The sequence below is a fragment of the Ictidomys tridecemlineatus genome, chromosome 4 (genome assembly GCF_052094955.1).
Source record: "Ictidomys tridecemlineatus isolate mIctTri1 chromosome 4, mIctTri1.hap1, whole genome shotgun sequence".
Classification (NCBI taxonomy): Eukaryota; Metazoa; Chordata; class Mammalia; order Rodentia; family Sciuridae; genus Ictidomys; species Ictidomys tridecemlineatus.
In genome coordinates this window covers 9016760-9087410 of record NC_135480.1, presented here as the reverse complement: position 1 = coordinate 9087410, position 70651 = coordinate 9016760, and the positions used below count along the sequence as shown (strand labels likewise).

The window sequence follows — 70651 nt, the reverse complement described above, 5'->3', positions numbered from 1 at the left end:
CGCCCCTGGCTACACACACCTTCCTCTCCAACTCTGGGGCTCACAGCCTGGCCTCCCAGGATTCCCTTTGAAATGTGGGTGGAAGCCTGCACAACCTCATGTCTTACATTTCTCATTTCTGCAAAAGAAGCACTAAATAGAAAACTCCAAGATTTGCCACAAGCAGGAACAGTTGCTTATTGAGACAAGCCAAAGTTTCACCACTGGAATTTCCCCTTGGAGAATAAATAAAGCCAGCTACAGATGTGTTCTCTGCAGGAGGGTACCATCAGGTATAATTTACATACAGTACAATTCCCCTTAATTTCAGTTTGCGAAGTATATATAATCATGAAATCACCACTTCCCCAAACAGCTCACACTCCCCTCCTGAAAACCCCTGAGACATTTTATGTTCCCGTGATTTTGCCTTTTCTAGAATATCATCTAATGGAATCATCCATTATGCAAATTTTTTATGTATGGCTTCTATCCAAACAGGGATATTAAGAAGGGAATTGAGAGCAGAAGTTATTACTGATGAACATTACTGATGAAATTCCCACTGTTGGTTAAGGTCTCGAGGCTGAGTAAAGACATACTCTAGAGGGTAAGACGAAGATGTACATTAAAATATACTTCAGTCAGCCCGACATTACAGAAGTCAGCTCTGTGTGTGTACGTGTGTGTCTGTTCACGTTTTCTGGATAATATCTCATACCTTTAAATAAGGAAAACACATCTGTTACAACTGCTGCAACTAGTTTAACTTGATAAAACTTGTGACAGTCCATGGCTCTTCTCTAAGATGTGTTCACCTTCAGCACAGACCAAATAGGAGAGATAAATGAGGGACTGGTGGAAATCACTATACTGCATCTTTCTTTCTTTCTTTTTTTTTTTTTTTTTTTGGCACTGGGGAATGAATCCAGGGGCACTTAACCCCTGAGCCACATCCCCAGTCCTTCTATATATTTTATTTAGAGACAAGGTCTTGCTGAGCTGCTTAGGCCCTTGCTAAGTTCCTGAGGCGGCTTTAAACTTACATTCTTCCTGCCTCAGCCTCCCAAGCCCCTGGGTTTATAGGAGTGTGCCACCAGGCCTGGCCACCCTACATTTTTCAATCTCTGCAGTCTCTTTAGGGATGGGATACTAATTTTGATTTTATACTCCCCCCAAGGTAGAGGCTGCTCTCAAAGGCTTCATTTGGCCTTTCCCACCACAATAGCCCTCACTGCCCAGGTTAGATTTAGGGGGCTACCAGACCCACTCTGAGTTGGGGGTAAAACTGGGTTAAAACTCCATTAATCACCTGACTGCTATAAGCCCCTACTAAATAGAGGGCCCCAGTGATGCTTTGGGTCTCTGAAATCAATGTCAGTTCAGAGCCAGTTCATTCATTATTCCCCGAAAATTCCAATTATTTTTTTCTTTTCCCTAAAACAGTTACCCTGGTAAAAGGCCATAGTGAAACAGATTGAAATTAAGAGCCCCTCTGAAATTCAGGGCAACTTCCTGATAACGATTTTCCTGCATCTTGTATGTCCCCATATTGAGAATGAAAGCTGCAGAGCTGCCCCCTCCCACTGGTGGAAGCCCAGGAAGCTGAATGGAGATGCCCCCCCACCCCTCTCTCCCCAGCCTGTCTCGCACTCTGGGCTTGGTGAATCTCAATATGTATATTTTCTGCCTTTGGTCCCACTTTGCCACCTGTTCTCTTTTAAAAGCTTTCCAGAAGAATGAACCAGACGTAACTTTCCTATGTTCATAGACGAATACATGACCAGTGAAACTCCCTACCATGTCCAACCACAAGAATGGGAAGTTAGACTCAATGCATGTATGATATGTCAAAATAAATCCTACTGCCATGTATAACTAAAGAACAAATTCAAAAACTAAAAAAAAAAGAAAGAAAGAAGAAAAGAAAAAGTGACCTTCCAGCCAGGCACAGTGGTGCACACCTGTAATCCCAGCAGCTCAGGAGAATGAGGCAGGAGGATTGCGAGTTCAAAGCCAGCCTCAGCAACAGTGAGGCACTAAGCAATTAGATGAGACCCTGTTTCCAAATAAAATACCAAATAGGGCTGGGATGTGGCTCAGTGGTTAAGTGCCCCTGAGTTCAATGCCTGATACCCCCCAAAAAAGAAGCGATCTTCCTGAGCAACGATGGAAGGAAATGGAATGTACAAAGCTGCTCCATGAGCATCATAGGCCCAGGCGCTACTTCGCTTTCCAGATGGAGTAGGTAAATGCTCAAGAATCTTCCATCACAGCATCTATAGAAGGTGGACAACTCCCCTCCTGCAAAGACCTCGGACACACTGAACTCTGGAGCTTGTCTTTGGAAGGCTTTCCTGAAAAACTCTTCCTCCGTTGTCGTCCCTCCTCCTTCCTCCTCCTCCTACTCCTCCTCCTCTCCCTCCTCCCCCCTCCTTTTTCCATTTCTTCTACTCCTTCTCCTCCTCCTCGTTCTCCTCTCTCTTCTTTTTCTTCTCCCTTTTCTCCTTCTCTTGTTCTTCGTAGGAAAAATAGCCTCTTAGTTCCATTTACATTATTTTTAATTTTTTTCCCATATTTTTATTGGTGCGTTGTAGCTGCACCTAACAGTGTGATTTGTTGTGCATCTCACACACACAACCTAACAATATAATCTGGTCAATATCATTTCCCAGTAGTTCCTCCTGCCCTTCCCTCCTCCATCCCCCTGGTCTCTCCTCTACTGATATCCTTCAATTTCATGAGACTGCCCTCTGTGTCTGGCACAGTTCGGGCCGCCAGAGTCCACCATGTGACAGGGAGCTGTGGGAGCACCAGGGAGCTGGGCCCGCTCATCAGGCAACTGGAGGAGAAGGAGGAGGGGGATCTAGCAGGGTCCCTAGTCTTGGAAGGTGAGTGATTTTCCTTGACAGCTGCTTCTGCTATTGACTGAGCTCCATCCCTGCTCCACCCAAAGGCCTTGTTCTCACTTCTTTCCCCAACGGCCTTCATCCTGCCTCATGAAGTAGAGTTAAACATTCTGAACTCTAAATCTCCTCTTACAGATGTCCGATTCACTGAAGTTCCAGGGAGCTCCATTGTGCAGTCGGAAAGGAACACACGGGAATTCAGCCATTAGTGAAAATCAAACAGTACCTGGTGTTGCGCCCCTCCCCTGACTCAGGCAAAGGCAAGGCCCTACTCAGGTGGATGGCACAAGGTGTCCATCCTCTGGAGGAGCACAGCATGTTTCTGGGAATGGGCTGGTTTGTTTCTGTATTCCTGTTAATGAGTATAGTTGCGACTTCTCTTATGACCATTACTATGAAGGAAAAAACATGACTTTCCCAATTGATGCAACTACTTCTAAGAATAATCTATTTGCTCTAAATGCAATGATTCAGCTGTGGAATGTAAATTGTTGATGTTTAATGAGAAACCCCCTGTAGGAAAAATAGTCAAGGAAGTTTTTGAGAAATTAAATTAAAATCTAGAGAAGAAAAATTAAAATTAAGAAGACAAATTAGTGCTTGGTACTGGGCAACTTATTCTTGTTCCTGTGCACAATGGTTTCGTGCCCTTACTCTTTGATTAAAATTAGTAGCCTCTCTTTTTAAGTTAACCACTTGCCATAACCTCCGTGCCGGTTCTAGTCAGTAAGACAAGAAAGAACAGTCAAGGTATAGGCCAAGAGTCTGGGTCATTTCTAACTATTATTAAAAGCTAACTAAGCGGAAACAGCTCAAAGCAATACGGGAACTGAAAGGAAAAATGCTTGCTTATGCCTAAGCCAAGGTACATTCTTCTGATCTAATTGTAGCTAGGTAAAATTTTGTTTCCTTGAATAATGATTCCTGTTTTGTAACCACAAAGTACTGAGAGCCTGCCAAAATGAAAAATATATATGATCAACTTCACAAATAAAGATTGGGATTCAGCACCTTCACTTTGGTGTCTGTGTTGTTTCTCCACCCCCCTTTCGCCCACTCCTCACCATCTCCTGAGACCCCCTGCCAGAGCTAGACTCCAACAACCTGGAATGTGGGTGTCATAGCCTGTAGAAGGGAGGTATCTGCCCAAGGATACAAGACATTGGCCACCCAGTACCTATGTCCTGTCCCATGTCTTTCTCCAAGCTGGGCACAGGCTGTAATTTGGACTTCCAACGGCACCACTGACGGAGTCCTGGCTGTGGGCTAAGAGACTCCAGGACAGAATGGCTACCCCTCCCCCAGGCACTCCAGGTGGAGACTCCAGCTGGTTGGCAGGGCCCAGACCTGGTTTAACCGTCCAATAATGATCCCAAAATGACAACCGTCTCTGGCTCTGCCTTGCCCTGGTGGCTGCCCCTTGGGCTGAAGTGCAGGAGGAGCTGGGCAGGAGTGTTGGCCCTGCGGATCCTCCATCCCTCTTCCCTGTTTTCCCTGCTCCATTCCGGGCTGGCTGTGGGCTGGATCCTGAAGACACGGGAAGGGAAGGCCCAGCACACTAGATCCCACTCCCTGGGGCTCACAGCTCACCCCGTGTTTGAACAGCCACTGGGAACTATGGCCCAACATGACCTTTGTCCCAGGACTTGAGACAAAGAGAGGGGCGGCTGAGCCAGGCCAGGCAGCGAGGGCAGCCTGCAGGCGAGGTGACTGATGGGACAAGGCAGAGTCAGAGTGAATGTGGGGACATGGTCAGGGCAGGGAGACTCAGATGTGCACAGCAGCAGAGGACAGAGGAGGCTCTGTGGTGGGGGAGGGCAAGTCACTCAGTGGGCCTGGTGGCAGAATCCAGGGAAGGTGAGGAGGAAGGATCTGAGGCTGCCTGAAGCATGTGTCTCTGAGGCCAGAGGAAGTTCATGACCAGACGGGCCCATGGGAAGGCCATGTGGTTCTTGGGGACTGGATGTGTAGCACTGGGGACAGGACTTGGGGAGGCCACTGAGGAGGCCAGGGCAAGGGGGCCACAATGGGGCTGACTTGCTCTACTCAGTGGATGGGAGATGGGTGAGAAAATGAACCAGGAAAACTTCTGGAGTCCACATTGCCTGGACTTCACGGCTTTCTGTTGTCATGAGAAGAAGGCAATGTGAGCCCTCATATCTGATTGCACAGTCTAGGGTCAGGGACAGAGGAGGGTTTGGCATCCACTGAGGACAGGCACGAAGAGGGGGGAAAACTGAAAGTCCTCCAATCCTAAAGCTGTGGTGCCCAGTAGGGGCACGGAGAGTGGCAGAAAGGCCCAGTGTGGTCTTCCCAGCTGAGTGACCTTGAACAAGGCCCCTTCGTCTCTGCGCCTCAGTTTCCTCTATTTGTTTCCCTGGGTGACATGAGCAAGGGACGGCAGCGAGGTCCCCCGACAGCTCCTGGGTTGTCCTGAAGTCACGGTCGCCCCTGCCCCAGGTAACCTCTCCCGGCCGACGATCTGTGTCTTGAAGAAAGAAGCCGCCGCACACGAGATGCCTTTTCGAATGCTCGGTTTATTCACTCCAAGGGCATTACATCACACGAGGCACAGGAACAGAGGCTGGCGGGACGCAGTTCGCTCGATGTTGACCCACCACATAGTGGGTCTGAACTGGCCAAAGAGCTCAGCCTTCCTGGCCTTTAAATACTATAGTTGTTTACAACACTTCAAACCAAAAACATGTTTATTCCATAATTTCTATTTCTTATCCTATCTTAACAGATCGTCTCTATTACATCACACCTTGCTTACATCTTTGCTTATCTTAGACAATCACACTTGTTTTGTGCTAAAATACCTCAAAACATGTTTACCTTGTATCCTTATCTATTTCACACATTTTCTAGCTTAGGCACCTTTCTTCATCACAACATGTTTACTTCAAACTCTCCTGTCCTTTGTTTATTTCAAACTCTCCTGTAACTCTCCTGTCACTGGGGCTGTTGTGAGGGCCACTGTTATCCCAAGACAAGGGGTTGGCTCCTTGAGTGGGGACAGATTCCTCAGTGGTAGGAGCCCAGTGGTCCCACAAGACCCCCTCTAATGTCCACCAGGATGCTGCCAGGTCCTGTTTCACAAGTGGGCACATCCCTGGGGCAGGCCTCAGGCAGATGGGGGTAGGGAGGGAGGAGGAGTGGTGTGGTCAGGAGGAGCCTGGGCAGGAGGGCGGAGGAGGGCCTGAGTCAGTCTGTGAAGGACAGAGAGCCCTGGCTCACCTCTCCAGTGCTGCCCCCATCCTCAGCAAAGGTGCTGGAATGTGGGGCCTCGTGTCGGGAGCACGACACACTGAGCCTCTGCATGCACGTCTGTGTCCTCTGTGCACACGCCACACACACACCCAAGACAACCTCCTCCCTCAGCCTCCTCCCTCCCATTGCAGGCTTCCATGCTCCAGTTCCCCCGCCGAGCAGAGGCTGGTAAAGTGACAGGGGGTCTGGGGAATCCGCAGGCACAGAAACTTGGGAAGGGTCTCCCTTCTTAGAAGAATAAATTCTAAATGCAAACATGAGCCTTGATAGTAGATACAAATAGACAAACACGTCTCTCACCAGGAGATGAACCTGCAAGGGGCCCCCGGGCCCAGTTCAGCTGGGGTCTCTGCTGTTGCCTGGGAGCCTGTCTGCTCTGTCTGGTTTTATTCTACTGCAGTCCTTCAGTGATCCCCAGCCTTGAGACATGATTGAGATTTGGCACCTCGGCAGTCTGGATGGGGCCATCCATGTGGGAAACGGTTATGTGATCCATCTGACTGCTCCACGTTAGGACTGTTGAAAAGGAAATTTCCAAAGTGTTTCTTAATTAATGAGAAAAATCTGGTTAACAGGAGGAGCATGAAGGGAACAGATGAAAAGAGAAGAGTGCTGGAACGATCCTGCTCAACATGAAGCAGGCTGGTTTCTGTACTAAAAAGAGCAGCCGTTCCTTAACCTTGGATGTGCCCTGATCACTAAACATTTGTATTGCCTTTGGACAAAAATCATTGTCATCAGTATCAGAATAAGACATTGCCGTGTTTTCTACAAATTATCATCTACTTTGAGAGAGTTGTAAAACTGTAGGAATTGGTCATAGTAAATAAACCAAATTTATTTCAGGCAGATGATCCCAGAGGCCTTGTAAGACAAAGCATATCCGTGAGGACACTTGGTCCTATTTTATGTCTTACTTCCAGGGAGTGGATAGTTTTCTCTCAAAGAGATGAATTCTAACTGCAATACTCCAGCGTTGATAGTAGATATAAACAGACACAAGTACCTCAGTCCTTGTTCTCATTAGCTACTTTCCCTCTCTACCTGGACACCTGGACTGACCTGAGAATGGACTTTGTACTCCATCACTTAACAGCTCTTCTGTGCTCCTATCTGTGTGCCCAGAACTAAGCCAGATCTTTAGATGGAATGTATTTATTTATTTATTTGTACTGGTGATTGAGCCCTGGGGCACTTTCCCACTGAGTTACACCCCGAGTTTTTTCTAACTTTTATTTTGAAACAGGGTCTCACAACTTGCAATCCTCTGCCTCAGCCTCCCAAGTCACTGGAATTGCAGGCGCACGTCACTGCACCTGACTTGGACAGAACATATTTAGATAAAGTTCAATGTTTGGCTCAGTGCGTGGAAGGAGCCTGCCCTTTGGGGCTTGAGAGAAGCAATCTTACATCCTGGTTCTAGGACTTGTCATATCACAGGAAAGTCTAATAATCTCTAGACGTGATGCTGGTTCTCTGTAATGAAGATGATAATATTTCCCAAAGGGTAGAATGAGCATTAAACTAGAAAACATACAAAACAGACCTGCAGAGTCTCTAAGCTTGATAGGTACTGATAAAATCTAAACCACAAAAATGTATAAATATAAACAAGCTTATTTCTGTGTATTTATGACATCATTTTGTATAATATCTAGTTTTTAACAAACTAAATGCCCACAGAAGGGATCCATCAGATTCTGCACCTGTTTATAATGCAATACAGTGACAGCGTCACCCAGGACAGCCATCCGCAATCACATTCCTGCACGTGCAGTACTCATGTCACATCTTGTCAAGCAAAAAGAACAGAGGTCCCCGTGATCCCTCCACTGCTCTCTGTGGAAGGTTAACACAGAGCTCAGCAGTTGTCACCTCCTCTCCCTTTTTCTCTGCCCTCAAGCTCCTGCCTGTCCCATGTCCCCAGGTATGTCCCCCAGGATGAGTTCCTCCAGCATCTTCATGTTGGTCAGGGGCCAGGCTGTGGTGACCAAGGAGACCCTGCGGGACGTAACTTGAGGCTGCCTCTACCAGGTCAACAGCCACCTGGACCCTAAGTACAGACCTCTGCCTGTGGATGTGATTGTCCATTCCCCAGAGAAGGCGGTGGGTGACAAGAGGACATATGCAGTTATTTGTGATAACAGTAAGAGATTCATCTTCGACCTGAGATACGGCAGGGTCCACCGCATGTTGGTAAGGTCCCCTTGGGGAGTCCTCTCCCCTCTGTAGTTCTTCTTGGTGCGGGATTACAGGTGGGGATTTGGGGAACTACCAAGGGAGTCCTCGTGGTATCTCTCACGTAATACAATACAATACTGCTACAGGATTAATACGACAGTATCGGCAGGATCGTCACGTTTAGACTGCAGTACTGGTGACATTTCCACAGTCTGCATATGGGGACCTGGTCTCATGAAGTTCAGGCAACATGTCCATCATCAGATGAGGAGTGAACTCAGGTGGGTCACATCCCTGTTGATCACCTTTTGTTCTGGAAAAGTCTTCCAAAGGATTTTCTGCACTGCACAGTGGGTGGGAAACTGGCTCTAAAACTCCCTGCAGCCAGTTTAGGTTCTAACACTGCCACTGGCCAGCGGGGACACCCGGACAGAGTCACTTTACACCATTTAGACTCAGTTGTCTTATCCAGAATAAGGGACAGTTGCCCTGTCAACTGACAGTTGCCCTCTTCAAAACCACAAGGTTCTTTTGAAAATTAGATGAGGAAAGCAGGAAACTCCTGCACTCAAGCTGTTTTACGTACTTGCTCCTCCTCTAACCCTGGGCTGAGCAGGGCCCTGTATCTACCTTATCCCTGCTTTATGGAGGCTCAGAGGGCACATGAGCTCCACCCATCTCCTCCTGGTTCTCCTCACCTAGGCCTGCACACTCTGCCTGGTCCCACCTGACCATGGCAGTCACCGGGGTCCTGCTCCCTAGTGTGGAGTGTCCCCACCACCTCCTCTGCCCTCTATCATCTCCTAGGTGGGCCCCACTTTTAGACCCCCCCCCTCAGCTGGCCAGTCACTAATTTTCACCAAGGGCTGAGCTGCTGAGGATCCGTGGCTTGGAGAGCTAGCCGAGGGCTGATCACTCATGGTAAGGGATCCAGACACACCCCAGATTCTTCAAGGCCTAAAGCAGCGATCCTCACCAGGGCTGCGCCTCAGATTCTCCTGAGGTGCTTTCACAAAATCTCTATCAGCAGAGCCAGTTCCAGAGAACCCCTGTGAGAATCTGCAATATAAATTGGTAAGGTCCAGGTGATGCACCGTGGGTGTCTGAGACTGACAGAGGATCCCCTTCTGCTATGCCCACAGTTTGGGCATAAAAATGTGCTCCAGTTTCTGGCCAACGAAAGGTGGGAGCAAGTCAGCCCTGGGAGGAAGGATTTGATTTCCTGAGAAGGGAGAGAACTGGTGGGAAACATCTTGCCCTCTTTCTTGTGGACACTGCTAGGTGAAATGTGCCACTTGAGGCTGCGGTGGCCGTAGTGGCCCATGCAGTGTAACAGTGTTGACACAGGGTCAATGTGACCTGAAGAGTCTGGGTCTTTGGTGATGAACTGCTAACTGAGCCTGGCCCATCCAATTCCTGTCTTCCTCTTAAAGAGACAGCAAAGGTCCAGACTGCTGAAGCTGCTCTTAGTTTACTTCTGTTTTTATTCAAATGCCTCCCGCCTGCCCCAAGATCTTTCCAGAGAGAATCCCAGGCTGCCAATCCTAGTCCAAGATAACTCATAGAGGCAGGAGGATGCTGTCTTTATGGCATAGAGGAAGTGGAACAGGGGAGGGGAGGAGTGGGAAGAGGAAGTCCTGGGGACCGGAATGGCATAAGTTATATCCCATGCGTATTTGGTGACGTTCAAAGAAACCCCAGTATTATGCACAATTATAATGCACTAAGAAAACACTTTTTTTAAAAAATCAAATTTAAATTTTAAATATAAATAAAATAACAACAATGGCAATGAAATGGTTAGAACCAGAGAGTCTGAGGCACTCCCCAGATTGACCCTTCTGGGAACCCTGCTGTGTCCTGGTCCATGATCAGCTTTTGTCCAAATGGAGAAGGAGCTGAGCAGTGAATCCTAAACCCAATCCTACTATTCCCAAATAGATCTGAAACCCAGGGCTCAGGGAGGGGACAGTCAGAACAGCACCTCCCCAGGTGATGTGTGCACAGAGGCGGAGGTGCTGCGGCCCTGGGGATCTGGAGGAGGGCCAGCTGGCCACCTGGGGCAGCAGGCTCCTCAGGGGCGGGATGTCTCCATGGAGGACGGTTTGTGCTATGGAGAAAGGGCCCGGGAAGGTGTGTGAAGACAGAGAGAAGATGATGGGAAAGGAGTAGGGGTTAGAAAACCTGAGGCGAGAGAAATAGGAAGCTTGGTAAGAGCAGAACGGGAGGAGTGCAGAGGGATGAGGGTAAGGGGGTGAGGGAGGAAGGGCCCCGACGGCGAGGATGGATCATGATCAGAAATTTCCTGTGGACGGTGCCACTGGATGATGGAGAACCTGGGTAAGGAGTGGTTGGGACAGGAGGGAGGGAGGCCAGCAGGGGCTGTGTTGTAGCAGAAGTGGCCCTTATTAGTGGAAGGTGAGATGGGATGAGCTACCAGCTTCAGGCGAAGCTTCTTGAGCCAGATGGAGGAGACTTGGGCATTGAATGCAGGTGGGAAAGCGAAGGAGGGTGACAGAGGAGCACAGGAATTGATGGAAGAGTGGAGGCTGAGTGCTGGAGGCGGGGTCTGTGCACTGGGAACAGGAAGGGAACAGGAAGAGGAGAGAGGGAACAGGAAGAGGAGAGGGGGAACAGGAAGAGGAGAGAGGGAACAGGAAGAGGAGAGAGGGAACAGGAAGAGGAGAGGGGGAACAGGAAGAAGAGAGAGGGAACAGGAAGAGGAGAGGGGGAACAGGAAGAAGAGAGAGGGAACAGGAAGAGGAGAGAGGGAACAGGAAGAGGAGAGAGGAAACAGGAAGAGGAGAGAGGGAACAGGAAGAGGAGAGGGGGAACAGGAAGAAGAGAGAAGGAACAGGAAGAGGAGAGAGGGCAGAAGGCAGGCTCCAATGCATGGGCAGGGAAGGGAACCTGCAGGGTGGACCCTCCATTCTAGAAGGAGAGTGACCATGGAGAGAAGCAGTGACCACAGCATGGCTAGTAAGGTCTGCTCTCTGGTTGAGGGAAACGGGGTGAGAGAAGGACAGCAGTGGCCTGGAGTGTGAGAAAATGGTGACGCAGGTGTTTGGGAGAGTGGCTGAGGATTGGTTAGTTCACTTGTGTTCGGGGCTGGGGGTTGATGGCCAACTCTAGGAATTGTGTGTCCCTTTGATGGCGGGGAGGCTCTCCAGGGTCAGCACTTCCTCCATTTCAAAACCTTGGAACAGGAAATAAAAGATACACACAGTTAATACACAACAACTATGAGGCGTGAGGGCCAGCGTAATGAGAGGGTTCCACAGTCACAAATTCGGCCCACGTTTGGTGAGTTTCTCCAACACAGACGATGCCTCTTGCATATTCCACTGTGCTGATCTTTCATGCAGGGTCACACGCCATTAGAACATTTGTAAAAATGCAATCATGTACACATACCTAAATGCGTGGCACCAAAGCCATGAAACACACACTAGGAGCAAACCCTGTCTCCTGTGCCCCTCCAAAGGGTCCTGGGATAGTGACAGCAAAGCTGGTACTCTCACCAGTCACTCAAAGTCTCTTCCCTTTGAGGTACCACCAGTTACCACAGGGTATTTCAGAATCTCTCTGAACACCAGAATTCAAATCACAAATTCTCTTCTAACCTCTGGCTGCTTTCAGACAGGTGGAACCCCATTCTGGGTCAGGTACTCTGGGTGCAGAATGGTGGACTAGAGAATGGATCTATGAGATCCCAACTCACCCTGACCACAAGAGATCCTTTGCTACTGAGCCCAACTGTGAGGCAGCTCCTGAGAAGTCCTCTGGGATGTCATGGAGAGTCTGAGTTGAACCCAGATCCAGAGAAGCTTCTTTATTCCAAGGGATATTTCCACTATGTGATTGTACACTTATGGATCACTGAAAAGGAAGCAAGAACTATTAACTGACCACTCACTGAGCTCTTTCAACTTCACATCCTTGAAAAAGACTCCAAAATCTGACATTCAATTTTTCCTTCTTTAGTTAGGGGTAGTAATGACTGATTCACCAGGTTTGCTGAGATGACATAAGAAAGATATCTTAGAACAATCCCTGACCCATAGCAGATGCTCAATAAATTTATTCCATGTGTTTTATTTCTGCCTTGCTTTAGTTTATTCTTGAGGTGGGTAGAGGACTAGGAGTCCTGGGTAATTCCAACATCTAATGAGTCCAACATCCCTGACAGAAGGACACCCTCCACCAATCTCCAGTGCCCTCAACTGGTCAGCTCTTTTTTTATAAAGAATGTTCACTTGTAACAAAGAGTCTAGGCTTCACCTACCTATGACCAGTATGTGAAGTTGCAGTCACTTTATATTCCCAAGGAGAGGGGAATCGTGTTGGCCCTGTTTGATTCCAGTAAGTTATTTTGCTCCACGTGGCTCCTTGCTATTTTCCTGCACGCTTTGACTGTGCTTTCAGAAAGGGCAAGGCCCCTGTGGTCTTCCAGACTCATCCCACAGGCTGCTATGATGGTGCCTTTACCACTAGCAACCTTACCTGAGAGCACCCAACCCAGATAGGGTGATCCACCAGAGGGGTCACTGTGGCCACTACCACTGTGGCTCTGGGAGAGAGGCGATATCTATACTTTGTTCGTTATCCCAAAGAGGCAGCAAGCTGGTTCTTAAATCCCATAACATAGCACAACCAGATCTAAGTTAATAAAGGGAATTTAACAGAAGCTCTGAATTACCAGGAAGGGAAAACAACTAAGGGAATACGTTACTTTTGCTACCACTGAATGTAAGTGTGCTCTGAATCCCAGGCACAGATTAGCCTGTTTGGAGTCCTGAAGAGTGAACCTTGCATTGTCCTTGCTCTGCCCACATATCCAAGGGCCCAGCTCACTGACCACAATACCAGTGCTTTCTACCACGGCTGCTTCACCAGAGTCACGGCTCCATATCGCTTGGCCACATGGAGAGGAAGACCTTCCCTCTTTCAGGACAACTCATGTCCCAGTACCTGCACCAAGGCCCATTTTTTTCCAGGGCACCTACAGCATGAATACCCATTTTCTTCATTGGAACACTGGGTCCTTGCCAAGGTCTCGGCTTGGCACAGAATCACGAGCCACCACACACTTGTAGATTCAAACAGCAATTCTTTATTCCCAAACTCACACCGGCCGTCTACAAACACGTTCTGGGGAAATCCCAAATCTGCCCGCACAATTTACCTACTAAATACTTTCTCTCCATGAGAACTCAGCGGGAACTCAGGCAGCAGGCACGCCCTACTCCCAGCAGCAATAATCTTCAACCTCCAACTTCCCTAAAACTCCTATTGTCTTAAACCAGGAACGCCCTAAACCCAAGGACCGGGATACTTCCTCGAACCTGCAGGATACACCCTAATCCTGGATCCACCCTGGTCATTGAGCAGGGTCACCTTTCTCAAACACGCATGCAAGGTCACATCAAATTTCCAAGGCAAGTCCATTTAACATGGGGTATGCTAGCAAGGATTTCGATGCGTCATTCCTACTTGGCAATGGCCCTCAGCAGGTCCTGTCCTCAAAAACATTCTTTTCACTCTAGGATTAGGTCAAAGCTCTCAGGACTCCAGGTACCTCCCTTATTTGTAGCACTTATCATGTGTGGGACTTAATTTGGCTTGTGTTTTTGTGATTTGCATCTATTCCTCCTACAAGAATAGTTGTTCCCTGTGGTCAGCTACCTTTTCCTCATTATTGTGGCCCAGAATCTACTGTCTCACATATAAAGTTTTTCTAGTTAAAAGCATCTAGAAACATTGGACATATCTACAACTGAGCTTAATAGAAAAAATAAAATAAAAAGGAAAGAACCAAGGGCCAGGAATGAAGATAAAACTTTTAAGTCAAAGTAGTGGGCTTAGGAGCAGGACCCTGGGTATCAGAAAGTGATGGAGATGGGGGGATATTTGTCTAGATATTGACTCTGACAGTTTGGAATTAGGATTTGAATGTCTGTGTGAGGAAGGAAAACCAGCTGTAGACAATGAGAATTATGGAAAGAGAACAAAGATCTCTAAATAAAGCTGGGTTCCCACTATGAAAAAAATCCTTTAGTGAAAGGTAAAGACAAAAATCCTCACGAGATGGATCTCTTCTTCTTTGTATGCACGTGTGTGTGTGTGTGTGTGTGTGTGTGTGTGTGTGTGTGTGTGTTTATTCTAGGATTTCTCTGATTTTTTGGTATTTGAGTAGGGATCTCAAGGAATGGAACCAGAGGTCCTTCTCCGATTGTTCCTCATATTAAGGCTCAGGTGGGGCTAGATTGGGGGGCAGTGAGATTCACTGTTGCTTCATTGAGACGTACTTCTCAGCAGCAGGATCACTACTCTGATCTCGTAGTGTGTGGATCTCTTCCTGTTCCTCCCAGAGGGAGGGAAATGCCTTTAATGTCTGCGACTGCCGTACAGCCTTAATATAAATGTCTGGTGTCTACTTTGACATTTATAACACTAACTGCCACCAATATAGGAATGGTGGGGTCAGTTTTTGACAATAGTACCAACAATAAAAAGAAATTGTGAACTAGATCAGGCTTTTTAGCAGGTGTGTACTATGTTGTCTGCTGTGTTAAAAATCACAACTTGAATGAGGCAGCAGTCACATAATCTATAAGATTTTTATTATTCGGTGGGATTACAGTTTCTGAAGACAAAACAGGGTAGGAAGGTAAGAGAAAGTTTGAAGTATCTGAAAAATTGATCAGAGGAGAGATCGGAGATAGGAAACAGGCGTCAAGGAATGTAAAGAAGGAATAAGAAGCTAACTGAAAGTGATGGAAAAAAGAAAGGAGGCGGCAATAGGAGATTTGGGCTGTTACTGGGGGAAGAGAGTGAAGGAAGGGGAGGTGTGAGGGCCCAGAATCTAGGTACGAATGAACCAGCAAACATAAGGTGGAAACAAGATGAGCTCCCACATAACTGCATCCCATCTCAGTCTAATCTAGGCTAAATAATGAACCCATGCAAGAGAGAGTAAATTATATGAATATAAATTATATGAATATACATATAATGGGTAAATTATATGAATGGGTAAATTATATGAATATACATTCAAACTCATCTGCACGGTGAGAGCATTCGCAACCACACCAACCACACATGTACACTCCCATATACACACACAAAATCATGCATAATGAAGAAAGTGAAGAATAATACAATATGATAAAATGATGTTTGAAAAAAGTTAAAATTTAAAAAGAGTTTTAAAAAAGTGAGAGAGTGAAGGGAAAAGGAAGAAAAAAAGAAAAAAAAATCTTGATGGGGAAGAGAGGGCTTATTTCCACTGAGGTGGTCAAATCTGTTGGCAGAGATAGATTTTTATTCTTTTTGGATTATCATTTTGGATTATCATTCTTTATCTTTGTTCTTGGCCGTGTGCTTTTGGACACTGTCCTGTGTTCCTTGACTGGCTGCCAGATGGGACAGGAGCTCTCAGCTTCCAGTCTCCCAATACTGGGTGGGATAGACTGGGCAGTGCTGATGAACTGCATAACCCCGTAGCAGGGTGACGCAGAGTTCTAGACTGGAGAACCCAGTTGTTGGTGTTTGGACTTCTGTAGGGTTTGGAATTCTGTTGGTGGGTACTTGAGATTTGGGGCACTCCCCCTGTTGGTATGGAGCTTCCTATCCCTGCTGGGCTCCGGGACCTCTGGGACTTCTGGGAAAGATCCACTTTTCCAGCACAGCGACTAAGTCTCCAGCAGATTCTACTTCTCCTCTGTGGATGTGCCTTCCCAGTGTCCACCCTGATGTGCAGATGCCCTTGCACGGCCTCAATGAGCACCTTCACAATAGCTCTTGTGGGGTGCCAACTATTATAGGATTTTTCTCCCTTGGGATCCAGAGGCTGAATGGTCCAAGTAAAAGGTTATTTGTGCTGTTTTAGTCTCTCTGATTCAGACACCCTCTGGAATTTTGAGCTGCTGTTCACTTTCCTTGTGAGTTCCTATTTATGGGTTACACCAGCTGAACAGAGACAGCTTTCAGCGCCTGGGAACCTTTCCTCACCTGCTGGCATGTTCCACGAAGCCACACCCATGGAGGGCTCGCCTTTTTATATCATCTCCTATGAAGTCACGAGATCAAATTTGTCCAATTTCAAAATCAGAGGCTCATGTGCACTCAGAATCTTCATCCAGATTCTCCATTCACAGATGCTGGAGGAGTTAAAATTTGAATTGCCGGACACTTGTTCTGTAAGTATTCTAATAGTGCATTGGCCCTTATGCTTCTGCTTTTTCTTGATGACCTTTACCATAACATTTTTTTCCTTCCTCCTAATAGTGTCCGTGTCTGCCAGAGCCAAGAATTTTCAGGGATCTTCAAAGAAACAAGGTCAGCCTTAACCGGTTCTGACTGTATCCTGTATTTATTTTTTGTTCAGGACTGATTTGATGAAGTCCTGGGTTCAAAGTGGAACTCAAATGAAGGCTAGGCTGTCTGTCCCTAATCTGGAAATTTCAGTAGGATACCTGCAGTTGGTGTTCCAAGATTCATTCAGCATAGTTCTGGACTAGTTCACTTGTTTATAAAGGTGGTAAAGGAGAACCCCAGGATTTCTCTGAGATTTGGCCTTTATTTATTTTTCTTATTTTTTAAATGTTTTTGCTATAGATGGACACAATATTTTTATTATTTTTTTATTTTTATGTAGTGCTAAGGATCGAACCCCGTACCTCACACATGCGAGGTAAGCGCTCTACCGCTGAGCCACAATCCCAGCCCTTCTTATTATTTTTAAATTGGTCTATTATGATTACACACACAGTGGGACTCACTGCTGCATATTCACACCTGCGCACAGCGTCATTTGGTCTGTTTCATCCCCCACACCTTCCCTTTCGTCCCTTCCCCCTCCCCTGTTCCCTCCCACTACTGAGTGCTCTCTGTTTCATTTTCACGAGGTCCCTGTCCTTTCCTGTTTTCTCCCTAGCTTCCACATGAGTAAACACAGGACCCTTGACTTTCTGAGACTGGCTTATCTCCCGTAGCCTGTGCCTCAGCAACTTAGTGAGGCCCTAAGCCACTGGATTTGGCCTCTATACTACTGCTGCCTCTTTTTCTGCTGTGACTACCATATTTTTTTGTATTTCAAAGCAGAAGTAAAAGGACATCCTTGCCTTATTCCCAGTATTAAAGGGAAGACATTCAGCCTTTTTTCATTACGTATGATGCTAATGGCACATTTTATGTGGGTGCTCTCTACCTCCATTCTTGTTTTTTGGATAGTTTTTGTCCGTTTATTTGGGGGATTTTTGGTTTTGATTTTTGTTTTTTTGTTTTTGTTTTTGACTTTTGGTTTTTTGTACTGCAAATTGAACCCAGGGGCACTTAACCACTAAGCCCCATCCCCAGATCTTTATTATATTTTATTTAGAGACAGGGTCTCACTGAGTCGCTTAGGGCTTCACTAAGTTGCCAAAGCTGGCTTTGAACTTGCAATCCTCCTGCCTCAGCCTCCAGAGCCACTGGGATTACAGGTGTGCACCACTGAGCCCTGCTGGATAGTTTTTGTTTTTTTTTTAACCTTGAATCCAGGTGTTGAATTTTGACAAATGCTTTTTCTTCACTAATAGATATGATTAAGTGGGGGTTTTTTTCTTCTTTAGCCTGCTGTGTAGATTACATTGTCTCATTTTTTAATATTGAATTAAGCTTGCATCTCTGAATTAAGGATCATTATATTATGATATATTGTGTGTATGTGTGTGCTGGGGATTGAAATCAGGGATGCTTTAACACTGTGTTACATCCCAGTTCTTTTTATTTTTTTACTTTGAGACAGGGTCTCACTAAGTTGCTTAGGGCCTTGCCAACTTGTTGAGGCTGCCCTTGAATTTGTGATCCTCCTGCCTCAGCCTCCCAAGTTTCTGGGATTACAGGATGTGCCACCAAGCCCAGCTTCTTTTTGTATGTTTATATTGTTGATTTTCATTTGAAAATAATGTGTTGAGGATTTTCGAATGATATTTACGAGTGATGTTGGTGTATAGTTTTGTCTCTTTGTGTTGTAAATGTCTGATTTCGTTATCAGGGTAATGTTGGCTTCATAAGATGAAGGAAGGGTGTCTCCTTCTCGTCTACTTTCTGGAAGTGATGATGGCGGAAAGTGTTGATCCTCCTTTTAAATTGGTTTCTTCTTCTGTCTCTTTGCTGTTCTACAAAATCCCCTATCCCAGCCTCTCAGGGGCAGAAAAGTTTCAGAGAGCATGGCATCACTTATTTGGATCCAAGGAGAATCAGACCATTAACGCAGAAAAAAAAAAAAAAACCTGGTTTTTTTTTTGTTTGTTTGTTTGTTTTTACTTCAAAAAGAAGTGTTCTTAAACAGTGAATTTTAGTCCCTCTGTGGCAGCAGGACTGAGGGAAAGTCAGCTTCTTCCCTGGGCCTCAGTTTCCCCAACTGTGTGGTAAAGGCGGGGTTGGCCCTTCCCCTGGTGAGCACCCACCCCCGGCGGTGCTCCCTGGAGGGCGGTGCTCCCTGGAGGGCGGTGCTCCCTGGAGGGCGGTGCTCCCTGGAGGGCGGTGCTCCCTGGAGGGCGGTGCTCCCTGGAGGGCGGTGCTCCCTGGAGGGCGGTGCTCCCTGGAGGGCGGTGCTCCCTGGAGGGCGGTGCTCCCTGGAGGGCGGTGCTCCCTGGAGGGCGGTGCTCCCTGGAGGGCGGTGCTCCCTGGAGGGCGGTGCTCCCTGGAGGGCGGTGCTCCCTGGAGGGCGGTGCTCCCTGGAGGGCGGTGCTCCCTGGAGGGCGGTGCTCCCTGGAGGGCGGTGCTCCCTGGAGGGCGGTGCTCCCTGGAGGGCGGTGCTCCCTGGAGGGCGGTGCTCCCTGGAGGGCGGTCCCGCGTGGACAGGTGCCAGGCAGGAAGGCAGGCCTCTCACTGCCCTCTTCCTCCAAAATTTGCCTCAGATGTCCCGACTCACTGTCACGACTGGACAAAGGAATCATTCCCCTTTTCAGAGCCTCATACCGCCCCCGGGAAGGTTGTCACACCCCCTCCAGGGGCTGGGAAGTTTCTTGTTCATGTTATCGTGCTGGTCCCTTGGTTCGGGGGCATTTCTCTTCTTCCTTTTTAAAATGGTTACCTCTTTCCCTCCAACTTGCGATGACCCTGACATCTTAACTAGAACTGGGGTGTCCGGGCAGGGCAGGCAGTGAGCTGTGGCCCCTCGAGGGAGTCTTCTTGTAGGCCCGTGGGTGCAAATCAGGTCTCTCTGGTTACGGGGCCTCGAGCTCACCCAGAGGCCTTGCTCCTCGAGGCTTCACACTGGCCGAATCTGAAACTGTGTTGGCCCGTCCCGCCCTCTGTGCCCTGGCCCTCTCGTCTTTCGGAACACCTGCTTCCCTCTCCTCCCGTTTCCTTCTGCTGACGACTCTGGGGTTCGCCGGTCCGCACGGGCTTCGGCCTTGGGCTGAATCACACCTCTGCTCTCCAGGCCTCCAGCTTGCAGGCGGGAGGTGAGATCACGGAACTCCTCGGCCTCCATAATGGTGCGAGCCAATTCTTCATGATGAATTTCCTCTCTCCCTCTTTCCATGCACACACGCATATGCACACACACACACACAGCACACACTGACAATTCATCATGTCACTCTATAATATATACAAAGTCTGTGTGTCCTCTCTGCCTGCACCATGTCGCCTGTTTCTCTGGAGGACTTTGGCCACGTCTGGCAGCCAAGCTGTTCAAGGGAATGCGGGGCATGCTTTGACCCGGAGGACCCCTCCTTCACTCCACCTGCTTTGATTTTACCTGTGGATGTACCCACGGTTAGTCACTGTCCAACTCTTCCAGCCAGATATTTTTCGGGGTTCAGCTTCTGAATGACTTTGGAAAGTGCACCTGGCTTTACCCTGTTGCCCTTCTCCCACCTCCACCCTGTCCCCTCATGGCTGTGGATTATCTACTGCGGCCCTTGTGAAGTACCTCATCCATGTCCCTCATCAGCTTTGGGCTTGGTACTGGGACATTGGGACAAGGACTGGTCAATGGCCACGTCTAGGTGGGAGTTTCAGATGAAGTGGCGTGGCTGCACTCCGCTTCTTCCCCGTGTGCCCTTTGCCACATTGTGTCCCAGGATGTGTCTCAGGCCATTCCTTGAACCTGCCTGGAGCCCAGAGGACAAACACAGGTGGTACACACCTGAACTTGACCTCTGCCCAAAGCCCAAACCTAGAGAGCCCAGAAGAATCGCAACTGACACTTGCCCTCGTGCTGCGTGGGTCAGAAGTGGATCTCTTTGTTTGAAGTCCTGGAGGTTTCAGGTTTGCCTGTGACCACAGCAAAAGCTGACTCAATAATCAGGGTGACAGTTGGGAGACACTGCGCTGACTTCACAGCAGCCCCTCCCCTGGTTAGGGATGGCAAGGCGAGAGGGGATTTTGGCTACTTAGGGGACAATATTTCTCTTCCTGTTTCCGTGTTGCCAGGCCAACTGACCGCACACTGTTCGTTCCCAGGCTGTGGCTGTTTCTCGATGCCTGGCCAGTAAACAGTTGGCTCTGAGCAGAGCAGAAAGAACTGGAACTGAAACTCTCAGAGTTCACGCAAATGCATGTGCGGGTGGTCAACAGGTGTCCGACGGCTGGCCTTGGCTTCAGAATGGCTATGGTAAGTGGCTCTGCAGTGAGTGACTGCCCCCTGGAAAGACAGTCCAGTTTGCTGGTCTCAGTGATGAGTAACAGCTTTGAACACACACACTCACACACACATTTATTATGTAATATGATAATTATATGTGTTTAATATAATAATTATATATAAAATATACATATATATGTTATATATATATATATTTTTCACACAAGGGATTGAACCCAGGGGCTCTCTACCGGCGAGCTACATACCCAATACTTTATATTTTTTACTGTTTTGAGGTAGGGTCTTGCTAAGTTACCAAGGCTGGCCTCAAACTCTGAGATCCTCCTGCCTCAGCCTCCTGAGTCACTGGGATTACCAGGATGCACCACCACGTGCAGCTGTACTAGTTTTGATTTTGAAGTCTTGGATAACAATTCCGCTATTACATAAAAGTGAATTTCCCATGAGAGACAATGAGTTCTTTTCCCGTGGACATCTCCTTTCTGTGTCCACGGGACTTGATGACGGGTCTTGGGCTGGGAGTGTGAGAGGAGACGGGTCCCTGCTCTAGAAGGCGTGCATCTGGCTTGGGGCCCCAGGCTCACACTCAGGCCACATTCAGCCTCGATTCTGGGCCCTAGCTGGTGAGCTAATCCTTACCTCGCCTCCTGCTGCGGGGAGGAGGGTTTGGATCCTTCCAAGTCGCGGACATCATCCCCTCTGTCCCTCCTCTTCCCTTCACGGTCCTCTCCCCCCAGGTCAAGATGCTTCTTGCCTCACCCCTGTGCTCCGTGAAGTATGGAGTCCCAGCGACCTCGGTTTTCTGTGTCAGGGAAGTTCTAGACAGGCCTTCATTCAGCTCCGTGGGGTTCAGCTGAGCTCGGAGTTATTGGGAATGGACAGATCCTGGAAGGCCCCTGTCTCATCCAGAATAAGGGAGGTTCTGGAAGGAGGTTCTGGAGGTTCTGGCCACGCCCTGCCCTCTTTCCTCACCCAGGCAGAGGCCCACACTGGAATTCCAGCTCCACAGCCTGTCCACAATGCCCTGGCCATGTCCTTGAACATTTTGAAGATGGAATGAAAAACCCGTCCTTCTTCCCGGATGGAGGCTCTCTGGCCTTGCTGTGGCCTGAGTGAGGTGGCCACTGAGGCTGAGAAGCCGGAGGAGCTGGACAGGGGCCTGGCCCTGCTGATCCTCCACCTTCTCCTGTGCTTATTTCCTTTGCCCCATTCCAGGCCTGGCCTTTGGCTGGATCCTGGTGTTGACGGGAAGGAGGGGTGAGCACACAGGACCTGCTCCTGAGCTCAGAGGGCAGAGGGCGCTCACACAGGTAGAGGGAACTGTGGCCCAGCCTGGTCCTTGAGGGAGAGGCCTGGTGCCCAGAGAGCCAGGCTGGGCGGGTTGTGGGCGTGAGACCCAGACCTGCTCAGCAGCAGAGGCCAGAGCGGGTGCTGTGATGAAGGGAAGGACAAGTCACTCAGTGGTCCTGGGGTTGGGCAGAGCCAAGGGAAGGTGAGGATGGTGAGGAAGTGCCCATCAGGAAGGCCTGCAGGCTGCCTGTCGTGGGCATCAGGTACCCTGACGTGAGAGGAAGTTCATGACCAGCCGTGCCCACGGGCAGGCCCCTGTGGTTCTTGGGACTGGATGTGTAATGACAGGGACAGGAGATGGGGAGGCCAGTCAGAAGGCTGGGGTAAGAGGTCACGGAGGCTGGAATAGGAGATGGGCGTGGAAATGAATCAGGAGAGACTTGTGGAGTCTGCACTGGGTGGAACTTGTGACTTTATATTGGCTTGAAAAAGAGGGCAAAGTTGACCCCTCATCTCTGAATGGATGGAGGAGGGTCTGTCATCCACTGACAACAGGCTCCAAGTGGGAGAAAAGCTGAAATTTTCTCAAATTTTGAAGCTGCAGGGCCCAAGGTGGTGGGGGTGGGCGGAGAGAGGGAGGAGGAAGTGAGGAAGGCAGAGGGGAGTCAGGACCGTGGGGAAGCAGACAGAGAAGGTGGAGAACAGCACAGTCTTCCCCGCTGATGACCTTGGGCAAGGCCTTCTCTGTTCCTCAGTTTCCTCATCTGTTCAATGGGATTCTGTGTCGCGACCCCCCTTGCCCGCAAGGAAGACGCGACTCAGGAATCTTCTTTCAGCAGTTTATTCAGGCCCTTGATATTCTTCTAATAATTCTTCTACTACTACCTCAGATGCCCCTCCCAGCCTTAATAAAGCACCGCGAACCCCAATGCAAAGCTGCCACGTGTACCCTTCTCACAGGGTGCTAGAAAATGACACGCCAACTTTCTCTGATAAGGAGCTGGGAACACGCCAACTCTCTTTGATATGGAGTTGTCCTTCACTGACCACAGCGGAGCCAGCGCCATCATGTAATGGCGACCACAGTCCGCAGGAACGGCTCACCACAATTCTGTGCCCTCCCTGGGTAGAGGGAACTGTGGCCCCACCTGGTCCTTGCAGGGAGAGGGGAGGTTGTGGGATCACAGTTATCCTAGGCTGAGAGGTCTTCTCCTTGCCTGGAGACCAGCCCTCAGTGCTGGGAGTCAGAGGGCCCCATAAGACCCCACTGTAAGACTCCGAACCCATGAGGCTGTTGGTACTTTCATCTCACAGGTGGGCATCTGAGGGCTAGGTGTCAGGTTGGAGGGAGGATGAGGTGCCTGATGTTGTCATGGAGGAGCACAGGACAGGAGGACGGATGAGGGCCTGAGAGTCCACCTGCAAAGGACAGAGAGCTTGAGCCTCGCCTTTGCAGTATTCCTGCCTCATCAGCAAGGGTTCTGGTGCGTTTAACAGAACGTCAGCGCTCTCAGGAGCACAGGTACAACGCACCTGCGCGTACACATCTGCGTCCTCGGTGCACACACACTTGACACCACCCACCCAGACAGGCCTCCCTCTCCCATTCCACAGGGTCGTGTTCCAGGCTCCCACACTGAAGGTCCCCCATGGAGGGGAGGGAGACCTACAAAGTGGCCGTGGGGCTGTGGATCCCGAGGGACACAGCAGCTCTTTCCTCCACACGTTCTCACCAGGTGACGAACAGGAGCAAGGAGGAGCCCCCTGGCTGAGCTTCTGCTCCCCAGTGGAAGGTCCCCCAGGTGCCTGGAAGCCTGTCTAACTTTCTCTGGTTTTTCTCTTTCAGCCCAAACCTGGAGATTTGATTGAGATTTTTCGTTTTGGCTATCAGCACTGGGTCGTCTATGTTGGAAATGGTTATGTGGTCCATCTGACTACCCCAAGTAAGTCCAGTTGAAAATGCAATTTCCAGAATTCCTGCAAATAACACAATGAGAACCACTGAAAGACAGATGAGCGAGGGAAATGAGAGTGGGGACACCCATTCCAGGGGAATGATAGGCGAGATTGTGCATGTCTATGTCCCGTGGGGTAGGAGCAGTGGATTCCCTGGGTCCTGCCAGAACAGGGAAAGGGGCTGTTGGCTCCTTCAGTGAAATGGGTTTTCTAAGTATAGGATTATGTCATCTTCAAACAGTGATAATTTGACTTTTTCCTTTCCTATTTTTCTCCCTTTTATTTCCTTTTCTTGCCTAATTGCTGTGGCAATTAGTACTAGTACCCTGTTGAGTAGAAGTGGTAAGAGCAGACATCCCTGATTTGTTCCAGATTTTAAAGGAAACATTTTCAGTTTTACCCCATTTATTATGATGCTGGGCTTTGGTTTTGACTATCTTATTCCTTTATGATTCAGAGTAAGGCCTTTCAATTCTTACTCACCCCAGGGTTTTTATCATGAATGGGTACTGAATTTTGTCAAAGGTTCTCTATCTATAAAGATGGCTCTGTGATTTTTGCCCTTAATTCTATTTGTGTCATGAATTAATTTGTTCATTTGCATATGTTCAAACATCCTTGCATCTCTGGATGACTCCAACTTGATTATGGTATACAATCTTCTTCATGCGTTTTGGAATGTGGTTTACTAATATTTTATCAAAGATTTTTGGATCTAAATCTTTTAGGGATATTGGCCTATAGTTTTCTTCCTTTGATGTGTCCTTATCTGGTTTTGGCATTGGGGTGATACTGGTTACATAGAATGACTTTGGAAGTGTTCCACCCCTTTCTATGTCATGGGATAATTTGAGAAGTATTAACATTTGTTCTTCTTTAAAGGTCTGCTATTCAGCTGAGAATACAAGTGATCCTGGACTTTTCTATGATGGAAGACTTTTTATTACTACTTCTAACTCATTGCTTGTTATTATTTTTTGTTATTTTGAGTTATACATAAAAGTAGAATGTATTTTGACCTATCATACATACATGGAGTATAACTTTCCCATTATTATGGTTATACATGATGTCGAGTTACACTGGTCATGCATTCATGTATGAACATAGGAAAGTTATGTCCAATTCATTCTACTGTCTTTCCCATTCCCACCCTCTCCCTCTTTTCCACTCCCCCCATCCAATCCTGTGAATCTCCACTCCTCCCTCCCTTCCTCCCTCCTCCTCTTGTGAGTCATCATCCACATGTTAAAGAGATCATTTGACCTTTGATTTTGAGGGATTGGCTTATTTTACTTAGCACAATAGTCTCCAGTTCCATTTATTTACTGGCAAATGCCATAATTTCATTCTTCTTTATGGCAAAGTAATATTCCATTGTATATGCATACCACATTTTCTTTATCCATACATCTGTTGAAGGGCACCTAGGTTGGTTCCATAGCTTAGCTATTGTTTCATTGCTTGTTATTGGGTCTGTTTAAGTTTTCTTCTTGATTCAATTTTGACAGGTCATACTTGTTTAAAAGAAACAAGAGATAACTCTAATTACCTCACCTCTGAATGTGACCTCACATTTTTCTCTAGAAGCTTTTCAAATTGTGTCCTTCCTCTGTATGTTAAGCATTTTAATTATAATGTGTCATGGAGAGGTTCTTTTTTGATTCTGTCTATTTGCAGTTCTGAATGATTCCTGCATCTACACGTCTATCTTATTCCTAAGGTTTAGAAACATTTCTGCTATTATTTATTTCACTGAAAAGTGTCTTAATGCCATTAGCCTCTATCTCCAGGACCTCTTTAGTTTCAATGACTCATAAATTTGGTCTTTTAATGTTGCCGAGTTCTCCTAATCAGGCTGTTGGTTGTTATTTATTGTCTTGTCCCCAATACTGCCTGAATGGCCCAGCTGAGAGCCTGTCTTCTGTGTGGTCTACTCTAGTAGAAACTTTCACCTGGATGTTTTGTTTGATGCATTGTGTCTTTCATTTCCAAGGTTTTTACTTGGCTTTTTTTTCGGTATCTCTATTTCTTTACTGCATTGACTTCCTTAACTCATTTAGTTGTTTTTCTGTGTCCTCTTGGGATTCATTGATCATTTTTATAACCATCCTTTTTAATTCTTTGTCTGGTATTTCATCTACTTCAATAATGTTAGAGTCAGTTGCTGGTGAATTATGAACTTTAGGAGATGTCATCATGTTGGGGTGGTTTTTTTTTCAAATTTCCCTGTATTCTCATGTCTATCTTAATGTTGGATTTTGTGCATCTGTGGAGACACACAGTCTTCTCTTGGCAAAGTATTCTGGAATATCAGGGTTGGGTTTTGTGGATTTTTCAACAAATTTTCAAGTGGGTTTTGTAGTATGGCTTCCCTGTTCCTCTGGCGATGATTAGTATACTTTGACGTGTGCGTTGTGTCAGAGCCAGAGGGTCCCACTTTCGTGGTAGGTGTCACAAGAGTGGGGTCCTTCTTGTAGATCTAGCCATTGTGTCGTGTACAACAGGGTAGGTGGGTGCACCCTCTGGGACTTTTCCTATTCACTTAACAATTCTGTGTATCCTGCAGGGACAAAGGAGTGGTGTAGACTGGGGCCCCTTGTAGGTGTGGTGTCCACAGTGTTTGTGCTATTTCTGTTTTTGCTGAAGAATGGACGTCCATGAGTGGGAACAGAGAGCCCCCCCACCAGACATTCCTCCTTGGGGCCTGGCTTGGGGTTTCCTTATATTAAAGTATCACTAAAACTTGCATGTGGTTATTTTATGTGCATCATCTCTTCGCTGGGTTTTGGGTTTTGTACTGTCCCCATAGTGTCCCAGCGCCTCACAGAAAAGGCAGAAACAAACAACAGCAAACAGTGAACAATATACAGCATTAAAATAACTGAATAAATACCTGGTGCTTACTATGCCAGCCACAACAGCAATTACCCGGAAACCGAAACAGCAGGGTGAGCCGTTGCCAACAGCAACAACAAGGAGCAGCCATGAACTAGATCTGACGTTAAACAAAGAGCAGGCGTCCGCCACCCCATCCACAGAACCAAACACCACGACAGGAGTGGTCGGGGGAGGGATTAAATAAACCCAATAGTTTTCTGGGTGTGATGGTGCACGCCTGTAATCCCTGCAGCTCAGGAGGCTGAGGCACGAGGATTGTGAGTTCAAAGACAGCCTCAGCAACTGTGGGACGTAAGCAACTCAGTGAGACCCTGTCTCTAAATAAAATACAAAATAGAACTGGGGATGTGGCTCGGTGGTCCAGTGCCCCTGAGTTCAATCCCCAGTACACCTACCCCCCCCAAAAAAAAACCCCAATAGTTCTAAAGGATGGTAAATACAGGTCATTAAGAGAAAAGAAATACGAGAGGAAGGCAGAAGAAATCTAGAATATTCAAAATGTGAACAGGGACTGCAAGAGATGCAGCATGTGATGGCGATAAAGAAGGAGGAGGAGAAGTGAAAAGAAGAAAACAAAATAGAGAGGAAGAGAACAAAAAGAAAAGAATTTGGCTGTTAGAAGAAGATGAAAGCAAAGAAAGGAAAACAATTTTTAAAAAAAAAACCTAAAACAAATAAACCTCCCAAATCTCAAAAAAAAAACAAAGAAAAATTGCAAACAAAAAAATGTTAAAAATGAGAAAAAAAGAAACAAGTATATTTGTGTGTGCGTGTCTATCCATGAACCAATCAGCGTAACACACACACACACACACACACACACACACACACACACACACACGGAAGAGAAGGAAAAAAAGAATGAAAAATGAAAGAATTGACTCCACTGGAGTGGTCAGACTGTCAGCAAGAATAGTGTCCCCTGGCTACACACAATTGCCTTCTTTGCATTTCTTGTTGGTGTACAGACCCCCTTGGAGAGAGAGGAGGGGCTGGGAACTCCTCTTTTTGTGCTTCTCGCTGAGCTGCCTGCTGGAGCGGCCTCCACTGCGGCTGCTGAAACAGCGCTCAGCTTCCCTTCTCACCAGTAGGGGGCAGGATGGAGGGGAAAGGACCGATGATTGGAGTCTTGTCCCGCAGACCAGATCCTCGCACTCGCAGGGTGGGGCTGCTGCAGAGCGCTAGAGGGGAAGTTGCAGTGACTGGGGTTCAGCTCTAACCCAGCTGTGGAGAGATTAGACCAACACCCCACCAGAGCTGGGCAAATGCTGATCCCGGCTGGGGCTTCCGGAGAATTCTCCTAGTGGAGTGGGGAAGAAACCCTCCAAGGTCTGCACACTCCACCTCCCATGAATGTGGCCTTCCCAGGCTCAGTCCCTGAGTGCAATCACCCACCTATTCTGTTTCCCGAGCCTCTTCCTCTGGTCACTCGGAGGAAAAGCAAGTTGCAGTCCTTTTCGTATCTCTGTGCGAATTCCCCGAGTACAACCTTCTCGGTGTCTGCCTTAGTCACGTTCTGCTAGTACACCCTGGGCCACCCAGCAGGCTCCTGCCAGGTCAGCAGGGATATTTGCTAGCATCTCCCAGGATCCTTAGCAAGTTGCCATGCGACTGCATGGGGGGGCTCTCCGCCTGCGTCCTCCATTCGCCAGTTGAGAAACAGAGCACATTTCCAACACCAGTTCGGACTGCTTTTCCGTTCTACAGGTTCTTCTGTGCTGGATGTGCCCCCTGTGTCTCTCTGTTGTCCCTCTCCTCTGCAGTGACCCAGTTCCGCTGCCACTTCCACAGCCAGCTTGGCTCCACTGTACTCGTTCTCATCCTTTGCTGAATGCACCTGAATTTCTCTAAGAGGCTCCGCCTTGTCTGGGAGTCAATTCCAGTGAATTCCTTCTTTCTCCCAACTTGCTGAGAAGCGGCATTCCCACTGCTGGATCTGGAGCGCCCCCGACCCCAGCAACTGGAACTGCAGTCTTCCTCTAATCGGCCACCTTGAGCTTTGCTGATGACTTATTGAACTCTTGGAATAGATGCAGCTGGATAGCAAAGCCCGTTAAGAGGAGAAATCAGGAGGCAGATGTATGATAGTTGGTGAAAGAAAAAAAATCAGACGCTGGAATAAGACTGCCCAATGTGGGCTGGGGATGTGGCTCAAGCGGTAGCGCGCTCGCCTGGCATGCGTGCGGCCCGGGTTCCATCTTCAGCACCACATACCAACAAAGATGCTGTGTCTGTCAAAAACTAAAAAATAAATACTAAAAGAAAATTCTCTTAAAAAAAAAAAAAGACTGCCAAATGAAGGGCAGACTGGCTCCTGACCTCAAGGGCAATGCCACCATAACCACGGCTGTTCTATTTTCACCATATTTGCATGTGCAGGATATTGTTGTCTCACTCTCAGAACAATGTATTGCCATCTTATCAGCTTTTCACAAGAGATCACCTCCCTGAGCAAAGTTATAAAAATCCTTGAATTGATGGTAAATGGTAAATCGATTAATCCAGATAACATTTTAGAGGAATGGTAAGACAGCACGTGGGAGTTTGGACACAGGCTGCTTCCCAGGCTGTGGATAGCTTTTAAAGAGGATTTTCTTTAGAGGGTTCTGAGTGCAAACATCAAGGCTCAAAATGGAAATGGGAGGAGGGGAGGAACATGCCTAATCATTAGGCTTATTAGCGGCTATCTCTAAAAACTCGGGACACACCTTAGGACAGACTTTGGACTCCATCCAGAGCTCTTCTGTGATCCTAGGTGCCCAGAACTGTACCAGGTCATTGGACAGAAGACACTGGCACCAAGAATTCCCTAAAGTCAGAGCTCAGCCCAGGGGAAGGAACCCAACCTCTAGGGCTTGGAAGAAGCGATTTCACATCCTGATTCTAATACTTTCCTTAGCACAGAAAAATCTGATAATTTCTCTCTGGGTCCAACAGTGCTTGTTAAATGGAGATCATATTTTCCATTGAAAAATCAAAAAGGAGATTCAGTCTAGTCGGGTACGAAAAACCAGCACAGCATCATATCTGGCAAATGGTGACTAGTGAAACCAACTTTCTCTCCTTCTGAACACACAAGCATACAAAGATGACCAAATAAGAAACACTTCATCGTCATCACTTGTAATGGTCAAAAACCTACATGACCAGCAAGAGGGGGTGGACATACAAAGGATGCACTTGCTCATGGTAGAATACCGTGGCCACCACTGACAATCACAACGTCCACTGACTTGAGGAAATTCTCATGTCTTATTAACAGACAAACAGCAAAATCTGTGGGTCCTTCACTCACATTGGTGAAATGATAAACCCGAAAGCTCAACAGCAGATTCCTTCTGTCCTTTCTTGTCTTGCGTGCATCTCTCTGTGCCTCACCTTCCCCTTCAGCTCCCAATGAGCATGTCTCTGTTTGCAGGTAAGAACCCGACAGGTGGCTCCTCCAGCCCCTTCTCTGTCCAGGGAGGCAAGGCAATGGTGAAAAGGGAGCAGCTAGAGGATGTGGCACGGGGCTGTTCCTATCAGATCAACAACTACTTGGATGACATGTACCAACCACTGTCGGCAGAAAAAATCATCAGTTATGCTGAGAAGCTGATTGGCAAGAAGATATGGTACAACGTTCTAGGCTGGAACTGTGAGCACTTTGTCACCCATCTGAGATATGGCAAGTCGCACAGTGAGCAGGTAAGACCCTGTGTGGGTGATTTGTCTCTTTTGGAGGGGACGGGTGCTTGGGTAGGGCTGAGTGGGCTTTGTAGCCAGAGGGGACAATCACCAGGAGTGATGTAAACATGTTCTTTTCGAGACTTTTTTTGTGGGCTGGGAGTCAGGATGTCTGTTCTCAAACCCCAGATCTGCTACTAATCCACAGGGGGTCTTTAGGGAGGTCACCTCCCCCTCTGGGCCTCAGTTTCCCATGTGCAGAGGAAAGGATGGATCAAGGACTTCAGAGGGCCTGGCCAGCTCTGGTGTGGGCTTCCTCACCTCTGAGAGACACCCCAGAAATAGTTCCTAAAGCCCTGTGAACCCTCAGGAGAGTCTGGGGATACCCAGAAGCATGACATTTTTATTGAGCTCCCAAATAGCACTCAGGCAAGGGGTGCTCAAGCCTCATGGATCTACAGCAAGAGCTAGGGAACATTTTAACACAAGATCTGTGTCCAGCTGCCATTCCTTACCCCTCCACAGCCCTTCAACTTTGTTGCCCTTAGACACATTGCTAAGAAGCGGCAGACTGGATTCAAACCCCAGCAGTTTCTAACTGGAGTGCTGCCTCTTATTGCCACACTACGGCACCTCCAGGACCCCAGGCCTGACTCATGGGGTGGATGGGAGGCCTTCATGGGATGGATATGATGGCAGGAGGAGCAGGTCTGGGAGGTAAACCCAGAGTTTTGTGTGGTGACAGGATGCTTGAAGTGTCCCATGGACATCCAGGTGGAGCTGTGGAGAGGAGTCAGAGGTTAGGACTGAGGTTTCCCGGCTGCACTTGTGAGCAGTGCACAGTGCACCGCTGGTGTCTGAGGTCTCCTGTGTCTCCCCTCAGCTCCTGCCTTGGTCCTGTCTCTGCAGGGGGCGAAGCTCAGGTAGAGCCCAGACTAGAAAACTGGCTCCAGTCTGACCCCAGACCTCTGACCCCAGGAAGCCAGACACGAATGCTCTTGCTGTCTGCCCCAAATCAGGAACAAATGTCCTGATCCAGGAAACCGACTCACCAGGGTTCCATAGGCCCATGATCAGGATGAACCCAGAGAGGCCCAACACGAAGAAGTAGCCATCACTCAGGAACTGGAGACCTCAGGACTGAGTGATCTGGGCTGACCAGGGGAAGGGAGAGAAGAAGACGAGGTGGGAGACAGGACAGTGAGTAGGGCCTCAGGAAGGCAGGACAATGACTGGGACCTCCAGGTCCTTGGGGAGGGTAAAGGAGGATGCTACAAGAGCTGCTTGCTTTGCAGGTGGAACTTCTCATAATGGGGACAGAATAGCCCTCTGTTATTCAGTATCCTGGGCGCAGCTGAAGAGGAATTTTTTTTTCTTGAGGAGCAGACACCAAGAAACAGTGAAAACCTGAAGCAGCCACAGAAATCTTGTGCCAGAAGTGACTGTGGAGACTCCAGTCGAGACGGACCTCACCACCCACCAGCTCCTCTGATCTCCTGATCCCCGCTGTCTGCATGGCAGCCCTTAGCCCCTCCCCTTTCTCGCTAGCCCTCCCTCACGGCTAGAGGAGAATCAATAAATGTGTTTATCCTTCTGTGCTGTGTGATGTCTGAAAACCAGAAAGGGGGAAGGTAACTGACTGAGCTCCTGTTGGGTGGTGCCAGCGACTTCCAGCTTTGTCACCTTGGGGAAAGCGCTTGACCTTGGAGCTGACTTCCTTCCTCTGTCATATGGGCCCATGAGCTGCTTGGGGAGCACCCTACTCAACAGCTGGGTAGTCTGGCTTGAAGGGTTTTAGCAAAGGCGAGGGAGGCACAGTGGCCGGTGCCCATCCTGAAGGAGGGATGGTCAGAGTGGAAGCAAGAGGTCAGAGGTGGGGGGCCCCTCAGCGTTTCCTCTTACCCTCAGGGCAGATGTTGGCACCCACAGGTTGCCCCCTTTATACTTCCCTTTCAGTTTTTCTCTCTGGACAGCACCAGTCAGGCTCTTCCCTTGAGACTTTTCTAGAAGATAGCATGCTCAGTCCCTGGGCACATTTCCCGAGTGCCTGGAAAATAAAAATAAAAAGGATTGAGGCTAATTGCCCCCTGAAATCTCCTCAGGAGGGGCTCTGTGCTGAAAAGGGGTGGTCAGTGTATTTACCTCTGATCACCAGATATTTTTCTAGTCAGCACACTGAATATTGGGGATGAGTTTTTCTTGTAAATATTAAGGACTTGATATCCAGCATAATCGGAGACTAGAAATGACCACTCAGTGATGATGGTTTTAGTGTTAGTATTGGGACATGCGTTGGCTAAAATTGTCAGGGTTTTTAGCCCCCTGTTCCCTCCTGACCTGCGGGAGAGATTGGGGGAGCACGCCCCAACCAGGATGGGCCAAGAAAGGTAAAGGTCGACTGGCCACCATACCCAGCCCTCCCTCGCCAGAGGACAATCAGACGCGCCAGGGAGAACAGTCAAAGCAGGATCTCGTTTATTGAGAAAACAAACACACACAGCTCATATGATGTACAGGAGCCAGTCAGGGTAAAGGGCAGCAGGGTGGGGAGAGTTCATGTGTACACCCATTCTACAGGCAGTAATGGGAGACAGGAGCTGTCCGGGAAGGCAGAAGCGTTCGGAGCCTATCCTAGAGGTGGTCCGATTCTTCATCACAACCCACGGCAATGCCTTCTGGCTAATCGCCAGGCGCTACCTTAGCCACCTGTGGCCCCAGGACTGGGAAGCGGGTAGCAGCCAGCAAGTTAGGTTTCCTCTTTTCTGATGCAACATGTCCCACGTTACATCGGGCCCTACATAAAATATTTTAGAGACCTGTGTCATCGTTATTGCTGTGACAAATGCCTGAAGAAAATAATTTAGGTAGGGAAGATTTATTTTGGCTCCTGGTTTCAGATGTCCAGTCCTTGGTCAGTTTACCCCGTTGCATTTGACCTGAAGTGAGGCAGAACATCGTGGTAGAGTAAATCTGGCAGCTGAGGGCCATGAGAAGAGAGAGAGAGATGAGTGCACAGAGAGGGACAAGAAAACCCTAAATAGCCTTCCAGGTTATGCCCCCAGTAACCTACTTCCTTCTATTAGATCCCACATTCTACCGTTTCCACCACCTTCCAGAAGTCCATTCAACTATCAATGGATTAAAATTCATTGATGAAGTCGAAGCCCTCATGATCCAATCACATCCCAAAAGTTCCACCTCTAAATATTGATGCATTGGGAACCAAGCCTTTAGCCCATGAATCTTTTGGTGACACTTCATATCCAAATTAGAAGGTTCTTCCCCTGTCCCTGAAAGGCTCATATTCATCTAACAATGCATAATGCATTCATTTCATTTCCAAGAGTCACCGAACACTCAACAGGATATACTCCAGCACTATTCAAAAGTCCAAGCCCAAAGTCTCCTCTGAGACCAAAGGCAAACTCCTAACTGTGATCCCCTATAAAATCAAAAAGAAAGTTATGTACTTCCCACATAGAATGGCACTGTTAAATGGCACTGTAGATGGCTCCCGATTTAAAGAAAAGATCAGGTTGGGTCTATCAGCACTCTGTGTAAGAACAGGGCTCTAAAAAGAAGAGATGTTACCAAAGAAAGATTGAAACTCGGTAGGGCAAAGATTAAATCCTACAGCTCCATGGCCAGCATTGGTAGCACCAAGAGAGATGTGAATTCCAAGAGACTTGGCTTCTACTGCAGCCAACATGGCCTCTCTCTTGGACTCACTCTGCCCGCTGCCTGCAGATGTTCCACATTTCTGGCCTACACAGCTTCCTGTGGTCTCTGTTGCAGCGTCAACTTCACTTCCACAGCTTCACATATCCCCCTTTCCCCTGCCAAACCTCCCAAACTTTCCTTTCAAATCTGGCTGGAAGCCTCCATTACCCTATAATTCTTCATGCCTGCAAAATGGGTGCCACATTGAAAGTGCCAACACTTGCCACCAGCAGGAGCAGTAGCTGGGGCCCTTAGACCATGGCTGCAGAAACCTCTGAATTCCTGGATGGCTGATCATGGTGAAATGAATCCCGGGAAGACAACTCCCAAGGTAGCCCTGTGGGAGCAGTGCACCATGAACTCTCTTCCTAAAGCAAAGTCTTTCTCGTGAGTTTGTGCTTTTACACTTTTGAGCTGGATGGGTAGGCTCTTCAGGATTCCTGAGATGCCCTCAAGGCATCTTTCCTATTATCTGGGTGCAATAGCGTTAATCTCTTCGGTAATCAGACCTTCCTTGGCCATGATTTTTTACATGCACTTTTCTGGCCAAACTGCAAATATCTCAAACATTTCAGCTTTTAGCCACCGGGTATACCCATGTCACAGTCTGAAGGCTGTATTGCCTTGAAATTTCCCCTGTACTGCCTTGAAATCAGTCCATCACTTTTAAATGAAGTCTCAGTAAAAGTCTCAAATTTTGTGCCAGAATGTAACTCATGGGACCTTGAGTCGAATTTCCAGTCGAGTCTTCATTCCCACCTGAAACCTGAGGAGCACAGTCTTATTATTTACATTCCTGTTGGCATTCGGGTCTTTTGAGATCACACCAGAATAGCCCCTTTAAGCTCGGCTTACAATACTCTAAGGTCTTTAGCCTGCATCTTCAAACTTTTCCAAAGGTCTGCAAAGTAGTTCCAGAGGCTTCTGAACCATATGGCCATGGCATAATCACAGCTACAGCCCCACTCCCAGTGCCGGTTTTATGGATTCGTCAGCTTTTCATTTTGGTGACAAATAACTGAGAAAAACAACTGGAAGAAGGATACATTTTGGATCATGGTGTCAGAGGTTTTAGTCCAGGACCAGCTGATTTCATTGCTTTGGGCCTAAGCTGAGCCACAGAATCAGAGCGGAAGGCATGGTGGAGGGAAGCTGCTCAGCTCATGGCAGCCAGGATGGAGAAAGAGAGAGAACAAACTGGAAGGGGCTGAGGACAAGAAATACCCTTCTAGGGCATGCTCCCCGTGCCTGCTTCCCTAAATTAGATGCCACCTCCTGCTGCTTCCACGGCTTCCCAGTAGTCCATTCAGCTATCAGTGGACTAATCCACTGATGAGGACAGAGTCCTCGTGATCCAGTCACTTCCAAAAAGCTCCACCTCTGAACATTGCCACATTAAGGGCCAAGCCTTCAACCCATGGGGCTCAGGGGTCACTCCGTGTCTAAACCATAATACCTCCCCACCCCTGCAGAAACAGAATGGGAGAGAGGGGCCTGAGCCTGTGTCTTAGGGGATGGCACCTGAGTGCACCTGTTGTGGTCAGCCTCTGGGTTGAATTTCAAGTTGCCCAATGCTGACATATGAGCAAGGGAATCCTGCCTGGAGTGGAGTTTTCATGCAAGGCATGGACACAGCGCCCAAAAGGCAAGAGGACATATCTTCATTTGGCTTCCAGGACAGGGTGGACAAACAGCCCAGTGCCTCCTTAATGATCACCTGTTTAATAAATCCCTATGTGTTCCGTGAAAATTGATCTGAAATGGGCTTTCAATATTAACTAAGGGTGAGGCTTTGGGGCCCTGGCTAACATGAACTCATTCAGATTCTACAGTGTGTTGGATATCATTATTTGCCAAATATTTCTATGTGTGAGCCACGATGACTCAGCCTGATTTATCTCAGTGGGTGGCAACAGACTCAGGCTACCAAAACTTTAAAGTATTTCTAAATCTTAAGGTAAAGACAGCTTAACACAGAAAAGTTGTCCTTTAGAGGACAAATCGCAATACATTTGGCAAACATGTTTATAAAACCCACTCCTGGGCTGGGGATGTGGCTCAGGCAGTAGCGCGCTCGCCTGGCATGCATGTGGCCCAGGTTCGATCCTCAACACCACATACAAACAAAGATGTTGTGTCCACCGAAAACTGAAAAATAAATATTAAAAAAAATTCTCTCTCTCTCTCTCTCTCTCTCTCTCTCTCTCTCTCTCTAAAAAAATAAATAAATAAAACTCACTCCTCTTTCCTGCCTTAAAAAAATAATCTTTACTGGTTAGCAAACTGCCAGAGGAGTTGCCCAAATGGAGACTAGTGCATCTTTAGATTAAGAGAGTGATTCTAGGAGAGTGAACAGGATCTATACCTAATGAGAAAGACAAACCATAACACCTTCCAACACTAGTGCATGCAGTTAACGCTTGCATTTCATAGAAATGGATCGGCAGGAAGAGAACAAAGTGCAGAAGAGGTACACAGAAGTAAACAGGCACCAAGCTCGGTGACACACACCTGTAATCCCAGTGCCTCAGGAGGCTGAGGCAGGAGGATCCTAAGTTCAAAACCAGCCTCAACAACTTAGCGAAGCCCTAAGTAACTTAGTAAGAACCCTGTGGCTCAGGGATTAAGTGCCCCTGCGTTCTATCCCTGGTACCAAAAAATAAAAAGTCAAACAGGCAGTGAAGGAATCTGGCACAGAGGTTTTAGGGGAGAAGGTATAGGAAGGGAAGACAGCAATTAAGTGACATTTGATGGTTGGCAGTGAGAATCTATCTTTCTGTTTACTTTGCAAATTACAGCAATGCTTTATGTTAAACTGGACAAATCTACTAGTTTTTTTAGTGTGCCTCTTTAATTTTAAGTCACTCATACCAAGAGGTGGTGGGGGAGAGAAACCAAATAAAGCAGGATTCAGGAAGACGACAGACAAGGAAAAAGTGGCCAAGGAGAAGAACTGGTGGCAGGTAAAGTTTTCAATATCAAGGCCACCGGAAGATAGGTCTCAGCAAACCAAAGTCACCATTTCCGCATTACCCTTTGTCTTCTATTAACTACTGTGAAAATTACAGTCAAACCAACCTCACACATTTTTATGGTTTATGTTTGGATGACGTCTCCTGCACGTGCTTCCACCAGAACAAAAATGGAAAACCCAAAGAGTTCCTTTCCACATAAGGCACAGGACAAAACTGGCCCCATTTACATAGTTAAGGCAAAAATGAGTGTTTTCCTGGCTTTGGGCTTTTGCTATCACACATCCATAGATTATAGGGACTCAAGCACATTATCCCTAGGCTAGGCAGAAACTTGGGCTCCTTCCAGGTCAGATTCCTGTGTAGCAGGGCTGAGAAACTACAGACCCAAGCCAGGCCATTTCAAGGTCAAGCTGACTCCCATGTAAGCAGAAAAACTGATAATGACACACCCATTGCCTGGCACCTAAACTCCCACCAAAAACCGGCGGGGCATGGTAACTTGATTGGACTAAAAAGTGCATGAAGAGCTCACAAACTCTGAGCACCTTACCTAGGACTGGGTATGGAACTAGCTTTCTTAACCCTGAAGATTCATATAAACCCCTAGACAACAGCCATGTCTGGTATCCTCTCTTTTTTTTTTTCAATTTTTTAGTTACATATAACAATAGACTATACTATGACACAATTATAAAAGCAGGGAATGTAACTTGTTCTAATTCAGTCCCCAGTATTTCCCCTCCCTTCCTTTCCTCCCACCCCGTTCCCTTCCCTCTACTCTATTGATCTTTTTTTTTAATAATATTGGCTTTTTTATACCTTTATTTTATTTATTTATTTATATGTGGTGCTGAGGATCAAACCCAATGCCTCACACATGCTAGGCAAGCGCTCTACCACCGAGCTACAGCCCCTGCCCTAGTTTTTGTTTGTTTGTTTTTTTAATTAGTGTGTCTTGTGGATGTACATGATGGTGAGATTCACTGTGGTATATTCATATATGTACATAAGAAAGTTAGTTCAGATTCATTCCACTGTCTTTCCCTACTCTTTCCTTTCTTTCTTTCCCCTTTGTCTTCTCCTCTGGTCTTTCTTCTATTCTTTTTTTTTTTTAACCTGTCCCCCTACATTTTGGATTAGCTTCCACATATCAGAGAAAACATTTAACCTTTGACTTTGGTGGACTGGCTTATTTCACTTAGGATGATAGTCTCCAGTTCCATCAATTTACCTACACAGGTTTGGATGTTGGTAAGAACTGGACAATGATACAGCTGAAATGCAGTGGTGGGCTGAGCAAGGACATTTAAAAATGAAGTCACACACATGACTTTTCTATTCATTTTTTGAAGAAAATTATACTAAAGTCAGCAAGCAGTCACACATGGGAGAACAAATAAAATAGATATGCTGGGAACAAAAATATCTGTTTAACAGAGTTTAAAATGGACAGAGTGGTTAATTTTGTAGCAAGAAAAGAAAAGAAAGGGGTGGCAAGCGGCAACAGGGGGAGCAGGAGAAGGCTGGGCAACCTTTGCTCTTGCACCTGTCACACCTCCTCTGCTGAGAATCTACATTTTCACTATTGTGCTCTTTTACCGCGGCCTTTAGACAGATCTCTTCAGCTAAGGTAAGGAATGCTTTTCAATATTTATATTTGCGTTTCTAGTAGTCTCCAAAAAAAATCTAATACCAGGCTCCTTTGCCATCTGTACTCCTTTAAGTACAACTCTTTTATCTTTCTCAGCACCCTTTATTAGAAATACTCAGGAATCAAACGAGTGCGCTGGGAAGTAGCTCCTCAAGGCCAACTGTTAGTCTGCAGAACCGTGCGCTCCCGAACCTGGCGGGCCAGGGAGCGCACTGCGCAGGCAGTTCGCGGGTTTTTAACCCCTAACACAGCAAGCACCGCCCCCTTGATCTGATAGGAGGAGCCGGGTGTTACAGACCAGGTGACTGTCTAATTTTAAAAATGGGGCGGGCAAAGGGAAGGACGATAGCTAAAATGACTATCACTGGATCTGACATCCCAATTAAGGCTAAATACTCTATTCTGAAAAGGGACATCAGACTCTATTTCTCACAGTTTGTTTCCCAGCAACACTCCGCCCTCGTCTTCACTGGCCTGCCCGCGTCTTCACTGGCCTGCCATCTGTGTTTCCTAGCCACCTCCTGGTGTTTCCAAAACTTCTACCAGTGGCGATGACACATACTCCTCCTGACCTGCTGCATCCCCTCTACTACTTGACCTTCTTACCTCGTGATCCAACGGGTTTGATCTTAAAGTCTAGGCCATAAAGGTGGTAAGAAGTCATCCCAGAAAAAGGAAAAAAGGACACAGGACTTCCCCACTCCGGAGACCCCGACTGGCGGCAGCGAGAAAAGCAGGAGGTAGGTCTTTGCCCTTGGGAGGAGCAGCGCAGCCTCTCTCCACATGGTCCCTAGAGATGGGTCCTTCTCTCCAAGGCCAACTCCTCCCATGGGCGCTCTTGGGCCAGAGGACTCGGGAAGCATGCAGAAAAGGAGGGCTTGTGAGGACACGGGTGACCTAAACGCCTGGAAGGTGGCGGCGTCCTAAAGCAGCGACCACGGCTCCACAGCCTCTCCCAGCCTCATCACTGGGAGCTGTGGAGTCCGAGGGGACGAAATAGCCCCCAGTCCCCACTCATAGCTTCTCAGCCCAACGCTCAGACGGGCCAGCAAGCCGGCTCTGCAGTGGAGGGAGCGCGCGGGGCTGCAGCACAGCCTCTCCCAGCAGCCACTCCACTAAGGATGCGCCAGGACAGCGCAGGAAGAGCCACCCTAGCTGAGCACCCAGCTACACAGCCACCAGCCGCCTTTCCTGGTAACTTCTCAGGCCTGCCGCCTGCCGGCAGGATCAATGCCCACGAGCCCTTGTCATATGCTCTCAGTAGAACATGGGCTTGGAAGGAACAGACTAAATTGAAGCCACAGCACCTGAGAAATCCAAGATCAAGGTGCTGCAGACATGGTGTCTAGACACCTTCTTCCTCGCAGGCAGTTGGCCCCTTCTCACTAGGGCTGCACATGGCAGAGGGAGAGAAAGAGAGCTCTGGTCTTGTAATGCCAGATTCCTGGGATCCCAATAGACCTCCAGGAGCCAAATCTGATGCCATCACACAAGAGTCTTTATTGCAAGCTCGAGCCTGGACTCACAACCGTTCCCCACACAGTGGTCCCAGGGAGTGAGTCCTGACCCTTTGTTCAGTGAGATTTATAGGTTTTGGGGGTACTCTATGCGTCACAACATCATACAGCAAATCGTTTCATACCACAGGAAAGTCAAACAACAACTTTTAACATTGATTAGCACATTCACTGGTGGGAACTAGTTGGGTAGGGGTGATTGGTTAGTACAAGAGGGAGGTTCCTTTGAACTGATGGGTTTAAGCCATGAGGGGTGTACATGCTAAACTACAGGGTTTCCCAACATGTTATCTACCACCATAAACTACTGGGGGGTCATCTGGCATCCCAGGTATTTTCCCTGTCTCATGCTGATTGGAGGTTGCTAGGGGGGTTGCTATGGGTCCTCACCTAGCCTAACTGAGTCAGGGACCCCTGGTGCCTTAGATCTCTCCTGTTATTTACAAACAACTCAGCAAGGTGGGTATGGACCTAGAAAGGCTCTGTGGGGTTTTCCAAGGACAAGGGTCACGCCCCCTTCCTTAGGACAGGCCTTGAGGTAGAAGCTGCTGTTATTTATTTATTTTCAAAAATAGAGTCATATCAGTTTCTCAATCTCTCTTCATAGAAGGACACTAACCCCGCTATAGAGGCCCTACCCTCACCACCTTCTCTAAACCTAGTGCCCCCCCACCCCCCACCACATTGGGAGCTAGGGCATCAACATATGAATTTGGGGTGGGTGGGAACACACACATTGAGGCTATGACATTGTGCAATCAGCTCTTTAATAGAATTGATGCCATGCAGCCAGCATTTCCTTCAGATAACAGCTTCCTGTGCTTTGATTGAGCTCCACTAAACCAAGTGCTCATGATTACAAAAGAGTGAAATCTGTAAACCAAATCATTCCCACTGGCTTGATCCAACTCCCCCAAGGTAACTGGTGCCGCCAAGATAAAGCCTTGCATTTACTGCTTTTCACGCTTGCTTCTGGTGACCGCCATCCCAATGAGGCCAGCAACACCCAGGACCAGGACTGTTGCAGTACAAAACGCACCAATCGCAGTGAGTGCGTCAGTCACCTGCAACAGAAGACAGGGGGCGGGGTCACATCAGGAGTCTGAGCAGAGATCCTTGTCCAAGGAATCTCTTTCCTGGGCTGCAGGTTCCTTGGACCAGGAACATGCTCCCTGTCCTGGTCACCACATCACAGAGGAAACAACTGTTGGCAGGGAGGGGGGATCCCAAGAGGTCAGGCCACCCAGGAGAGAGGACAGGAAGTCCTTGGACAGGAAGGAATGAGTGCAGGACTGAGTCTCAGGTATGAGATTGGAGTCTCAATGGAGGAAAGAGAGATGCAGCCTAGAGGTGTTTAAAGCTTGATAAACCCATGGGGTGGCTGTGGGAAGGACACAGTGGCAGGGCTCAGATGTTCTAGGTCAGGGGTGGCCGATAGGGAGCCTTGAAGCAGGTGCCAAGTTGGGGAATGACCCCTGTGAACTCCCACTGCCCAGGGCTTGAGGACAGGGACCCACCTAGGTGTTCTTGGTGTCCCTGGTGCTCAGCCCACTGCCTGGCACAGGTGGACCTAGTGACTTAGCTGCTGAGCAAATGGTGGACGGGGAGCAGCGCTGAGGACAGGCTTTTGTGCAGTGAGAGGCCTTGCTTGTGTGTGAGAGGGAAGGGGTCCTGCTGAAGGACAGAGTGGGGACGTGAGGAGGACCTTGATGGTTGCTGCTTCGGCACAGGTGGCGTGAAATGACTGACATGGCCAACCACCACCCCGGGGCCATCTTGCACACAGGTGGAACTCAGGCAGAGGGGGCCACAAACACCATAAGAATGGCCGTTTCCAGTTCACTGTCCTGTGCTGGTCATTGTCCAACTGCTATAATTTTCTTACCTCCCTCAACAGCCCCGTGAGGCTGGCATTCTAATCCCTGCCTTCCAGCCGGTGACAACTGAGGTGGCCAGTGGAGAGACCTCACTCCAACCACACGGCTGGCAAGTGACCAGGCTCAGCTCTGCTTATGCCTTTCACAGCCAGGGAAGGAAACTAAAATCAGTGATGCGAGAAGAGATTTCTGGGGAGTGCACCATGTGCAGGCGGGGGAAGACAAAGGGCAACAGTGCACCATCTTACCACAGACACTCGATCACCTCCAGATGCTAAGGAGAAAAGAAGCTGGACTCAGACAAAGCAGTGACCTCAGACTTCATTCAGTCACCACTGGCCATGAGCAGGGCTCTGTTGTATATGGTGCACAGGTGACAGGTGTTTCTAAGGGAGATGAAGGAGCAGGGGGTGGGCAAATGGGGGTTGCTAGAGTCAGGTGAAAAATGATGAAGGGAGGTCCCTGTAAATGCAGTGAGGCCGGCTGAGTGTGCTCCCTGCAACTAATGGGTTAGGATTGTACCGTCCTGTGGAGACGGCAGGAGGCCCTGTTTTCTGATGAGTACATTCCAAAGGCATCCCTCTCAGACCCTAGAGAAAGACATTTCTGAATAATAAGGTCTCTATCTATGTCTATGTGATCTTCCTGTCTATCAATCTGAGTCTCACAGAGTCAGAGGAAGGATGCATAATTATAAGCCCATTTTAGTAAATGCACTAAGACAGAAAGGACTTGGGTCTATCATCTGCTGTTGTTTTGGGGAGAGGAAAAAACAGCACATTCTCTTGACAGGCGAACTTTCTCAAGCAGTCATATGAAGGGGGATTGGGAACATCCCAGGGACAGAGCTTCATGTTCCAGGGGCCATGCCAGAGGTCAGTGGTCTATCAGTGCAAAGTGTGGGCAAAGTCACTAGGGACCCAGAGTTCTGCAGGGCTCACAGCACACTGTGTACAGAGAAGGAGAAAGTGAATTGGAGCCGGGCAGAGGAGGAGCTTCCTATGGAGACAGGGCAGAAGGGAAGGAAGGAGTGAGAGGGAGAAGACAGGCGAGCCATTGAGATACCTGCAGAAGAGGTTCCCAAAGAGGGACCCCAGGCCAGGGAGAAACTAAATGGCACAGCCACTACCTAGTACCCCAGGCTTGATTAAGTTGAACCCTCAGAAGCACAGCAGAGAGCCAACCACCCCTAAAACACTCAGAGGTAAAACTGATCCTTGGGGCTTCCCTGCAACTTTGGAAGTGGTTTTAGATACATGACAAAGCAACCCACCACACCACACCCTTGAGCAACCAGCCCTAGGCCAGACACACATCAACCCTCCCCAGCTAACAGGAGGGGGACCCGTTCAGCAAGGTCACAGCAACAAAGCAGGTCTCGCCCCAGTGCCCAGAGCTGACGGGCAGTTCTCAGTTACCAGCCTGGGCTCCAGCCTGGGCTCCAGCCTGGGGCCCTCACTTCCAGAAGGGATGGATTTTCCCTGCCCCCTCCCCTCCTTACCACAGCCTTTCTCCTACCTTACCAAAAAAGAGCCAACCCCTGAATTGTGGGGCACAGGCCAAGGTTCAAACATCCCTGGACACCAAGGGGGAAAATTCCAGAACACAGAGCTCCCCAACAAGAGGCCTCCAGAAGCAAAGCAGCATTGGAAAGAGGCCCTCTGCCAGGTCCACCTCCCACTGAGATGAGAATTCTAAAGTGAGGTGGCACCATGGCCGTGAGCATTAACACCTTCAATTCAACTGAAAAATTGTCAGCGTATTTTTGTTTGTTTCTTTGTTTTTGTTTTTGGTACTAGGGATTGAATCCGGAGGCACTTAACCACTGAGCCACATCCCCAGCTCTTTTTTATATTTTATTTAGAGACAGCGTCTCACTAAGTTGCTTAGGTACTCACTAAGTTGCTGACTTTGAACTTGTAATCCTCCTGCCTCATCTTCCTGAGCTTCTGGGATTAAAGGTGCACACTAATGTGCCTGGCAAATTGTCAAGTTTTTGACTGAAAAAGCGATCTGATTTGACTGACAGATTTACCATAACACCTGGCTTGACTACTTAAATTATCTCAAAGACATTTTTCATTCGTTAAATAAGCTAATTTTGCAATACCAAGGTTTTCAAGAAAATCTGTACTGAAATCAGGGGTGGAAATTGCAAAAAAAAAATCCATCCTTCACAAATTTTTCATATTCATAATTTTTGAAATGTTTGATTTTCAACTAAAAATGTATAACATAATTTGTCTAAGTTTTTTTGTGTGTGTATGGTGCTGGGAATTGATCTCAGGGTCTCATAAACTCTAGGCAAGTGCTCTACCATTGACTTACAGCCCCAGCACTTCAAGTCCTTTTAAACCAAGACTTGCTAAACCAAGCCTTGACCGACTGTTCAAATCTAGCCTGCCATATGCTTCTACAAAAATAAATAAATGAAAAGAAATCAAGACTTTTGGAACACAGCTTTGCCTGTTGGTTTACACAGAGTCAATGGTTACTCTCAGGCTACAGACTGACCCTGGCAGAGTAAGGAGAGGAACCAGCTGGCCCAAGAAAGCTGAAGGGTTTCCTGTTGACCTTGTGCAGAATAAAATGGCCACAACATGACCAGGGTCCCCTTCTCCTGGACCCCACTGCTCACTCTGCCAGCTTCCCTGACCCCCACTCCCGGGCAATCTCCAACTCAGTTACACTGCCAGCCCTCAGCAGGTGCCCACCCCTTATTACTGGGGAATGGTCTGCTCTCAGGGAAGGGGACACAGGCTGAGGACACACCTGGTCACTGCGGGAAACACCATAGCGCAGCGCGTTCACAAAGTGCTCACAGTTGTCACTTGTCAATGAATAGGGGACTTCCTTCCCCACCATTTTCTCTGCCTGCTTGACAATTTTGGTGGGTGGCAGTGGGTCATACTTCTTATCATGCTTGTTATTGACCCGGTACCTGTCTCCTCCGGCCACCACGGACAGCAGCTCCTTCTTCACTATGGCTCTTTCAGCCACGATGGACATGATGCTGCTCACACCAGCTCCTGCCACTTCACCTGTGGAAACAGTGGACTCAGGCCTGAGCAGGGCCACAGTGAATCAGAGCTGGCCCCAAGCCAGAGAGCCTCAGTGCCAAATTGGGAAAGTAAGTGGTTTTCACAAAGTTTTGTCCTCCTCCCCTGGACAGCGCTCATTCCCAGCTGGAGCAGTGCTGTAAGCAGTCCTCCACCCAGGGGTGGCTCAGGGTGGCTGCAATGCTTTTCACTGCCCGCCCTCTCTGCCTGGGAAATCTTAGTGTCCTGGGGCCTGACTCAGGCATGTCCTGGATTGCTCTATCATTAATTGCTTTCATATGATTCACATGGGAGGTCCTGGAGTCCAGTGTTGAATGATTCAGAACTAAAATTAGAAAATGAAAATGATATCTTCAGATATGCTACTAAGAAACTTGATGAAACCATAGTTGAAATCAATAGAATCTCTGTGAGTACATGGAGTGTTTCTGTAGTAGTATTATATGAGGCAGAGGGCAGGTGTGCACATGGTACAGACCAATATTCAGGGCATGTCTGGAGAAGGAATTAATCATATTTTGTTGGGGTACAGAATTCGCGGAACATTTTTTATAAAGATTATAAAAATGTATTATGCTTTTACCCTGGTTTAACGCACTGCTGTTCAAACTGACATCGTGCCAATGCCAAGATGCCAAGAATAATCACGATATTCCTAATACACTTGGTGGTGGGTAATGGGATCCACCTGGAAATGCACTCTCTCTTGCTCTCTCCTTCTCTCTCTCTCTGTGTCTCTTTCATGTTGGATTATTCATTATTTGTGGTAATAAGATATACAAATATTTCCAATCCAAGGGATCTGGACGGAGCAGCCTGGAATATTTCTCACCCCCAATAACAACATACAAATTAGAAATGCCAAACAAATTCTCACCTTGAGATCATTATGCATGAAATATTCCTCCATAAGTGAATGTTTCAAGAACTTCCAAAGCTGATTATGAAGAGAAACTCTGTATGTTGGGTTTTTTTTTTTTTTTTATCAAACCCTGTTAGCACTCCCAGAACCAGTCTGGAACCCCAGCTCTTGGGCTCTAGTGGGAGCACAAGACTCTAATGGGAGTCTCTAAATTAGAAAACTCCATGACCTATATTTCTACAAGGCCTGAAACAAATTCTCACGATACATTAAATTCTCTTCAAGGAAAGCAGCCTGACATAAGCAGCTTAGCTTCAATACTCCATAACGAAAGGGTCCTTGATCGACTAACTGCTCAATGGAAGGAACCAAAGCACTTACTAGGCAAAATGCTGCTTCTAAGATAATAAACTCAGGGTTGCTGCCCAGAATATAAAGATCTAAAGGATGGATCCCGGTACCTCCTGTGACCAAGGAGATGTGATCAGTGGACCCACCTCCCAAACCAATTGGTTAACTCTGGGCTCCTGGACACCTGGCTCTGGAATGTTCTCCAGGCCCTTGGTATTATTCTCACCTTGTTGCAGTAACAACACTCCCTACATGTGGCGTATCCTCAAGAGACATGAACTTTGTCAGCAGCCACGTGCTCTTAAGATGACCTCTAGGAGCACTAAGCCACCAAAACTGTATTCACAAAAACCATGTGAAGGATCTGCTGAGTCCTGGTTTACCATCTATGGCGTTCCCTGAAGGACAAACATCGGGAGACGAAGAGTAATCTTGGGGATTAGTCCCATTGCTGGTCCAACTGAGAGACTGACCAACAGAGGGGATTGTTAAACAGAAATAGAGAGGACGCCACAGACTGAATGTAGACCAAAACCCCAGAGCCAGGCACGGTGTGGGGCACCTGCCTGTAATCTCAGACACTTAGGAGACTGAAGCACAAGGATGTGAGTCTGAGGCCAGCCCAAGCAATGCAGTGAGACTCCGACTCAAAGTAAAATCTTAAAAGGGCTGGGGTGTAGCTCAGGGTTAGAGCACCCTGGGTTCAACCCCCAGGGCTTCAGCCAAACAAACAAACCAACAAGAACAAAGGGCCCACCACATGCAGCCCTAACTGGACACTGTCCTGATTTCCCCAGAGCCAGCTCTAGCCCAGACAGACCTCCCTCTCCTGCTGTGAGCAGGACCTTGCTGCTGTCCCAGGGGTTGGACACCAACCAGGGAGCCCCCGCAGCAGCACAGCCTAAGGGGGGCAGGTTCCTAGTGGCCAGGCTCAGGGACAAATGCACTCCCTCAATGACACTTCAACAACTGAGTGTGAGCACTGCTGTGAGCTGAGCTCTTTGTCATTTGCTGTTCAAAGTCTCTGAGTTTGTGAGCTGCTGTAGGTGCCACAGAAGGTCTCAATGTCTCCCACTTGACTGACTTCCTATGTGCACACAGCTGCATGTCCACACCACTCTACTAGTGACTTGAAGGACTGGACAGTGTTCCTCTGTGTGCAGGTGAGTGGGGTTTCCAGCATGTCCGCGTGTCCCTTAAAGCCATGATGCTGGGACAGAGAGGGAGGAGGCCCACACCTGGCCAGGCCCTGCACAGGCTCTCCCTGCCCTCCTTCATTTCTCTCCCTCACGGCCTGGGAGACAGGAATCCCTATCCCTGCTCTTCTGACGTGGAGCTCAACTGAGTGACGAGAAGCCGAATGCTCAAGTCACAAAGGAGAGCCAAGAGCCAGGATTCCAAGCTGGCCCTGGGGAGGTTGGAGGCCCTCACCCGTCCATTGCTCTCTGCAGCCAGGTATAAACTCGTGGAAGGATCAACTCTTTCTACTGTTGTTTGACCTTGCAGAACTCCACAGACACAGGGGACTGGACCTTTGGAGGGATGCTCATCAACTACAGTGGGATCAACTGGGACTGAACCTGCTCTAAAATGGAAACAGGTCAACAATTCTCCCTGAACTCACTGATAATGAGGACTAGCAGAGATACAGCCAGAGCAAAGAGCATGATTCATTCAGTAAGTGCTGACTGAGAGCCTGCTGTGCCAGGCAGTGTGAGGACCAGCACATAACTGTGCCTGTGTACATACTCTTGATCTCAGCCCTTGTGTTTAATAGAGAAACCTTACGTACTTGGTGGAGCCAGATGGACCACATAGCCATTTCCCACATAGATGGCCCAGTGCTCATAGCCGATGCGAAAAATTTCAATTAGGTCTCCAGGTTTTAGTTCTGTTCTGTTCTGTAACAGAAAAACAAGATACATATTGGGGGGCGGGGGTGCTTTTATGGAATGCTGTAGAACCTGATCTGCAGGAAGCCCCAGCTCTAGCCTACAGAATCCCTTTGCTCATCACTTGTAGGAATCAAAGAAGAGACACCTCTCCTTTCACAGGTGGGAAGCCTCCCCTCTCCAGTTACATTATGTCTGTGAGCCTGGAAAGGTGCTCAGGGACAAGGAGATGGGAAGGGTGTCATTGAGGGACCATGGCAGTAGATCTGCAGCACAGGAATGTGGGGCAGTGATGTGCACCAGCTGCAGAGAGCACATTTTATGCACAGAGCATGTTTGTAGCAGCAAATGTTGATGTGATTCCCAAAGATGTCAAATCACCTTGTTAAGGGCCACCAGCCATGTGCCTGGGCCTCAGTGATCATTGTGAGTTACAGAGCGCCCACGTACAGAGCCCAACCTGCCAAACACTGCAGGACACTTGACCCCCACTGTTCATCGTCCTTCGAGCAATAACTACCACCACCCTCCTGGATAGATGAGGAGAATGGGTCTCAGCACAGTTAGGGAACTTTCCTAGAGAGCAGAAGAGCCAGATGGAAACCGAGATCTCAGGGTTTCCAACATTTATGCCTGAACAATCCCAGAAGGTTCCAGACAAGCTGGGGGAAGTTCAAATATGGGCTCCAGGCCAAAATCAAGAAAATAAAGACAGGATGTGGTGGGAGTCAGAGGGGGAGGGGTCCTCTTCTGAAGCTCACATGAGCGAGTTGCATTTCTGGGATGCTCTGAGGCAACCAGCTGCCCTCCCCAAACTCAGCTGAGCCCGGCCTCTGGGCCCAGTGCGCCCTGCAGGGAGAGAGAAGTGCGGGTGCAGCTGCCTGGAGGAGTTGGGAGATCTCCTGGGAGTTCAAGTCCTTGGCAGCAAGGATCCAGAGTCAGCTTGACCCAAGGTGGGCTGATTGGAGCATCAGAAAGATAATAACTGCCAGCAGTGGTCAGGCATGGCTGGAATCCCAGTGACTTTGGAGGCTGGGACAGGAGCATCACCAGTCTGTGGCTAGCCTGGTAATCTAGGGATATGTAGTCTCATGTTGAAGATTTTAAAAGGTCTGGGGAGATAGCTCAGTGGTAGTGCGCTTGCCTAGCTTGCACAAGGTCCTGCTTTCAATCCCTAGTACTGAAAAAAAAAAAACAACCCACACATGTATTGAAGCACACCACAGTGGTTCTAGCAAACACATCTAAGTGAAAGGAAAGATAGAATAAAGTCTTAGATGAACCGTCCTCAGGGAACCCAATTAAAAACTACAACAAGACCTAAAGCTACAAACGGATACTTATAAGGTGGCTATATACATGTGCAAATGCACAGAAACATATGTGGCAGAGCCCACCCCAAGCTGCTTGAGGGGAAGCAGGGAGCCTGGGAGAAGGGCTGCCGTCCTTGTTGCTCATGGCTTCGACTTTGCTTTGGATTTCTTTCTTTCTTTCTTTCTTTTTCTTTCTTTCTTCTTAAATTCTCTTTCCACATCTTCTTACTGGTGCACGACACTTGTACATAGTGATGAGCATTTTGTTGCCTATACACACGTGCACCCAATATTGCAATATATTTTGGCCGATATCACTCCCTAACCTCTCCGCCTCACTCCCCTCCTCCCACACCTTCGTCCCTTTTTTCTGTTGGTCTCCCTTTGATTTTCTGCTTTTGGTTTTTTAAACAAGGCAGATACATTCACATAAGATTGTGGAATTAATTAAAATAAAAAACAGAACAAAAGGTTTGGAATTTAAATCCTTCTCAGCCTGTGGACACTCCCCACTCTGACTTAACTGGAATCTCATTCTCTGTTTCCTCCTTTACAACCTGTTTCCTGAAGCCTGGTTTGGGTAAAGCCAAGCCTTCAGCGAGGTGCCAGGAGGCAGCCAGCACTCAGGAGACCAAACCCCACACAGCAGCGGAGGCAGGGAAGCTTCTGGGCTCTTGGACCCAAACCAGGGTTCCTTTCCTGCTGTGCGAGAGCCCCAGACCTGCAGCCCACCTGCCCTCCACCCCAATCCCTATCCCCTCTACACCTGAGCTGGAGCCAACAAGGACAGCACACATATTCACGCTAACAGACTGTCACCCTTTCTGGGGACTCACCCAACTCATCGTTCTGTCCAGAAGTGTTGTGTGTTGCTGGCCAGATATCCAGCTTCTTTTATTTAGCTTTGAGTTTTATTTTTTTCTTAACTCCACCTATCCAAGCCTTCCAATAGGGGAAAACATAGATCAAAGTTCACATAAAAATTTTAACCCTCCAACAAGTACAGGGCACAGGTCCAGAGTCAGTTAGATATGGAAATCAGCAGGAGGGGCGAGAGATCAGCGCTCAATGTGCATTCAGGAGAATTTGGTGGCATCTGTGGTCAGGGAACATTCCAAAATGCCCAAGTTTCAGATAGAGAGGAGAGAAAGTGAAACAAGCAAGCGCTGATAACTGAAAACAAACCCCAGAAAAACGACCACACACTATTGGTGGGTGTAGGCGAGGGTTTCAAGGAGGGAGGGCCTCTGAGCACACAGACACACCCCACAATGAGGATATAAACATCCCCACGGCAGGCAGATATTTCCACCAACTTTGAAACCAACCACACCACCTGGAACAAGCCACCACAGACACATCCCCACACTGGGAAAACCAGAGAACTTGCAGGGACAGAAGTGTGAAAAGGGCTTCCCCTCACCCAGGATCAGAAGCGCATTCATTCTAGCCCAGCAGGGAACATAATCCCTAACTAGCTGGTGTGAAGAGCCTGCTTCTTTGACACCAGTGTGCTACCCCAACCAAGCCCCAAATAAGTTGTTTCTTCCGACACCCGCTTAGAGACCTCACATCCTGGGCAGTCCAGACAGCAAGGGCTGGGAGGGACTGTGGGCAGCTCAGCATCCTCACTGTGGGGCTTGGGGAGGAAGCAAGGACCAGCTCTTCCTTCTACCTCTACCCTCTCCCTCTACCCTGCACACTTCAGGTAGTTCCTGCGCCCAACTCCCCTGCCATCTCTTCAGCTGGCAGTGCCCACCAAGTCCTCCTCTCAGGAGATGGGGCTGTGATATTGTTAAAAGTGGCTGCACCCAGAGATGGAGTATCTGGGCCTTGGGGGCTGGGCTCACACTCCGTCCACACTCAGCCTGCATTCTGGGCTTCTGGCTGGTGAGCTTCTTCCTTGCCTGCCTCTCTGTGAGGAGAGTTTGGGTCTCTCCAAGCCCCAGAGAACACCCCTGTCCCTCTTCTTCCTTCCATAGTCTTTTCCTCCCAGTTCAAGGTGATTCTTGCCTCAACCTGTGATCCCTGAGTGTCTAACCTTGACTTTCTGTTAGAGAAGTTCTCAGCAGGGTTGAGTTCAGCCCTATCGTGGGAATTAGAAAAGGAAGAGGCCAGGTTCTTATAATTCTAAGAAATGGAACAGTTCCTGGAGAGCATGTTTTATAATTTGGAAAAAGGAAGTTGTGGGTGTTGTGTTGCCCTGTCCCCAGAAAAATTCCCAGCCCTGTGTCCTCATGGAGGCATAGGCTCAACCTCAGAGCTCAGCTCCTTTCTGCTCACAGTGCCCTGGCCATGGCCTTGGGCAACTGAGGATGGTAGGGAAACTCCCTCCTGCTGTCTCAGCCTTGCTGTGGCTTGATGGACAGGCTGACTCAGGCTGGGGTGCAGGAGGAGGTGGACAGAGGCCTGGTTCTGCTCCAGTCCAAGTCAGGCCCTGAGGTGGATCTTGGAGACGAAGGGAGGGAGGCCAAGCCCCCAGGAGTTTTTCTCCTTGATGCTGGAGGGAGCTCAGACAGGTGCAGGGAATTGTGGCCCATTCTGATCCTTGCATGATGGGTTTAGGGTCCTGGGTCCCAGAGAGGGACAGTTGAGCCAAAGGGCAGTGAGGCACCTGGTGGGAAGTTGTGCAGATGGGAATGGGAAGAGGGGGAGTGGGCATGGGGAGGGGGTTGGGCCAGGGAGACCCAGGGGTGCAGAAGAGCAGAGGCCAGAGGGAGCACGAGGTGAGTGGAGGTCGAGGCCCTTGGTGGACCTGGGGCAGAGCCCAGGGAGGGGAGGGAGGGAGGAAGTGTTGGTGAGGAAGGGCATGTGGTCTGGGGACTGGGTATGGGGCAGAGGGACAGGAGGTGGGGAAGCTGGCAGGAGGCTATGGGGGTCGTGGAAGCAGGAAGGGAACTGCCCTGATTAAGTTAGTAGACAGGAGGTGGAGGAGGGAAGGAATCGGGAGAGTCTCCTGGGGTCTGCAGGGACTGGACTTTGGGATTGGAAGTGGCAGCAGTGTGGGCCGTGGGGCTGAGGGAGGAAATGTGGGGCAGCGGGAGGACTTAGGATGACCCCTCTTTTGGTATTGGGGAGCCTAGAATGAGGGTTGGGGAGGGAGAACTCATCCATGAGATCAGGCCTGGAGAGGGAAGAGGAATAGAAAAAGAATTGATTGGTGACGCTGCGGTGCCCTGGGTGGAGTGCTGAGAGTGAGGACGGAGGCGGGAACGAGGAGCAGAGGGAGGCCCTGGGGTGACTCATGAGGGCTACAGGCAGGGGAGGGTCCAGCTCAGCCTCTGCACCCAGTGACCTGAGCACATCACCCCACCCCTCGGAGCCCCAACCCCTGCACCTCCACAAGGAGAGAGTTCACCCCTCTTCCTCCCGTTGTGTTCATATAATTGCACCCTCAGCTGAGATTTATTGAGGCAAAGGACACAAAGCAAGACGGGCAAGAGGGAAAGGCCCATGGGGAGAGGTCCTGAGGAAGCCAGGTGCGAGCTTCCACGAGCCTCTCCAGAGGATTCACATGGGATCAACTTCTTCATCGATGTGCTGTGACAACACGTGTGGAGGGTTGTCTACGCAAGAAGATCCCAAGAGTAGCAGTCTATGGTTTGGGTCCATGGAGAGTCACCTCGTTCCCCTCTGCCTGGCCTGTACTGGAGGTCGGGACTCCCAGAAGGCAGGCAGCATGCAGTGTAGACCTCACTGTTCATACAGGTGGTTTGGACATGCTGAGTCATTGTGATCACTGAGGGCAAGGTTTATACTAGTGCAGACAACGGTTGACCTGCCCAGTTTCCAGACTCAGCCAACAGCCAACCTTGTAGGCAGGTCTCTCTAGGAGTGCCTGTCCCCAGTCTGGAATGTTCACTCATCATGCGTAAGACACAGCGATCCCAAGCGTGCAGGCATCCACAGCTTCAACACGGGTGCAGTCAAAAGGATCTGGAAAAATGAAACTGCAAATAAGCAACCGCAGCTGGAGACTTGACTTTCCTCTCACGTAACTGATGGAGTTCATGGGAGGGAACCGTGGAGGACCCAGGACTGAACACCACCCCCGAGTAATTGACCTAACTGACATCCACCGATCACTTCACCCACAACAGCAGAACACACACTGCTTTCAAGTGCCCAAGAACGTACACAATGTGCTCTTGTTCTAGATGATGGAAAAAATAATAATAAACCTTACAAATTAAAAAACAGGAAATCATCGAGCATATACTTTCTCCAAAAAATGGGATTAAACTAGAACTCAATAACAGAAGAATATAAGAATCATGTGCAATACTTGTCCAATGTGTAGTTGAACCACATGCTTCTAAATAACCCATGTGTCAAATAGAAGTCTCCATGGACACTAAAATATTTTAAATGACAAAAAAAAATCACAATACAGACCATCAACACAGGTGAGGTTTAGGTAATGCAGGACTGATAAGGAACTTGATAGAACTAAATGCATATTTTGGCAGAGAAGAAAATTGAAAGTCGGGATACTGGGTTTCCATCTGAAGAAGTTAGAAAAGAGTAAATAAGTGCAAAATAGGCAGAAGGAAGGAAAAAATGAAGATAAGAGCAGCAATCCATAAAGTGAGCAACAGAAAACAATAGAGAAATTCGGTAATGCCAAAAGCTGGCTCTTCTAAAAGAGCAAAAGATAAACCTCTAGTGAGACTGACAGAGCCAAAAAGGAAAAATGACACAAATTACCAATATGAAGAGTGAAAGAGGGGCTTTCAGAAAAGCTTTGGCAGATATTAAATGAGAAAAAAATAACATCATAATAAAAATTTAAGAATTGGGATTAAATGGGCTAATTTCTTAAAAATCACAAATGACCAAAATGGTTCTAGATGAAATAGATACTCTGAATAGTTCTGCAAGTATTGACTGGAGTGCATTTTTAGTTTATCATCACTGAAAAAAATAAAATCCAGGTTTAGATGGCTGTCCCAGCAAAACGAGGAGGAAACAATCCCATTCCATGAAACTTTCTGGGGAAACAGAGAAGGGAACACTTCGTCTCATCCATTTACAGTAGCATCCCAATCTGACCACTGAGTATTAAAAAATACACCCAGAGATCAACATCTCTCATGAACACAGAGGTAAAAATCCTCAGACAACATCAGAGGATCAAACTGAGCTCTTTTCAAAAGGAACACTCCAACATGACCCCAAGGACTTGATCCCGGGAACCCAAGAGTCACTCGATCATTGAAAATCAAATGTGCAATATGTCACATTAACCACATAAAGAACAAAAGTCACACGGTCATATCAACCGATGCAGAAAAAGCCCTTAACAAAATTCAGCATCCACTCCTGATTTCAAAATATTCTCAGCATCAATGGAAAAAAAAAAAAAATATATATATATATATATATATATATATATATATATATATATATATATTTCTGAATAGAAAGAAGCCCTGAAGAGTAGAAGGAAGGGAAACAGGAAGAGGGGAAACACGGGGGAATTGTGTCCTGTATGTACACAAATATGTCGGTCGCAATGAAACCCCACTGCATGTATAATTATAATGAACCAACGAGTACACAAAATAATAGAATGATAATAAACTATTGTTTTTCTACTAAAAAATATAGTTGGCAAAGTGTCACATCATGCACTTTAAACAAATAAATCTTAGCAAATGAGTACTAGAAGATCGCCTCCTCAACTTATTAAAGGAAAAAAAACCTAAAGCTAACTGTAAGTAACTGAAAAAATTAAATTCTTTGACATACATCTAACACCACATATATGCTGAAAACTAAAAATTCTGACTGAAAAAAAGACTGGGGCTGCAGCAATGCACTTATTAAACTTTCATCAGCACCCAATGGGATTTACTCTGGGAACTTTAAGGTAGGATAACATTAGAGAGTCTTGTCAATTTTTTATCTGTGCATATTAATGGTACAGGATAACGGATTTCATTGTGGTCTAATCATACACACATATAACACGACTTGGTCAATTTCACTCCCCAATTCCTCTCCTGACCCTCTCTTCCTCCGTCCCCTACCCTCAAGGTTGCCCTTCTACTTTCCTTCTTCCCCCTCCTTCCTTCACATATGAGAGAAAACATGATACATTTCCGAGCTTGACTTATTTTGTCAACTTGATGGTCTCCAGTTCTGTCCATTTTCCTACAAATGGCATAATTTTGTTCTTTGTGCGAGAATAATACTCCATTGGGTATAGACACCACATTTTATCATTTATCCGTTGACCTTGGCTGACTCCTTGACTTGGCTGTTGTGAATGTGCCGTGATAAACGCAGGTATGCAGGTATCTCTAGAGTGTGTCTTTAATTCCTTCAAGTGTTCCACACCCACGAGTGGAACAGCTGGATCTCCTGGGAGTTCTAGTTTTTTGAGGAAACTATACTGATTGCCGTCGTGGCTGTACTAATTTACACCGACAGCGCGTAAGGAATCCTTTTTCCTCAAATCCTCACCAGCTGTCTAATACTATCAGAATTCTTGATGACTGATTGCCGTTCTCACAGGGTCAGGCAGTTGGAATCTCGATTTTCGTGGATCTGATGGCTAAAGAGGGTGGACTCTTTTTCCTATAATAGTTGGCGTTTTGTTGTTGTTGTTGTTGTTGTTTTGAAATGTCTGTTCAGTTCATCTGCCTGTGTATTAAACTGGTTACTATCATTTTTTTTTTCTTTTTTGAGTCTTTGGGGCTCATTATATTCTCTGGATAGCAATTCTTGGTGAGAGGAGCAGCTGGCAGAGTCCTGCTCCCATCCCACCCCTATCTTTCTGTAGTGCAGAAGCTGTTTAATTTGATGCATCCGGTGATGCTTGATGGTGTTATTTCCAGACCTAGAGGAGTCCTATTCAGGAAGTGCTGGCCGGCACCTGTATGCTGGAGCGTTTCTCCTGTGTTTTCCTCTAGCAGTCACGAAGCTTCTGGTCTTCCATCTAGGTCTTTGATCCTCTTAACATGATTCATCTCATTAACAGATTGTAATGCTAATTTGAATTGTCAACTTGAATGGATTAAGAGATGCTGATGATTAAGAGGCTTCTGGACCAGTCAGTGAGGTTGTATGCAGGAATGATTGGCATGTGGGATAGTGAACTAAATGGAGACCCTCCCTGAGAGAGGGCAGCGTGGTGATTAAGATGGTGGCTTGGATGAATGAAATTCAGAAGAACAAGGAAGCAGCAACAGAGGCCAGCTCTATTCTTGACCCGGTTCTTGATTGCTGCTGTAATTGCCTGAGGATATCAGACTCTTCCAAAGCAGACTGTGCCAGTGATTTTCCAGGAAGTTTCCAGAAGCCTTCAGTCTCCAGTAGCATAGCCCCGTTGATCCCTCTTGTTCTGGGGTTTGCGCAGCTACTGGTTCTCCCAACTCCCTGGCCGGCAGACGGCCATTGTAGACTATCCACCTTCGGGTCAGGTAAGCCAACCTACTAAGTCCCCTTTAGAATCCTAATTCCTGTTGATTCTGTTCCTCTAGAGAATCCTGGCTAATACACCCATCAAAGAAGAGAAACTAAATTTGCTATATCAACAAATGCTGAAGATATCCAATAAAACCTGACAGTCATTCATGATTTCTTAAAAATGGGGGAGGGGGGATCTTCTAGTGAATTGAAAAAAGCCAAAAAAAAAAATTTTTTTTGTCCTAAAACTTTTATCTATCCCCAGAATACCATAATCACCATATTTAATGGTGAAATACTAGTAACATTTCTCTAAAGTCAAGGATAGGTCAAGGATGCAGGCTAACAGGCCTGCTATTCAACAGTGGTCAGGACATCCTGGCCAATGTAGGGCATTTAGGAAATGAGTGGGAAGGCTAGACTGAGTTGGGGGAAGGATATGATTAAAAGGAAGAAATCAGAAATCAAATTATTTTTTGAAAGTGGTATGGTTGTCTTTTCAAAGTACTATAAGAATCCAGCCACTTTGCTAGAAACAAGATAATTATTCATAAATCAGGTACATTTGTGTACCAGCATCATTTTAATGTTGCTTTTTTTAAAAATTGTTGATGGACACTGTTAAGCTCGAATTCCGGACCCCCAAAAGACCACCAGAGACCAAGATCGATGTATACAGCAAAGAGGTGTTTATTGGGAGCTAGCTCGTTCCTCTGTGCACACAGCAACTGGTGACGCTGAGAGGCCCGGAGCCCAGGGTTTGCAGCAGTTTTATATATTCTTTGGAGAAGGCAGGCACCCCCACATACATCATAGCAGCTCTTAGCAAATCATCACTCACTGCGGGAAAATCAAATAACAACTCTAAAACATGATTAGCACATTCACTGGCGGGAACAAGTTGGGTAGGGGTGATTGGTTACTACAAGAGGGGGATTCACTTGAACTGATTGGTTTAAGCCAAGAGGGGTGTTCCGTGCTGAACTACATGGTTTCCCAACATGTTATCAACCACCATAAACTACTGGGAGGGTCATCTGGCATCCCAGGTATTTCCCTGTCTCATGCTGATTGGTGGCTGCTAGGGGGCTGCTATGGGTCCCCACTTGGCCTGACTGAGTCAGGGACCCCTGGCGCAGCAGATCTCTCCTGTTATATGTAGATAAACAACTTAGCAGGGTGGGAATGTGCCTAGGAGTGCTCTGTGGGTCTTTCCAAGGACAAAGGTCATGTCCCTTCCTTGGACAGGCTTTGCTCTGAGGTAGGGGCTGGTTTTTCACACAATGCCTTTATTTTATTTATTTATTTTTATGTGGTGCTGAGGAGCGAACCCAATACCTCACATGGGCTAGGCAAGTGCTCTACCACTGAGCTACAGCTCAAACCCAACCAAGTATACTTTTTAAAAAGAAAAAATATATATGAATATAGAAGGGAAAGGGAACAGAGGAAGGGAGGGGAGGAGGGAAAGGGAAAGTCCTGGGGGTGGAGTAGAGCAATTTATGTTCTGTGTTGTTGTAAGGACAAAAGAGGCAAGGCACCAAAGATAGCAGGAAACAGTTTTATTTGGCTACAGCCAGGTTCAGAGGGTACAGCCTTTGCTGAAATCAATCAATCCCCTGAACCCCGAGTTCAGGGATTTTCAGAGTTTTATACCCAGTGTGTAAGGGGATGGGCTCAGAAGTTCACAGTCTGCAGAAGTTCACAGTCTGCAGAAATTCACATAAAAGCAGCTTTTTCTCTCACTGTTCTGGGCAAGTTAACTCTTCAAGGACAACACCTGAGTAGGGGAGAGCTTCTTCTCCCCTTTCTTTCCTCCCCCTGCCAGCTGTCACCATGGAGCCCAATTGTAACTTATCTTAAAAATGTAGACATCTCTGTGAAGCCCAGCTCAAGGCCAGAGGCCTTGTGTGCACATTTCTTCAAAGTACTATACTGGATACGTTTGTGAAAAACTAGTAAGGGCATGTCCAACACCTGGAGTGCTGGTATCTTCCTGGCCAGTGGCCAAGTAAACAGGGTGACATGAACATAGGAAGTTTATCTACATTGGACTCTTTTGCTGACAGTCCTAAAGCCAGCCATGGTGAAGAGGGCTTTTCTTGGAGAAAGGGGGTGCCACTTCATGATTCTAAGATCTTGTCAGAATGCGCCCTGAGATTCTGAATGACCATAAAGCACTAATAGTAAGCTATAAAGGGCCTGAGCATGAGTATAATTACTATTGTGCCAGGTGCTGTTAAAAAATTAAATACATAAAACTTAATTGATACATATAAAAGATGACCTCAATAAATTGGCAGAGGCACTATGTTTATGGTTGACACAAAACAACGTGGAGATGCATGTCCCCTGCCCCAAAACTCCACGCGGTCAATTCAATTCCAACCAAACCAAACCAAACAAAAAACCATATTGGTGGAAACTGAAAGGTTTATTCCAAAAATTCTGATGGAGAATTAAAAGGTCAAAAACAGCTGAGATCATCTGGAAGGCCTATAGTGTTGTAAGGCTTACTTTAAGGGGATGAGGACCCAGGACGGGCTCTGTGCCCAGCTCAGCAGGCTGGGCGGGGCTGAGCTGCCTGCTCCCTGCTTTCTTGGGCCTGGGGATCTGCCTGCCCCTGGCTCTTCCACCCCTTTATCTTCTCCTCTTTGACCTGGACCTTATCCAGAAACCTGTGCCTCAGTTTCTCGGTGGCCACTTGTCAGTTATCTTTCTCATTGATTTCAAGTTTTACTGGACTATAATCAGGGCATATTTGCTATGGAATCTCTGCTCTGGGGAATGTACTAAGATTTTTCCTGGTCAGCCTTGGAAAGTGGAGACAGGGCAGGATATTGAGAGCATTGCTCTCTGGGTGGAGGGTACCAAGTCTTAAAAGTACTTATTCACCTCAGCTGTTTGATTATATGACTCAAATTCTCTATATCCCTCCTTTTTCCCCCTGTTCTATTTAATCTGCAAAATACAGTCACGTGTCATTTAATGATGAGGACAAGCTCCGAGAAATGCCTTGTTTGCAATTCTGTCATCGTGGGAACACCACAGAGTGTCCTCCCACAAACCCAGATGGTCCAGCACAACGTGCACAGCCTGGGAGACAATCTCGTGGGACCTCCGTGGATTGTGCATCCAGGTGACTGACATGTGCTCCTGCGGCACGTGACTGTACTCAGGAGCTATGGACCTTGTGGCTGACTGGCAGACATGGGGTTCTCTCCCTTTCTGAGCTAGTTGTTAGTGTGCTTCTCTGAAGTGTGGCCCTGTGACTTACTTTGGCCAAAAATCATGAGCAGCTGTGCTGCCTGTCACTGTGGACAGAGGCTCTGTGAGCCCATGCAGTGGGAGAGTGGATGGTGTGCGTCCATCCTGGGCTTATGAAATCAGGGCGTCTTGTCTCTCCTTGGCTTCGCAGTGGCTGAAACCTAGACAGGGCAGCAGCAGAGCTCCAACCACAGACCAATGCCTGTGCCCTGGGCATGGCAGAGTGATGTCAAAGACAAGGCCTGGAACTTCCAGGGAAGGAGGGGCCACTTCCCCAGAACCTCTAGATAAGAGCGAAAACAATGTCTGAATTCTTTAAAGTGTGTGTTTTAGTCCTCGTGTTCTGCCACAGAACCTGTCCGCCTGAGTGGACTCTAGGCCCTGAAGGAAGATGGAGCCCCATCCGGGCCCCTGGTGTAGGAGCAGAGCTGGGGCCACCTTTACACCCAGTGCCTCCTCTGCTGTGGGCCCCCAGCTCCTCTGCAGAGTTAGGCTTGTGACCCGGAAGTGAACCAGGCCTGACACGATGGTGACAGGAGGACAGTTTAATGAAGGCAGCAGAGTGGGGCCCCACCACAGGCCCTGGGAGTGGACAGGCTGTCCTCTCTAGGCCGGGGTCCCCTAGGAATCCTCCTTAGTAGTGGACACAGTAGAGTTGGATGCTTCCACTGATGCGGAGCTCCCGCAGCCTCTCCAGGGTCTGCTGGTCCAGGCTGGTGGACCCCAGCGGCTGTCCATTGAGTGCCAGCTTCAGCCCTCCCTCCTGGCACAGGAGCAGCACCTGGTGAGGAGGCCCGAGTGGGTGTGGGACTCCAGGCAGACCCTCCCTTCCTGCCTGCCTGCCGTGCTGCCCATCAAGACCCTCTTCCCTAGAGGAAGTCCTAGATTGTCACCAGTGCACTGTGGCCTTCCACAGAGCTCTTCACTGACCCTGGGCCCAGGTGACCTTCTACAACCGGGCTGGCTTCAGGAAGCGGCTTTCCACTCTGGCCGCCTGTGGGAATCATCAGGGGAGCTTTTGAACAAAAGGACGCTGGCCCCACCTGCACTCATCATGCCAGAGTTTCTGGGCACAGGGACCTCGGCATCAGCGTGGAGGGCTGAGGGCCAATGCCTAGATGTACCCTCTGCTGGGCCCGCCTGGCTTCCTGGCCCCATGACGTCTACCTGCCAGGACATGCCCCAGTCCCGGCCACTTTGGGCATTCAGCTGTGCTCTCCCTCCTGGAGGGATGTGGCTGCTTGGATCAGACCCACCTCGAAGAATCGCTGGGGGTGAAAAAGGAAGGGGGCTGAGATGAGCTTCTTGCATCCCCAGCGGGAGACCCAGGCCAGAGTTCTGTCTGTGAAGGACGCCCTGAGCATCACGGGAGTGCGGGTGGCCTCATCCCTCAGGCTCAGAGTGAACCTGCAGGGACAGGCCAGAGAAGGGGATTGGCCTCCATGGCCCTCAGGCCAAGGCACACCCTGAGGGAGCAGCAGGGCTGTGGGAAGAGGCTTCAGAGTCCAGGGCTGGGCTCCTCCCACAGGCTCAGGGCTGGATCCTGGGGCCCACCACAGCTTAGAGGAGTGGAGAGAACAGGAGGCTTAGACCTGAGTTTGAATCCCCGGGTTGCTGTCTACTGACTGGAGGTCAGGGGTGTTGTTACCTGGCCTAAGCCTCAATTCCTTCTCCTGAAAATGGGGGATCATGATGATAACAGTAGTAGCTGACCTTTACTGTGTGTTTAATTCTGTGCCAAGTGTTGTCTTCAATATGTGCAAGCTGCCTAGTGGTTAGAGCCAGGCTGGGGCAGGTCCACCCTAATCCTGCTGCTATCTAGTCCTGTGATCGAGAGCATGTCACTTAATGTCTCTGTGCCCACTTACCGAAATTTAGGGATGGTAACAGTGCTGTGTCTGTTTTCTGGGGTTGTTGTTAGAATTAAATGAGTTAATACATGTAAAGTGTTACTTAGAACAGTGCCTGGCACACAGTCAGTACTGAAATGATACCTTTCATTTGAAACTATCATTACATAATACAAAATTGACCTCTAAAGGACACACACACACACACACACACACACACACACACACACACACACACACAGAACAAGCAGGAACCCAGAAGGTAATGTTCCTGAAGACTAGCAAGTCCCTGGAGCACAGTAGGGGTCTTAGGGAGCCAGGGTTTGCCTTGGCCTTAATCCTCACAGGCGGCCTGAGCTGAGAGGTCTAGGAGCCCATGCAGTGGTGAGGACAGCAAGCCAGGGGACTGGCTGCTTTACTAGTAAAGTAAACGGTGCAGTAAAAACGTTGTTTACTTTACTTTACTAGTAAAGTAAAGTAAACAACGGTGCAGCCTCAGACCGGGACGTGGACCAGGACTCATGACTCCAGATTTTGGGGGGCTGGTCTTTCTGTGCCTGACATCTTCCTCTCAATAGCACCCCCAGACTCTGTTCCATGACTTCTGAAGGGAGCCTCTTTGAAACACCAGCCCTGCAGCTGCTGAGGGCTGGGTCCCAGCAGAAGCAGTTGAGGGCAAGAGACGGGATGCAGGGGGTGGGGGGCAGTCCTAGAAGTCTCCTGGGGAGGGCCTCTGGGTCTTCCATGGATGCCCACCAGGAAAGGGCTGCAGGTGTTTCCAGCTTTGGAGAGGAGAAGGCAAGGGCTTAGTGTTGGGAAGGAGCCTGGAGGCCAGGTGCTGAAGGATGCCCAGGGGCGCAGCTGGAGGGCCTGGAGGAAGGTTCTGTGGGGCACAGTACTCTCCAATTTCAAGTTCACTCCATATTGAAAAATAGCTTTTATGTAAAAGAGGGTTTTCAACTTCTCTTTAGAACTCACCAGAGGATCTGGCGTGACTGGGCCCGTGGAAATATTCATCCCACTTCACACCCTTCCCACTCTGGTCCTCCCTACTCATGTGGCCAGTCTGACCTCTGAGAACATGTGCATTCACAGTCCTTGGGAAATGGCATTCAGGTTATTTGCTGTGACACTAATAACAACAACATGATCTGGAGACAGGATATGAACCGGGCCACATGCCTCCAAGGTCTGAGGAGGGAGGTGTGGTCCTGATGTTGGAGCACCTGATCATTTCCCATCACCTGGACATTAACATTCTCCTTTATCTGATAAGGAAACTCAGAGGTGCAGTGACATTCCCAAGCACACACAGTTTACAAGACTCACTCCAGGCTCTGCAAGGCCCTGCTACCCACGATGTGCTTCATGCCAGCTTCTCACGTGTGACCAGGAGCACTCAGGGCAGGGTGTAGCACCGTCAGTGAGTTAAAAATAAGTGAAAATGAAGCCGAGAGTGGAGAGGATGGTGCCCCCAACCCCCTCCTCTGCTTCCCACACTGTGCAGCACTTACCGCCAGTCAGGTACTATTTTAAGAACCAACCTGAGATCACTTTTATTATTACCCCCTTTACAAATAAAGAAACTGAGGCATGGAGAGGAAAAGTCACTGCCCTAAGTTTGCACAGGTAGTAAACGTGCTGGCAGTCTGGTTTCCTAAAGCCGTAACATCCAATGCCTTTCTTCCAGGTAGGCAGGCAGGCTCTGGTCTAAATAGATTTGAGCAGACTGTCAGGACTTGAGCGCCCCCTGGAGGACAAGCCAGGAAGCACCCATTTATTAATGGTCTCCCTCCCAGTCCTGGCTTCCAAGTACTAGCTAGCCCTCCTCTCTGGGGCATTCTGGCTCTTTCCTAAACCAAGCATGTGTCACTCTGGGAGGCCACCTCCTCTCTCTGGGTCTCTGTCTGTGTCTTCCCTGGGATCCAGATGCAGGGCTGGTGGCTTGACCAGAGGCACCAGGAGGGAAGATGTTACTGTAAGTGGGGCTGCTGGTCCCAGCCTGACCTTCCTAAGCTCTGTGACCTTGGGCACCTTACCTGCTGCTCCTCCGCCTTCCCATCTGTAAGAAGGGGTGACATGGCAGTGCTGGGAGGTTAAAAGAGGTGATGTTTGGTTGGATACTTACTCCTTTGGCTCTTGCAAGACCAGTCCCCGAACTATGATGACCTGCCCTGGCCAGAGGCCCTGAGGAAGAGCATGTGAGCAGGGCACCTGCTGAAGGAACAAGGGGATGGCTGTGAAGCTCTGGAAGGGTCCCCTGCCTCTAGGAGGGCTACTGTGAGGGCTACTGTCAGGGGCCAAGGAAGTGCACGGGGACAGGTGAGTTTCTGCCCTGGGCTTGCAGCAGGAAGTGCAGCTCTCTTCATTACTAAACCCCTGCTGCTGGCCTTCTGAGAGCCTCCCCTGCCCCCAGGCTGAGCTCAGTGCTCCAGTGTCTGAGCACCATGTGCTTCTCCCATGGCTGTGTCCTGAGCTGCAGTGGCTGCATGGAGGGCTAGGACCAGCTTGTCCCTCTGTCGAAGAGCCTGGCACTGGCCTGGCACAGAGGACATCAAATATCTTTTTGCAGAATAAATGGAGAAAAGGTCAAATGAAGGTGGAGTTTCACCTGCAGCTGCCTGGCCCACCCACACCCTGCAGGCTCCCAGAAAGGAAGGGAAATCCTGAGACCAAGGGCATTTCCCACCACAGGGAGCTCCTTGGCCTCCTACCCAGGTGTCTTCCCAGGCCTGAGGGAGCCCAGAAGAGGCCACACCTCCAGGGGACACAAGGAAGGAGCTTCACTCACCAGCCTGGGACTCTGCAGCAGGAAGGGCTGTCAGGAAAGAAAGGGGCACAAGGAAGCCCTTGGTCATGGGCTGGGAGGGACCCTCTTGCCATTACCCTTCCACACTGGGGAGGCTTTGGGGTTGTGTCTCTCACAGCAGCAGGTGAGCGACTGGAGCCCCAGTGGGATCCTCCTGCGTCCGGAGGCCCACCAGCTCTGGGGAAATGGGGAGGACTGGCCAGTGGGTCAGTCATCCCACACCTTGACCAACTTCTGTCACACAAGGCCAACCCCAGCCCCCTCTCAGGGTCACTCTGAGGATGGAAAGCTCCAAGCAAAAGTCATCTCCCAGTGGGAATTATGGATCCTGGCCCCTCCTGCCAGCTGCCCACCCCCCACCCTCCCTAGGCTGGTCCTGGAGAAGGGTTGGGAGAGCCACATCCAGGCTGGGGGCTGACAGGAGCCAGTCCTATCCATGACAACCACAGCAGGAGGCGGCCAGCTGGGCCTCAGTGTGGCTGCAGGTCGTGCAGGGGGAGGAGGAGGCTGACCCCATGAGTCTTGTCCAACCACAAGGCCAACCTTGCCCCCAGAGACTCACGTATCCAGTGGGATACTCTCTGCTGCCCTCCACAAATGGCTGTCCAGAAAGAGAGGAAACACTCTTCAGACCACCACAAGCCCAGGAGCCACTCACCTGGCCCCCACCTGCCCTGCCCTGCTTCCCACACAGCTTCTCAGTGGCCCCCGAATCTGGTGTGTTGCACCTACCAACTCTAGGCCACCAAAGGCTAACTCAACGAGACTCTCTGGTGACAGGTCCCAAAGATCTGCATTTTTAATAAATCCGTCGGGAGGGAATGACAGAGCAGGCGAGCTCAGCCAGTTTGGGCCCCACATGCCGGTTCTCTCCTTCTGTCCTTAGCTCCTAGTGTAAACCAGACCCCACAGCCAGCACGGACTCCTGCCACCACTCCTGGCCTCCCTTTCTACTGTCACCTTCCCCTGCACCTCCCTCACATAGGACCCCTGGGCTCTTTCTGACCTACAGGCCTCCTCTGTCTGCTGCTCTGGGGTAAGTGAGGGGGTCCCAGGTCTGCCCAGGAGTCAGAGGAAGGCAGAGACCAAGACCCCGGGCCTTGGCCCCAAGGGAACTTACACTAATATTCAGGAACCCAACGGCCTTCACCAAGATGTCACCAAATATGCCCAGGGTGTCCACCCGAGACAGTGGGAGCCGGTAGCGGTAGTGGAGAAAGTGCCGTCCGTTTACACTCACCTGGAGAGGCAGACAGCGCCAGGCTCAGCAGCGGCTGAGCTTGGCTGGGCTCGTCACTGTGTCCCAAGCTCTGCAGGCTCCTCTACCTGGAGACTCCCTCTGGGGCCTCACACCAGCTCTGCAGCGGAAGGACACTTACAGATGAGTTTAAGAGAGCTTCCAAGGTCACAGAGCTGGCAGATGGCAGAGCTGGCCCCGTCAGTGCCCGTCCCTGTCCCCGAGGAAGCCCCTCTCCTCTCGGCAGGCCCAGAGCATCATTGCTGTCCCCACTGACAGGGAGGACACCGAGGCTGAAGAGGCCGGTGCTGTCCTATCCTCAGTCCCTCTGGCCCTTGCCGCCTAAGCTGTCTGAAGACCCTCTCATCTTTCTGGCAGGTGTCCTCTCAGAGGCCAGTGGACAAGGCCCCTCTCCCTGTCCTGTGCAGCTGCTGTAAGATGGGGATGGACAAAGTGCCCCCTCACGGGGTGGGGGTGGATTCCGTGAGGGAAGACATCAGTGGGCTTAGAGGGGCAGGGTGTAGCCCAGGGCAGAGCGCCCGCTCAGCACGCACGAGCCCTGGGTTCAGCCCCAGCACCCCCTGCCCCTCCCCTTGAAGGAGAGGCCTAGGAGTCAGCTGGCTTTGATGTGGCAGAGGGGGCCTCTCCAGACCCAGGCCCCAGCAGCCTGTGGGTGCAGGGAGCCTGGAACCAGGTGTGGCAGCTCCTTGGTCCTCTCCCCACAATGCCACCCACCACGGTGACAGGGGGAACTGGCTGAGGGAAGGATGGGTGCAAGGAAATGAGCTCAGGACCCCTCGACGCCTGTCCCTTCCATTCACCTTCACCTCCTCATTCCCAAAGAGAAAGAGGATGAGGAAGCTGGCCCCTCTCTGCAGGGCCACGCCAGGCCAGCGGGCCTCCCTTTGCCAGCGTCCACTGTGCAGGGTGTTGCAGATGACATGGGGCTTGGTGGTGTGGAAGCGAGGGTTGAAGTGGATGGCGATGTCCGGCTGGGGGTGCAGGCTGCAGCCACACTGGAAGTCCACCTGAAACCTGAGGGGAGGGGCAGCTCTCAAAGTGCTGTCTGCTCAGAGACCACAGAGATCCCAAAGGCAGACAAGAGCCCCCAGCTCGACGCTGCTGAAGCTGGGCTCCAGCTCCCCTGGTCCCCCCTTACCTGTGGGCACGTGGAGGGACCACTCCCTGCAGCATGACCATCTTTCCTGCGTGCAGGCCACCAAAAATGGTTGTGACATACGGAATCACCTGAACGAGGGAAGAGACCCGTGCTTGCAGGTTGGAGAAAGGCCCGAGGGACCCCATGTCCAGTGCGTGGGGAGGGAAAAACAGGACAAGTCCACTTCCCTACCCCAAACAGAACCTGTCCTTACAGGAAAAAGCCCTTCCCTCTGAAACCCTCCGCCGACTGCCTGTCATGGACAAGTCTAAGCCACATCACACTGGGGACGCCCCTTCAGTTCCCTTGCAGCCAGCTAGCTGTCCCCAGCTCTTAGGACACAACAGGCTGCTGTGTCCCCAGTGAGGCTCGTCATTCACTCAGTGCCACCTGGTGCCCAGAGCCTGGTACTGAAGTTTCTTGGGACAGTTTAATGGCCAGAGTGGGGCCTGGAGGCAGAAAGAATGGCAAGTTGGAGCTGAGAGCTGACCCTTAGGTGGAGCCCTGAAGGGGACCTAACAGTGGCCCTGCTGCCCTCCTGGTCCCTTTCTCCTGGCCTTCCTCCCACCCCCCACACTCTCCCCACCCCCTGCCTCTCCTGGCTATTCTTCCGCCCTCCCTCCACCCTGACGCCTTCTCCCAGCATCATCCGCTTGGTGCCTGAGTTATTCCTTCCCTCCCCTGTCCTCCCAGGGCACTTTGCCCACAGGGCTGCCTTGGCCCTTGGGCCCTGGTGCAGCGGGTCTGGCTGGCTGCTTTCCCTGGAAGGCCACAAGCCCCTCCAGAGCTGAAGCCTGCTCTTTCCCTTTGTTGGGCTCAGGCCCAGCCCAGCACAGTGAGGTCTCTGCAGAGCTGTTGGCAGAAGGAGTGTGAATAGCAGAACAGGGCAGCATCCCGGGGCGCCTTCATGCACTGCTACCAACTCCCAGCAGTGCACAGAAGCCCAAACCAGCCAGAAAGAGCTGAGTCCCCAGCGCTGCCTCCTGGTGACAGGCTCCAGCCTGGGAAGCAAGTAGCCCTGGGGCCCTGTGAGGCTGCCTCAGCCCATTATTTAGCTGCTGGGAGGAGCCCAGGGCCCCCTCCAGTCAGCATGCCCATGGCCACCCACAGCTTAGCAGGACTTCAAGTTCAGTGGTTTCCACTTCCCTGGCCCAGGCAGGGTGTGTAATTAACTGAGCTGCCCTGGGAAGGAGAGGGCCAATTAAGGGAAAAGGATAATTAGTGCTTGCTAGTGGGGGTGTCCCCTGGGGGGTGGGGGGCAGCCTTCTCTAAGCATTGCCTGGCTTCAAGTTCTCATGAACAGGAGGAGGAGGAGAGGGACCCCCTTCCCCCATCTCTGACTGGGAGGTTCCCCTGGAACTGTCCCTTCCAGGCTGGAGATGAGGCTACCCTTCCTACTAATCAGGGTCCCCTTCAAAGATCCCACCCACTCCCCATTCCTGCTGGCCTCCCAGCCCAGTAGGGCGCAGCCTCGGCTCCCAGGCTTCACCTAGTTAAAATGTCCAGCAGTCACTCACATTCAGTTAGCTGCTCAGCCACTGTGCTTAACTCAAGAGAGCCTTCCAGAACCCTGGGCAGGTCCTGGGGAAGCTGGGCCCAAGACTGAGGTCCTCTGCACCCCCCCCCCAACGCAGGAGGAGTCCACCCAGGAGAAAGGGAGGACCCCTGAGACCCAGGAAGTCCCAGGTGAGGGCAGCTGCTCACCGGGTGGAAGACTGGCGGCTGCAGGATGAAGCAGTCAGGAATGGGGTCCAGGTTTTCCCCAGGTGACATGAGGGGTGAGGCCACTCCTTTTGGGGCTGTGGATCCTGATTCCAGGAGCCCTGCTCCCTGGATGGGCTCACCTTCCCCTGCCAGGTCCTCAGTGTCCTGGAGCTCCTCCAGCTGTTAGTCTCACCTGCGCTCTGCACGGGCCTAATGCCACCTGGAGCCCATCTGTGGGGCAGCCGGCCACCTGCAGGGCCACACCCGCCTGGCCCTGGTGAAGCAGGACAAAGCCTGCAGCTCTGGCTGGACTGTGGTCGCCCGCGGAAACTCCGTGTCGCGTCCGGGATGGGACGCTGGCACTAAGCCCCCAAGGAACTGGGGCCCTGGGTCTGAGGCACGTGATCACTTGGAGGGAAGCCAGAGGCTGGCCTCTTTGGGACTGGGAGGATTTGTGTTTTGGGGGCTCACCTGAGTCCTCACTGGGTCAGAGCAAGGGCTGGGACACGTGTGCAGGTTCCCACAGCAGCCCCGCCCCCAGCTTCCTGGACAGCCTGAGGCGGCTTCCCATTCTTCCTCCCCTGGCCACCAAAGGTCTCATCTCTTTCCCTCATTTCCCTGCCCTTTCTCCTCTCTTCTTTATCCAAGTTTTATAGTCCCCCGTGACTCCATTTCAGCAACAGCTGAAATGCCAAGGAGCAGCTGAGGTCACAAAAAATAAATACATAAATAAATAAAAGAAAAGAAAGAGCAGTGAGAAAGGGGAGGGAGGCAGGGCCCCCTGAGCTCAGGGAAGGCAGGGAGCTGCAGGGGGAGCAGGTGGCAGCCCCTGGAAGACCTGGATTCTTGCTCAGCGGCTGACCTATGCACTGTGTGCCCTTAGGCAAGTGTCTTCACCTCTCTGGGCTTTCTTTGTTCACTTGAATACAAACAGGGGGACCCCTGCAGTGTCTCACAGCAGCCCTGTGTCTGAGATTGGCCCAGACCTCTGTGTTTTAGGAGAGCCCTTCAGTCCTCTTCAACCTTTAGGAAGACTTGCCCTTTAAACCACAAAGGACAACAAAATTATATCCTTTGCAGGAAAATGGATGGAACTGGAGAACATAATTTCGAGCAAGATAAGCCAGACTCTAAGAAATAAGAATTCATATCTTTTTCCCTCACATATGGAGGCTACAGGAAAAAAAAAAAAACAGGGGAAGGGAGACCAGGATAATGGAAGGGTGACCAGTA

General features: G+C 49.1%; 2 protein-coding genes across 2 annotated transcripts; both read right to left on the bottom strand.

Moving 5' to 3' along the window:
- Nucleotides 1-41373: 41373 nt before the first annotated feature.
- Nucleotides 41374-51058, bottom strand: LOC144376987 (phospholipase A and acyltransferase 2-like). The gene is made up of 4 exons (XM_078045781.1): nt 50816-51058; nt 48567-48675; nt 45275-45543; nt 41374-41689 (listed from the first exon to the last, which is right to left on the bottom strand). The coding sequence occupies exons 1-4, from the start codon at nt 50822-50824 to the stop codon at nt 41576-41578; spliced, it is 501 nt and encodes a 166-aa protein (XP_077901907.1). The 5' UTR covers nt 50825-51058; the 3' UTR covers nt 41374-41575.
- Nucleotides 51059-59736: 8678 nt separating this feature from the next.
- Nucleotides 59737-70105, bottom strand: Lgals12 (galectin 12). The gene is made up of 9 exons (XM_078045780.1): nt 69419-70105; nt 67715-67803; nt 67377-67590; nt 66439-66558; nt 65881-65919; nt 65301-65327; nt 64638-64726; nt 61916-62066; nt 59737-61440 (listed from the first exon to the last, which is right to left on the bottom strand). The coding sequence occupies exons 1-9, from the start codon at nt 69485-69487 to the stop codon at nt 61294-61296; spliced, it is 945 nt and encodes a 314-aa protein (XP_077901906.1). The 5' UTR covers nt 69488-70105; the 3' UTR covers nt 59737-61293.
- Nucleotides 70106-70651: the final 546 nt, after the last annotated feature.

Excerpts from the sequence above, each read along its gene's own strand:
- LOC144376987 (XM_078045781.1), bottom strand. Across the intron at positions 45,544-48,566 it reads GGTCCATCTGGCTCCACCAA|GTGAAGTGGCAGGAGCTGGT; the intron begins GTACGTAAGGTT and ends CTGTTTCCACAG. Across the intron at positions 41,690-45,274 it reads GTGTTTCCCGCAGTGACCAG|GTGACTGACGCACTCACTGC; the intron begins GTGTGTCCTCAG and ends CTTCTGTTGCAG.
- Lgals12 (XM_078045780.1), bottom strand. The coding sequence starts at position 69,487 with ATGTCACCTGGGGAAAACCTGGACCCCATTCCTGACTGCTTCATCCTG. Across the intron at positions 66,559-67,376 it reads TTGGGAATGAGGAGGTGAAG|GTGAGTGTAAACGGACGGCA; the intron begins GTGAATGGAAGG and ends CTGCCTCTCCAG. Across the intron at positions 62,067-64,637 it reads GTCTTGCAAGAGCCAAAGGA|GTTCACTCTGAGCCTGAGGG; the intron begins GTAAGTATCCAA and ends CTGTCCCTGCAG.